General features: G+C 49.1%; 4 protein-coding genes and 1 long non-coding RNA gene across 10 annotated transcripts; 3 read left to right on the forward strand and 2 right to left on the reverse strand.

Annotated features, from left to right (window-relative positions):
* Nucleotides 1-280: 280 nt before the first annotated feature.
* On the forward strand, nucleotides 281-13,369 carry Kctd13 (potassium channel tetramerization domain containing 13). Its single transcript, XM_003477857.5, has 6 exons — nucleotides 281-759; nucleotides 2,121-2,290; nucleotides 9,527-9,616; nucleotides 9,702-9,754; nucleotides 10,519-10,714; nucleotides 12,606-13,369. Exons 1-6 carry the CDS (start codon nucleotides 513-515, stop codon nucleotides 12,840-12,842), a joined length of 993 nt encoding a protein of 330 aa, XP_003477905.2. The 5' UTR covers nucleotides 281-512; the 3' UTR covers nucleotides 12,843-13,369.
* Nucleotides 13,370-13,491: 122 nt separating this feature from the next.
* Asphd1 (aspartate beta-hydroxylase domain containing 1) lies at nucleotides 13,492-17,325 on the reverse strand. Its single transcript, XM_003477858.5, has 3 exons — nucleotides 15,768-17,325; nucleotides 14,223-14,336; nucleotides 13,492-13,740 (listed from the first exon to the last, which is right to left on the reverse strand). Exons 1-3 carry the CDS (start codon nucleotides 16,645-16,647, stop codon nucleotides 13,631-13,633), a joined length of 1,104 nt encoding a protein of 367 aa, XP_003477906.1. The 5' UTR covers nucleotides 16,648-17,325; the 3' UTR covers nucleotides 13,492-13,630.
* Nucleotides 17,326-18,209: 884 nt separating this feature from the next.
* Nucleotides 18,210-36,636, forward strand: Sez6l2 (seizure related 6 homolog like 2). 4 transcript variants are annotated; one of them, XM_063226807.1, is made up of 18 exons: nucleotides 18,211-18,812; nucleotides 19,732-19,863; nucleotides 20,550-20,849; nucleotides 21,198-21,337; nucleotides 21,629-21,830; nucleotides 26,092-26,277; nucleotides 26,761-26,929; nucleotides 27,523-27,686; nucleotides 29,974-30,174; nucleotides 31,085-31,223; nucleotides 32,203-32,399; nucleotides 32,541-32,735; nucleotides 34,133-34,324; nucleotides 34,440-34,631; nucleotides 35,112-35,150; nucleotides 35,327-35,444; nucleotides 35,525-35,645; nucleotides 36,069-36,636. In XM_063226807.1, exons 1-18 carry the CDS (start codon nucleotides 18,734-18,736, stop codon nucleotides 36,096-36,098), a joined length of 2,796 nt encoding a protein of 931 aa, XP_063082877.1. In that variant the 5' UTR covers nucleotides 18,211-18,733; the 3' UTR covers nucleotides 36,099-36,636. The 4 variants fall into 4 exon arrangements, with proteins under 4 accessions (XP_063082878.1, XP_063082877.1, XP_003477910.1 ...); XM_003477859.5 differs by having other exon boundaries at nucleotides 18,213-18,812; nucleotides 35,549-35,645; XM_063226808.1 differs by lacking the exon at nucleotides 35,112-35,150 and having other exon boundaries at nucleotides 18,210-18,812.
* Nucleotides 36,637-37,931: 1,295 nt separating this feature from the next.
* Nucleotides 37,932-43,657, reverse strand: LOC111753940 (uncharacterized). 2 transcript variants are annotated; one of them, XR_002788709.2, is made up of 5 exons: nucleotides 43,312-43,657; nucleotides 42,662-42,739; nucleotides 41,933-42,382; nucleotides 41,677-41,722; nucleotides 37,932-39,110 (listed from the first exon to the last, which is right to left on the reverse strand). It is a non-coding gene; the product is annotated as an uncharacterized LOC111753940 (long non-coding RNA). The 2 variants fall into 2 exon arrangements; XR_002788708.2 differs by lacking the exon at nucleotides 41,677-41,722.
* A 238-nt stretch (nucleotides 43,658-43,895) lies between these two features.
* Cdipt (CDP-diacylglycerol--inositol 3-phosphatidyltransferase) lies at nucleotides 43,896-47,293 on the forward strand. 2 transcript variants are annotated; one of them, XM_003477865.5, is made up of 6 exons: nucleotides 44,017-44,455; nucleotides 44,549-44,683; nucleotides 45,495-45,648; nucleotides 45,910-45,991; nucleotides 46,392-46,473; nucleotides 46,631-47,293. In XM_003477865.5, exons 1-6 carry the CDS (start codon nucleotides 44,413-44,415, stop codon nucleotides 46,774-46,776), a joined length of 642 nt encoding a protein of 213 aa, XP_003477913.2. In that variant the 5' UTR covers nucleotides 44,017-44,412; the 3' UTR covers nucleotides 46,777-47,293. The 2 variants fall into 2 exon arrangements, with proteins under 2 accessions (XP_023416590.1, XP_003477913.2); XM_023560822.2 differs by lacking the exon at nucleotides 46,631-47,293 and having other exon boundaries at nucleotides 43,896-44,455; nucleotides 45,910-45,992; nucleotides 46,376-46,473.
* Nucleotides 47,294-51,727: the final 4,434 nt, after the last annotated feature.

Raw genomic sequence — 51,727 nt, forward strand, 5'->3', positions numbered from 1 at the left:
CAGCTCTCTGACAAGGCTTCCATCCTAGGTGCCCTAGCATCCCTGCACTGCTCTATCTCTAGGAGTCACCGTCTTCCGCCTCTTTTAAAAAGAGCCCCTTATTATTTTGTTCACAGTTCTCCCACAGTGTGTCAAGAGTGTGGGGTTGGGAGGCCCCGTTCATCTGTTCTCTAGGATTTGCACTCAGCAAAACTGGGGTGACTCCAACCCGCACGCAAGCCCGCAGCACCACCCCCTCCAGCACGCCCCCTCCAGCGCGCATGCTCCGAGATCAAGCCCCGCCTCCGGGGGCGGGGACTAGGCACGCCCTCTGGTCGGCGGGTCGCCGACTTCCGGGTGGTACGAGCGCGTCGGGGCGGAGGATCTATGTCGCAGAGTAGCGGCGGCGAGTGGGCGTGTTCGCTAAAGGGTCCGGCAGGAGGTCTGGGATTCGCGGCCCTTGAGAGCAGGCAGGAGGGCGCGGAGAGAGTCTGGGACGGTCGACGCTCGACGCTCGACGCCCTCTCCTGGGCATGTCGGCCGAGGCCTCCGACCCCGCGGCAGCCGCGGCCGCATCCCTGGAAGCCGCTAAGCCCTCGGGTCTGGAGCCTGGCGCCGCCGCCGCCTGCGGTTTGAAGCCCCTTACCCCAAACAGCAAGTATGTGAAGCTGAACGTGGGCGGCTCACTGCATTACACCACGCTCCGCACGCTCACGGGCCAGGACACCATGCTCAAAGCCATGTTCAGCGGACGCGTGGAGGTGCTCACCGATGCCGGAGGTACGCGCCGCCCTTGCACGCGCGTCCCTGCACCCTGTGGCCTCGGCTCTGCCTCCTGGCTTTCACAGGCGAGGCTCCTCCCGCCCCTACATCCCGTCTTCTCTCTCCTTTTACATTCACAATTTCCCTCCTCCAGTCCTTTACCGCCAGCGGTAACCAGCAGTTTTGGGACCCCTAACTCCTCGAGGCACTGTGGTGAGTGGTTCAACCTGTCACCTCACAATCCTCTTACAGATTCTCCCACCCTTCTGCCCTCAGGTCAAAAGACGTAGGAACCAATCCTGCTGCCGGAGCGCGCGCGCGCGCGCGCACACACACACACACACACACACACACACACACACACTCAGGACCCCTACAGCCAGCCTGGAGACCCGAGAGTGCTTGTCTGTCTCCATGTTCCCCTAACGCAGGTTCCTGTGCACTCTAGAAATCATCTGTAAATGTAGATTGTAGAAGGAGACTGCTTTGGGTTTGCCAGGAATACCAAAGTGGAGAGTGCACATGCAAATCCTTGGCAGGTGAACCCTGCCTTCTTGGAGTGTCACTGGATTTTGGGAACCATATGAGCTAGTTAAAAGTTTGCCTATCCATCTTCTCCCTTTGCACAGAGGTGGATGCAGATTCAGAAGGGGCTTACAAGTACTGTGAAGGCAGCAAAATAAAAACTTGGGAAATAAGATTTTAGCATTCAAATACAGGTGAAGAATTCATTTATTTAGTTAGTATTGTGAGACTTTTTGATAAAGAAATCTGACAAGATTAGCTTTACAGACTTTGCCTTTTTTAGGGAGATAGGGTAAGCAAGTGAATGAAATATATGTATATGACATTAAAAATGGTAGTGAACTGGAGGGTGAGCATAGGGAACTAAATCGGATGGTCAGAACTAACATCAGGGGTTAGAGATTTGTGCACTATATAACACTAGAACTTTTTCTTGGTGAGAGCCTTCTAACCAGAACAGATTTGAGAAGAAATCAGTTCTTTTGTAGTAGGGTATGTGTGAACACCTCTGGGAGAAACCATTGGAGATACAGTATTCCAGAGATTTCTTAGGTGTTACAAAAGTTTGAGACAGATCAGTTTTCAGACTCTCTCTGGAATTTTTTTCATAAAATTGAGTAACTGCAGGGCCCCTACCAAAACCGCCCTTTCTAGCTGAGCATGGTGACGCACATCTGTAATCCCAGCAATCAGGGGACTGAGATGAGAGGATTGCTACCAGTTCAAGGCCAGCGTGGGCTACATAGTGAATTCAAGGCCAGTTTGGACTACATAGTGAGACCCTGTCTCAGAAAAACCCAAAACAAAACAAAAAAAACCTCCACCTTTCTTTCTGTCTCTTCCCACTCCACCAGGTTGGGTGCTGATTGACCGCAGTGGCCGCCACTTTGGTACAATCCTCAACTACCTACGGGACGGATCTGTGCCGCTACCTGAGAGTACCAGAGAACTGGGAGAGCTACTAAGTGAAGCTCGCTACTACTTGGTGCAGGGCCTAATTGAAGACTGCCAACTGGCGTTGCAGGTGAGGGTCCTCCTTCAACTCCCAAGTCTCTGTACCATGTACCTGGGGGAACTGCCCAAAGGTTAGCTGTGGGACCAAAAAAGGATGTATGGCCTGGAGAGCCTGGCTCTGAATGGGCATAATGGACAGTGAATCCCTTCACTACCTCAGGCCAGAACTGCTGTGATGATTACATACTTGTTCCCTGCTTCTTGCTGTTCCTTCCCAGCCAGTCCAGCTGCTATACTGCCACCTGAGAAATCATCCTTAGCATGTTCCCACGAGCTTCAACCATTAGTGGTAAATACATGACTGTCCCATCAAACAGCTTGTACCACTGGTCTACAGTCTGTTTACTAATGAAATTAATAAAAAGCTGCTGATGGACAGTCCATGCTTGTATCACTGGTCGTTTATGTTGCTCAGAATTGAGACATATGAATTAATGACTCTATTGTGAACATGTTAAACACAGCCCAAATCTATTCTCTCCCTTGCTCCCAAATCCGAATAGCCCCTATGTCCTAGAGAGAAAAAAATCTAAATTTAACTTGGAATATAGTAACCTACATGATCTGATCGTACCTCAACCTATGGGCGGGCGAGCAGGCATGTTTGTTTCTTTTCTTTCAAATCTTTTCCTCAGATAAAATGTCATAAAAGCAAAGCCACTATCTATAAATAGGGTTAAAGGTTTCAGGCCCCGCTTGCACCTGAGGAGCTCTACTTCCGTGGATCCCCTCAGAGTTCTGAAAGCTCAGTCAGGACCCAGGGCTTTGGAGTCACCTCTATCACAGTCCATTGAGTGACCTTGCATTGAGTCAGTTCTGACCTCTGGCATTCTCTCCTTAGGTTTCAAAAGATTAATCAAGAAAAATAAGTACAATGTAATGGATTTTACATAAAGTCTTTTGTTCAGTTCAAGTTTTATAACATTAAAATATCTTTTATGACACAACAGTAATGAGATTGTAAAATTTTCGTTTTTAATGCTCTTTATAAATGGTGACTTTGAACAACTTTCTCTCATCTCAGGACGTACTTATTTTTCTTGAAATCCAAAGGTACAGCATTCCTTTTGACAGCATCCATTGCTTTTCATGCTTTCTGACTGTGGCTCATAGAGGAAAATGCATTTTTATACTCATGTGTATATAACTGAATTTTATGAAGATACTTTCAGTGCAGTGTACTTGAATAAATTGTTTCCTCCTTCCCTTCCCTTCTTTCCTCTTTGTTCCTCTCTATTACTGTTTGAAGCTCATTAAATTTGTTTCATGACCCACTAACAAGTTACTGCTTATAGCTGAAAAACGTTGAGCTAGATCTTGGGAATACATTCCTGCTGTATAATTTTAAATTGTGTGTCAGGAGTGATTGTGCTATCTGCTTGTGTGTACGTTTTGTACCTTTGATTGACATAAAACACCGAAGGAAAGTTGGACTATGCATTCAAGGTCAGTAAACCAGTAAGTGGCAGAGCACAGATTGAATACCAGGTTACCTGACTTCCCAGTGGAATGACTTTTCTTCATGCTGCAGTTGCCTTCATTCCAGGTTTCCAAAGACCCTGGCCAGCCCATCCCCATAGCTCAGCACACTCCAGTGTGTGGCACACAGTCGTCATTGACCTAGGCAAGTGTTTTCTCTCTTTATTTTTTCCTCTTCATTCCCAATCCCTTGCTCAGGGGCACCCCTTTCCTCAGGGGCACTCATTCAGTGCTAATGTTTGTACAATATACTGTACTTGAGTTAAATTTATACTCTTGAAAAGCAAAAGCATTCTTTTGCATATGTATGTATTTTAAATTTCCAGAAAGGGCATTGAGCTGGGGATCATATTGTTTCATTTTTTTTCTATACTTCTTTAGAGACCTATTCATGCTATTGCATGTACATCTCATTCATTGCTTCTAAGAGCTACATAGGAATCTCTGGTTTTTGCTTACTATATTTTATTCATACATGAGGTTGGAGACCTAGCTTGCTTCTTCCCCTGAAAAACTTGTGTACAGCACCTTACGGCCCTAGCAGGTTTCTCGTGGTAGCTGAGAGCATTGCCATTTATGTATGCAAACCAAATAGTGGTACTGATGACCAGCAGAGAAGAAGAGATCCCAAATGTGCATATTCTCAGTAACACGTGGCATCCTTCATCTTTCTAATTTTGGCAATCTGATGAGTGTAGAGTGATCTTATTTTACTTTCTATGCTTTTGATTACTAACGAGGTTGAGTTTTTTTGTTTTTTGGGCTTTTTTTTTCATCTTTATAGTCTCTAGCTTTTTTGGTGTCTCCTTAATTTGCTTATTCACTTTTTTTTTTTTAACCAAAATTTCTGCTGGATTTTCTTCCTGCTGCTTAGTAGGAGATACTTGCATATTTGAATCTAATTTTTGAATTAAGCCTTATTATATAATGTAACGTATTTTACATACTCTAAGGCATGTGGGGTTCTTTGTTGTAGTCTTTTGGTTTCCTTTTAAAACCAAAACATTTATTGTGACTAATGGTCAAAATTTTCGAGATGAACTGTGTGCTGTAGCAGCCACTGTTTTGAATTTAGATGTTGTTCCTTCACAGAATCTGCAATACACACTTTTCAGGTGCCTTGTTTGCCCAGTCCCTGTGGAATTTCATCTTGTAGCCTTGGCATACCAGTTTTACTTTCTTCTGTTCTTGGAAGGATAGACACATTTGCCACAGGTGGACTTCTGAAGGTGTTTGGCCTTAGGATCCACAAAGGCAGCACGACCTGTGCATCTTATGATGAGACTTTCTAAATGATGCTGTTCCCTTTGACATGTCACTTCTGCTTCAGAGGACAGAGAACCTCAGGCAGTGACAGGAACCTTTCAGAGCTTTCAGTGATAAAACCACCCACCTCAGTAGGTTCACCACTGCTGCCCTAAGGCGTATGTTGTACGTAATAAATTAGCCTTTCTTTTAAGCATCTACAGTGATACTCTACCTGACATGATTGGGAGAATTCAAAAAGTACTGAAATTATTAGTTTTAAGACTCAGATGAGGAATCTTAGTTGACAAAGTCTGTTCTAGATAGTAATTTATAGTCAATTTTAGATATTGCCAGTATTTTCTTTTAGAATGTTACCTGTCTGTGATATCTGATATTAAATAGAAATCTTTGGTTTTAAAACAAAATTACAATTAATCACTTATTATTTTTAAAGCAGTATTTATCAATTGTGGAAATTTAAGAAACATAGATAAATAAATTTTTAAAAAATAATAAATATAAGCACCAAATATTTTTTCTTTGTGTATATCTGTGAGTGTGTGTCTGTCTCTGCTAGAACCAAGTTGTATGTACTGTTTTGTAAGCTACTTTTTTAGTCATTGTTAATAATTGCCATCTTTCCAAATCAATAAAGTTTTTATCTAACACCAAGGGCATACTCCAGTTTCTCTAGTTACTCCAGAAATGTCTTGTTTTGTTTTTTGTTTTTTGAGACAGGGTCTCACTATGCAGTCCAGACTGGCCTTAAACTCACTGTGTTGTAGCCCAGGCTGGCCTGGAACTTGTGATGATCCTTCTGCTTCAGATTCCTGGGTGATGGGATTACAGGCATGCACCACTGCACCCAGCTTCTTCAAAAACTCCTATAAAATGGGGTATAGAATCTGCCATCAGCTGGGGATTTAGCTCAGCGGCATAAGCACCTGCCTGGCAAGCATGAGGTCATGAGTTCAATCACCCGTACCAAAAAAAAAAAAAAAAAAAAAAAAATCTGCCATGATAAAAGTCCTAAAATACGAAAGTAGCTTTAGATCTTAAAAGTGGGCAGAAGTTGGGAGGATTCTGAGCAGAATGTTAAGCCTTCTTTGGGGAAGCAACAGTAAGAGCTTAAAGAATAGTTAGGAAAATGTTACCAAAAACTGATGAAAAGCAGATCTTGGTTATATGCAAAATAGCAACATTGTCTCTTGCAGGAATGTATAGTTGGGAAGTATAGCTAGTGAACTTAGGTGATCTAGCAAAGGAGATTCCCAGAGAGAAGTTAAAGGTCCCTGAAGGAGAAAAACAATTGAACCAAGTGCCAGAAACTGTTTTGAAAATTTCCAGCCTCAGAGCCAGGCATGGTGGTGCACACCTGTAACTCCAGAACTTGGGAAGCTGAAGCAGAAATATTGCTGTCAGTTCAAGGCTAGCCTGGGCTACCAAGTGAGTTCAAGGCTGGACTGCATAGTGTGAAACCCTGTCTCAAAAAGAAAAAATAAAATCCAGTCTTTCCAAATATGTAGATAATAAATATGTTACAATTAACAATCTTAGACTTCCAGAAAGGGATCAAATATAGAGCATTTTCTAGAAAACATGGTCTGAAGATGAATCGGAGAATGTGGTTATAATTTGTGATCCCAGCACTGACGCAGGAGAATTGTCATGAGTTCAAGACCAGCTTGAATTGCATAGTGAGACCTTGTCTCAAAACAAACAAGCAAGAAAGAAGTCCTTTGTGAAGACCTCAGAAATATCCAAGAAGATATCTCAGGATCATTTGATCAAATTATTCTGAGCCAGCTGCTGGTTCTGAGAAGCTTAATGATATTCTTGGCAGTCTGAGCACAGCCCAAAGTAGAGAAGTGCTTACCTTACAGAGACTCATGTATGGCCTTTTCTTAGAACCTCAGAACTTACAAGATACTCAGAATTACAGTGGCAGAAATGCTACCATCTCAGACTGAAAGGAACAGACTCAGAGCGAAAGAAAAAGAGGCTTCAGGCCCTAGACTTCTGAAGACCAGGAGCTGGCTAAGGAAACTGGAACCACAGACATCTTTCATGGAAAAAGAGGATGCGGGGTGTAGGAGCCATGAGGAATCATTCCTGAACGAGGCAGGCATCAAAGAGTTCCTAACATCTACACAAGTGGATTACAGAGCCTCTAAGCCCAGTGCCTTCGGTGTCCCCTCTTTCTCCCTCCCCTTTCGAGCAAGAGTCCCTAGTGGTTGTCACGTTTCTACTGCTGCATATTGGCTGAGGGGAAGAGACGCTTGTCTTCTGTTTAAATGTCCTTTAGGAGTGATAAAGAACTGTGGCTGTTTTAGAAGGCAGCATTTTGGGTTGAATGTCATGGTGGACCTTTTAATTCCGGCATCTTAGGAGGCTAAGACAGGAGGATTGCACGTTCAACCTACCTTGGTTAACTTAGTGAGACCCTATCTCAAATATAAAAAGTACTGGGGATGTAGTTCATTGTGAAGGCCATGGGTATGCTCCCCAGTACTGCAAAAAAAGCAAAACAACACCCCTCCCCCCAGCATTCTTACTTTGAGCCACTACTGTAATGAGAGTACTTTTTGCCCATGAATCAACAGAGACCAGGAAGTGGACCATGGAGCCAGCCTCTAAGGCAACCTCCAGTGGTTCTTGTCCCCAAACATTCATTCCCTGTGTCACCTTCCACACTGAATAGGGCCGATGAAATGATGTTGTACAAGACCATGAGTCTTCCGCCTTGGTCTGTGTGGGATTATTTGAAGAAGCCAGCTGCCTTGTTCTACAGAGGTCCACATGGCAGGTATTAGCTAGTGTGAATTGGCCAGTTGTATGAGAAAGTTCCTCAGAAGTGATTCCCTCCTAGGCGGTCATGCTTTCAGAGGCCCAAAGCCTGCTAACCATGGCTGCGCAAGAAAACTCTCACCAGAATCACCTGGCTGAGCCACTTCAAAATGCCTGGCCCTTGGAAAATGAAACAATAAATTTTATGTTTTTAATTTAAGGCAGTAAATTGGGGGCGGTCTGTTGCATAGAGGTAGACAACTAGCTGGGATTTAGCTCGGTGGTATAAGTACCTGCTTGGCAAAGGCGAGATTGTGAGTTCGATCCCCAGCACCAAAAAAAAAAAAAAGAAGAAGAAGAAGAAGTAGACAACTATTTACACTCCTTGCTTTTTTCTCGCTCATTCATGGTATCTTTTTATAATTCCCCACATACATACCCTGGACTGTTTGTGAGTACTCTGTTGTATTCTATTGCATTTTTGTTTTGTTTCCACACTAGAACTAAAGTATATTCATTATTTTAGCTTTGTAGTATATCTTAAAATTTGATAGCATTACTGTCTCATTATGGTCCTTTTAAAAAATCAATCTAAGTAATTCGTCTACATTTACTTTAATATTTTTATTTTTTAATTTATTTTATTTGTTTGGGTTTTTTTGGATTTTTGAGACAGGCTCTTACTATATATCCCAGGTTGACCTATAACTCACAGCGATTCTCCTGTCTCCAGCCTCCCCGGTGCTGGGATTACAGGCATGTATTTTTTATTTTTTGAGATGAAGTCTTACCATGTTGCTCATGTTAGACTCAAACTTTTCTGGGCTTGTTGCTCTTCTTACTTCAGCCTTCCGAGTGGTTGGGACTACAGGCATATGCCACTGATCCCAGCTTCCCATGTTAACGTTAGATAAGCCATAAGAGTTTCTCAGAAAACCTCTGGAATTCATGTTAAATTGCACATCTAGTTTTCAAGATTAGGTGAGGTTAAAAGGGTTTTGGCATAAAAATTCTAGAAGACAGAGAAGAGGGCCCGTGTAGCTATGCATTGTGACAAACACCTATAATCCCACCTTGGGAGGCTGAGACAGGAAGATTTCAAGCTCAAGGGCAACATGGACTTCATAGAAATAACTTATCTCAAAAACAAAAACTGTTCAATTCTGATTCCTTCTCCAACTGCATCCTGCCCAATCAGGGTCACTTGTTCAGCAAATACTGAACACTCATTTATGTAGTAGGAATTTATTCTCCAGGTAGAAAGAGACCAGCCGTAAACAAATTACAGGAAGTTAGAAAATGTCAGGAACTAAGTTCTGTGAAGGAAATGAAGTAGTAACATGAAGTGGAAGGAGCAGAGGAGCTGCGTTAAGCAGGGCCCTGAGGAGGCAGGGCCAGTGTTTTGAGGAGGCTGCGCCGAGTGCTGGGTGGTGCATTGGAGCCAGCTGTGGAGACAGCTGAGTCAGGAGCAGCCCAGACTTGAATGCAGCCCGGGGTCAGGGTGGGCCCAGCTTTAGATGGAAGGAACAAGGCAGGCGGGAAAGCCAAAGCCCCCAACCAACAAGGGAGATAGTGGAGCTGCGATCAGAGAAGTCAGATCCTTCCAAAGCTATCGACCACCAAGGAGTCTGGTTTCTGTCCTCAAGGGCCACTAGCAGCTCCTAAAGGCCTTAAAGTGAGGGAGGGAGTGATCTCTGGTTGTGCTGTTAACTACTTTCTGTTTCTTCCCCAGCAAAAAAGGGAGAACCTGTCCCCTCTGTGCCTCATCCCCACGGTGACATCTCCCCGGGAGGAGCAGCAGCTCCTGGCCAGCACCTCCAAGGTGAGGCCCCTGAGCAGTTTGAGGTGGAGGCTGAGGGCCTCTTCCTGCGGCCTGACCCCCATCCTCTTCCCCTCTCCCCCAACAGCCCGTGGTGAAGCTCCTGCACAACCGCAGCAACAACAAGTACTCCTACACCAGGTGATGGCCGTGGGGGCCTGTGTGCGGGCACATCTGGCCTGTGCAGGGTGGACTTTTACCCTGCTGCTGGCCCAAAGAGGGCTTTGGCCATGTGGAGGGACCAGGAGTCCCTGATGCACATGGGAGCTCTGCTGCTTGCCTGCTGGGTACTTTGGGAAGGTCACCCTCCCCCCCAAACTGTTTTATCATCAGGAAGCAGGAATTTGGGCAAGAACTAAATAATGAGTAGAGCAAGTACAGTGGCACCTCAGTTCACTAACATTTGGTTTGCAAACAGAAGCACTTGGCAAAATTTTGTTTTTGTTGACAAACTGCATCAAGTGACAAACATGGCTGCGGCCATCTTTCCCACACAAACACAAATGCAGCCATATGTTTCAAACTCGTAGAACAAGTTAAGTTTGTGAACTACACAGTACACTAGTTGTTTTCAAACCACATCTAAGACTGCTCTCTGTTAACTTGCACAACTGTCCTGATGTTTGAGATAGGTGTTGTCACTTCCGTTTGCAGCAAAGATCAAGGTACCAAAGGGTGGGGTAACTTGCCACATGTCATTCAGTGCAAGAGCGGCAGAGCTGCAGGGGCAGGTGAGCAGCTGAGCTCAAGAGACTGCCCTGGAGCCACTGTGCTGTGCTGGGACCAGCAGATGCTGCTGACCTTTGGAGGCTGCATAGCCACACAGCTCCTTCAGGACAGAAGCAGGAGGGGATCGGAGGGAGGGAACCCAGTCATGCTGAAGCCACCTGGCCTCTGGTCCTCAGCACATCAGATGACAACCTACTTAAGAACATCGAGCTGTTTGACAAATTGGCCCTGCGCTTCCATGGGCGGCTGCTCTTCCTCAAGGATGTCCTGGGGGATGAGATCTGCTGCTGGTCTTTCTACGGGCAGGGCCGAAAGATCGCCGAGGTGTGCTGCACCTCCATTGTCTATGCCACGGAGAAGAAGCAGACCAAGGTCAGAGGGGTTCAGGGCTTGGCCAGGGAAGGGTGTGGGGTTGGCAGGACCAGGACCCTAGACAGGCAGCTAGGTAGGTTAGGGAGGGAGAGTCCTGCTGTGGGAGTCGGGCTAAAATTCCAGGGGCTTGGTCTGTAACTTGGGCAAGTGGTCTCTATTTCTTGATCCCTGCAAAACAAGGAATTGGGCTATGTTTTGCTTTTATGCTGCAGATTAGATCCAGGCCCTTATATAGAGTCTTTTTCCTTTTTTTATTCTTTTAATTTTGTGGTGCTGGGAATTGATCAAAGATGCTATCTGCCACTGAGTTGCATCCTCAACCTGATCAGATTCATGTGCATCTTTCTATATAGAAGCTCTGCGGTGGTCTTTAGGATCTTAAGCCACTGAGAATACACCCAGATTGCAGATCATGAGTTGTGAGCATGACAGTCACCTGCAGATATTTCTTGAGCACCTGCCCTGCACTGAGCATAACTTGGGCATCAAAGTGCTAAGTAAAGTACCCTTTCTTCTCCATCCCTCCCAGGCCCAGTAAGAAGAGCACACTTCAGGTGTGCCATAGTCCCTGCCAGTTTCCTCAGCACCTACAGGTCTCTCACACTTACTCATGCACATTCTGTTCCCTCTTCTTGGAATTCTTTTTTCCCCTTCATACCCATCTGCCCGATGAGCTTTTATAGTTTTGTTTTGATTTTGGGACAGAGTCTCACTATGCAATTCAGGCTGTGCTAGAACTCACCTGTGTACCCCAGGTACACTCCTGCCTCAGCTTCACAAGTGCCACATTTTCAGGTGTTTACCATCACACCCAGATCCATACTTACTATTTACAACTCAAACTAAACATCGTTTTCCCCCTGGGACAGCTTTGCTCGTGACTTCAACCTAAACACTCCACAGACTAAGCTAGTGATGCTCCCTTCTTAGTTAGAAATAGTGTTTGTTGTAGTCTGTGCTTTATGGGAGCAGTGATTTCTTCACCAGCAGGACACTGCTATACCTTTTTCTTTCTATCTCCCTAATACTTGCCTAGCCCTTGTCTAATCAAGAAACATGCTTAGAATGTGCAGGTGGATGGATGAATGACTTAGCTTCCAGGAGGTTGCTTCTGCAGTTGGGGAGATAAGACAAACCAATAATTAAAATACAGCTTAAGAGCTGTGCTTATCATGACCTTCCAGGACTGCTCCGTGGGATTCCCCGATCACTTCCTCCATTTCATTCCTTTTTGTTCTTCATCACTGTCAGTGGCCTTGGCCTCCCTGCTGATCATAGATCTGTACACTAGGCACATTCCTGACTTGAGAGCTTTAACCTTATTGTTGCTGCTCCCCAGTCTGATTTCTCTAGCTGTCCACCTGTTTCACTTCCTCCCAACTTTGGTCAAATACTGCCTTCCTACTGAGGCCTTCTCTAAATTAACTCCCTGTTGAAAAATGTGACACTCCTGGGCATGGCCATTCTCCCCCATCCCCTGACCTATTCTGTGCAGCATTTGTCATCACCTGACTGTGTGTATACTTCGTTAAGCATGTGTCTGATTCCTCCCCTAGGATGTAAAGTTGCTGAGTACAAGCACTTCAGTCAGTTCTGTTCCCTGATTTTTTCCCAATTCCTAGAGCAAGGTGTGGCATAGTCACTCAGTATTTGTCAAGTGAAAGAACAGACCAAGAGACTTGGCAGTGAAGGATAGAAAATAATTATTCTGCCTGTCTGAATTCAGTGCAGGGCCTTGAAGCAGGACTTTGCCAAGTAAAGAAGTTGCAGAAGAGCTAGTCAAGGCCTAAGAATTGGAACACAGAGGCTGGGAGATGTGTGATGCAGGAGGTGCAGGAAGAGTTGTGACACAACTAGAGGGTAGGAACTGGTGATTGCTGGCCTTTTGCAGGTGGAATTTCCAGAGGCCCGGATCTTCGAAGAGACCCTGAATATCCTGATCTATGAGACTCCCCGGGGCCCAGACCCAGCGCTCCTGGAGGCCACAGGGGGTGCAGCTGGAGGTGGTGGGGCAGGCCGAGGGGAAGATGAAGAGAACAGAGAGCACCGTGTTCGCAGGATCCACGTCCGGCGCCACATCACCCATGACGAGCGTCCTCATGGCCAACAGATTGTCTTCAAGGACTGACTTTGACCCTTCTCCTGCCTCCTGCCTCTGGGACCCACTCCCTCCCTCTTTTCTGCCTTCCCCAGATCTTTGCCCCGGCTCTGCTGGCCAAGTCGTGGGTCTTTATTCTTTCTCCTCATCGGATGGTACAGTTCACCTTGGCCCTTTCTATTCATTTCTACTCATTGCTAACATGGCCGATTCCACTCCCTTTCTGCAGGCAGAGCCCTTCAGAAGGTCAACATTCATTCCCTTCTCACCATTCCTGTCCCGCAGGCTTCCCTTCACTAGCTGGTTAGAATGATTTAGAGTTCCCTTTCTGTCATTTTAGTTCATTGTACACACAAATGTTGAGCCAGCCCTTAGTAACATGAGCCACATTCTGAGCCGCCTCCAACCAGTGCTGTCCTCCTGCCTGCGCTCTCCTCCCTGCTTCCTTAAGTTTGTCCTGGGCTGGCCGAGGCCTGTACCAGCTCAGCTATCTTCTCAATCTGTTTCATATTATTTATTGTTTTAATTTTCTATTAAATTATTGGAATAAAGTCCAATTGAGGATCTGCTGCTGGCTCCTGGGAGGAAACAGGAACATGGCTAGTTTTATGACAGAAGATACGAGCCCTTGTCCCAAGCCCTTCTTGGGGCTGGTAGCTGGGAAGGAAGTACTCAGGAGTTAGGAGAGAATTCAGAGTTTATATTTCAGTGCACCCTGGCCAGTTCCCACCCTCAGCCCTCTTCCCCCTGCCATGGGAAGTAGGTCCCCCGGTACAGCATCTCTCTCTGGCCCAGGTGTCTGCAGGAAACACCTTCCTTCAAGGGTCTGGTGCGAAGACAAAGTCGAGGGCCTGGCGCTCAGCCCCAGCCACGTTGGGATGCCAAAGGTCCACAATGAAGACCACTCGAGGCCCATCATCTGGGGAGCCTAGGGCACATAGGGATGGAAACAGAACAGCTAGAATTTAAATATTTTTCTGCCAAATCATTCACCAGACACTGAGGAAAACAAAAACTGAGTGTCAGTCCTCTGTCATCAAAACAAACTATGAGGTAGTGCCATGGTTTTCCTCGTTTTATACAAAGTCACTGAGGCATACAAGGTTTAAGTAACTTGCCCAATGTCCCCCAGCTCCTAAGCAAGAGGTAGGACCGCAGTCCAGATGACCCAGACCCAGTGTCGTGTGCTAGTACACACTATATGCACTGATATGAACTTAGTTTATCTTGTAGTCAATAAATACAGTGGTTACTCCAAGGGTAATAGGGGTTTATGTGACTTGTTCAAAGTCATGCAGCTGGAAAATAATGGTGCTGGAACAGGAAGTCAAGTGGACCTGATTCTGTGGGCCTTCAATCTGCATGTTTTGGCCCTACAACCCCCAATCCCAGCCCCACGGATGCTCTTACCATTGTGAGCCACTGTGTGCAGGAAGGAGTCGTCCACTAGGAGGCAGTGGCCCTCGGCCCAGCACTGAGGCTCACCCCCAACAACCAGCTCACAGCCAGGCGGGATCTTCAGGCCTGTGTGGGAAGAGACCAGGCGTGCAACACCCTGCCTCTGTCCAAGGAACCTACCCTGTTTAGCCAGCAGATCTAAGGGCCTTAAAGATTGGGCTCTCTGGTTGTCTCTTGGTCTCTGGAAGGGGATAGTTCACTCAGTAGAGCATTGGATGAGGACAGGTCTAGTGGGAAGCACAATCCATCATTCTGAGAGAAAAGAAAAGGCTTTCTGGAGCAAATTGCATGTCCTGTTGGGCTTCCTTGCAGTGCACATCAAGAACCGACTTTACTCTGGGCACTATCTCCCCAAAAGTTACAACTGAGGACTCCGTTCTAGCCCAGGGACCACATGGAATGTGATAACACTGAGCAGCAACTCAAATGCTAGAGAAGAGGAAGGCATCTCATTAGAAGGTATGGCAATTGAAAATCCTCGCAGTGTTCAGGGGTGATTAGGAGGAAGTTATTCTAGGTTGAAAGGTCAAGTAGCAGCTGCTGGGATTAGCCAGTGCACCTTCAGGAGAGTACAGTGGGAAGGGGAGGAAAGATCTGGCCTTGATCCTGAGGCCAGTGTGCCCTGAAGTGCAAGACACATCCAACTGGCAGCACAGGTGATTTTGGTTGAGTAAAGATCATAATATAGAATAATAACAAAATTGATTTCTTTCCATCTTTAAAGACCAAAAAGGAATTCTCAATTTGATGCCACTGCACATCACCACCACACTAACATTGCTACCTTTCCAATGAGGAATAGGTATGCTGGAAAATATTTAAGTCTTTACGTGTGTGTGTGTGTGTGTGTGTGTGTGTGTGTGCGCGCGCGCGCTAGGAATTTAAGGACCTTGCACTTTCCAGGCAGGTACTTACACCACTGAGCTATATCCTAACCCTAACCCTTTTGTAGTACTGGGGACTGAACCAGGGTGTTCACAATGAGTTACACCCCCAGACCCTTTTTAACCCTTCATCTGTGAGTCAGTGTGTTGCTAAATTACTAGCAGTGTGTTGCTAAATTGGCTAGACTTAAACTTGCAGTGGTACTGCATCAGCCTCCCAGAGTATTGGGATTACAGATGTGGGCCACCACACCCAATTTAATTATAGCTCCATTTTTTAAATTTTAAATTTGATTTTATGGGTACTTTCTAATTAGAGCAAGAAATACTGATATCATTTGTATTCTATAAAAATTCCTTTTCAGTAAACAAACTCAAAGGAGAATCAATGTGATATAACAGCATGGAAGGTCAGTGACTGTGACATAATTTATGATGATAGTTTCCCCATAGTGAGGCTCAGGAAGTATTGCTGAGGGCAACAGGGAGTCGCAGATATCCAAGGAAGAAGAAAGGCATGATGAGAACAATACTGTGGAAAAATCTGATGGCAAAGAAGAGGGTCTAGACGGGAGCTGTGGAAGCAAAGAGGTTGTAGGTGGGATCTACTCACCCAGATGGCATCTCACTCGAGCATTGGTGGGCCCACAGCGGCTCTCTAGCCGGGCCCCAGGCAGGAGGACAGAAAAGCCAGCGTTGCCGAAGGTGTTGGCACTCATGAAGCTCCGCAGCCCCCTCAGTGCCCGGTAGGCTCCTGGGCACCGGCGGCAGTTGTTGGGTTGGCACCGGCCCGCTTGGTACAGCAGGAGCTGGTAGCACCCAGGAGCCAGGGGTGGGGACCAGCCCCGAGGCAGAGGGGTTGTCCCTGAGAAGTCCCAGCTCACAGCCCCAAAGTCCCGCAAAATGGCAGGGAAACTGCTTTCTAGGAGCTCCACATCATGCCGCTGGGCATCCCGTGGCACAAAGGGGACCGAAGGCAGGTCTGGTAGGAAAAGCAGACCTGGGCGCTGAATGCCCAGGGGCCCTGGCCCTCCCCCAGGGCCTGGGCCACCTTGAGCTGCCCTCCTCACCCTGCCCATCCCAGCCCAGGAGTAGCGCCTGGCATAGGCTCGAAGCCGACGACTCACTAGGCCCTCTGTCCTGGATCCTTCTCCAGGCTCCTCTACTCGCCCCAGACCTGGCCTATGGGCCTCAGGGCATCTCCCAGGCCTACCATTGATGCCTCCAGCCTGGCTCCCTGTCCCCAGGACCTGCATGTCTTGGGAACCGAGGCGGTAACAGTACCAGAGAAACAGAGAAGTGAGAGCCCCAAGGAGCAAGGTCATTGCTGAGGAGGCCAGGGGCAGTGGCCATGGGAGCACGATAGGCAGGGAGGCCCTGGCCAATAGTCCTGGGGCATCTTCTGGACCCCAGTTCCCTTGTCCTCCCAGCTCTCCACCTAGCCCCTCTATGGGTAGCTCCTGATTGCCCCCTGGGCTTTCTCCCTTCCACATTTCCACTCTTGGTTCCTTTTCTCCTGAGGTCTCTCCACTTTGTATTCTCCCCCGCTTCTTTGGGTACCTCGAACTGTCCTTTCCTTCCAGCTCTCTCCTTTCTCTACCTCTTCTTTCTCTGGGCACCTGTCTCCCCTGCCTCCGTCACTCTCCCTCTCCAGGCCGGCTCTCCCTGCCTTCCTCTAGTGTCTTCTCTTCCTCTCTCCCCTTCTCCTCCCCGCGGCGTCTCTGTCTCCTCTCCCTCTGCCTCTCCTCTGTTCACCTCCTCGACCTCCCACTCTCCTCTTCTCCTCCCTCCTTTTGCTAGCTGTCTCTCCTCCCTTTTCTTTTGGCTTCCGCAGGCAGCAATCCCTACCCCACCTGAACCCGCAGCCCCAGGACCCCAAGCCTGTCTTCCTCCGTGGCGGTTCTCTCTCCTTCCTCCCTCCTCTCTCCTGCCCTCGCTCTTCACTCGACCGACCCTCCGGCTCTCTCTCTCTCTCCCCCCAACTCCGCTCCTTCCTTCGCTCCCACTCACCCTGACGTCACTCCTCCCGCAGCCCTCTCTGCTTAGCCACCCCCGACCCCTCCCAGTGACCGCCACAACTCAGCCCTGGGGGAGGGGGAGTCATCTCTGGATTTGCCTCCCCGCCCCTTCAGCCCAGGCCGGGCGCCACGTGGGGTGTAGGGGGCACGGTGCCAACCCCCAGCCGCCCTGCAATGCGAAAAGCAGGGCGGGGCCTAGGAAGGGGCGGGGACATCGGGGGCGGGGCGAGAGCGAGGATTTGACAGACAGCACCGGAGCTCCGGGACTGCAAGCGGGCAGGTTGGCAATCGCCCCGCCGTTCAGTGGGTCCGCAGGTCCCCTTTGCTTGCGATTCCACCTCCCTTTGGGCTTTCGCGGGAGCCAGCCCTCCAGTTCGGGCCAGATGCAGTGACAGCGGCTTTGGCCAATCGCGGGCGGCGCCGGGAGACTCGAAGGGGCGGGGCCGGGAGCTGTCCGCACCCGGCGGTGCTGAAAAAGGGAGCTCCCGAGAAAATCTGAGCCGAAGCAGCGGACTGCTGGCTGGGGCATGTTGCCTTTAGGAACAGTGCTCTCTAGGGCTGGGGATTTACCTCAGTGGCATTAGTGCTTGCCTGGCAAGCAGGGGTTGTGAGTTTGATCCCTGGTACAAAAAAAGAACAGTGGTCTCTTCTCCCCAGCCCTGGCCTGTCACCTCTTAAACGCTTCAGAAACTCGCCATTCTCCTGGAGAAGGGAAAGCCTATTCCACTCTTAAGCTTCTATAAAAGGCAAAGTCTCACAGGGATCCGGATATGGACCGAGGGCATTTTGGGGGACCAAGCGGTACAACACCTTGGTGCCCTGGGAAAAGGAGACTCAGTTGCCAGATGTGCTGGAATGGCGGAGGCGGGGTGCTAATGACTGCTGGGACCAGAGGCTTTCCTTTGCCTCCCCTAGGGGCTGCGGGAGAGAGTATTACGGTTCCAGCTCTCCATCCCTCCTTCCTCCATCTGCACTTCCTCCTCCGCCCTCCTCCGCAAATAAATCCTAGGCCCCTCCCTTCGCCCATCCCCAGGATCTGACGTGGGCTCGACACCTTTTTCAGCTTCTCCCTCCCGCAGTTCTAGTGCCCGAGCTTCGGCTCTCTGGGTTCTTCAACCCTTTCCTTCCCCCGACAACACCGGCTAGAGCCCAGTAGGCAACCTCCCAATCCTCAACCCCACCCTAACCCCCACCCTGGAAGCTACCTTCCTGTTTCCAAGTCCCCTGGCTTGGGATCCAGCCAGTCCGGTGGACCCAGGCACCCAAACGAGAGGGTAACCTTCGGCCCTCTCAGCCCCACCCCCTGCAGCTAGAGCCGCGCCCCCCTCTACCACAGATCCCAGAGCGAAGGACAGAGATTGAGGCAAGGGGAGAGGATTCCAGGCAACCAACCCCTAGTCCAATTCTGCCCCTCCATCCTAAGAGGCAGAAAAATTGTCTTCTTTTACTGATTCGCTAACAGGAAAGCAAAATCAAGGGGAAAAATAAAAGGACACGGAGGAAAAGTGGCAACTAGATTATTTAGGAGAGGCACAGAGGAGAGAGATTGGGGTGAGTCGCCATGGGGACTCCCAAGGCCCAGCACCCGCCGCCTTCCCAGCTGCTGTTCCTAATTCTGCTGAGCTGTCCCTGGATTCAGGGTAAGGACATAAGGGTGTGGGGGTGGGCCTTCGAAGGCCCCGGGGAGGGGGTCAATCTACCTTCTTTCTCCAAACAACGTGGGTCTTCTGAGCTCATGGGGTAGGGAGGGCACAGCTGACCGCGAAGGGAAACATAAGAGCTCTTTGGTTATGCCCTGAACCCCTTAACCCGTAATGTTGAGGATGAGGGGAAAGGAATAAACGGGGCATTTAGCAGCACCTTAGGGGTTAAATCCATGAAGAAGGGCTGGGGAAGTTAGGGGGATATCTGCGGAGGCAGAGCAGCGTGCATGCTACCCGGGTGGGAGATGGAGGTGTTGGGAGAGACTCCAGGGACTGCACATATGAATGTTCTTGGACATATGGACAAAGACCGGATATTCAGTCCTTCACTTCTCTCTGACCCAAAGCCAGACTCTGGAGAAGGAGACAGATTGGAGGAGAAAGAAAGAAGAGGGAGAAAGAGAGAGAGAGAGAGAGAGAGAGAGAGAGAGAGAGAGAGAGAATAGCTACACTGCAGAGACAGGAACCCAGAGAGAGAAAGCTGGGCACTGCGGAAGCAAGGGCTGGGAAGTGCTGCCAGACACTTCTGGGGCCCTAGGGTTGTGAGCGAGCCCCACAGAGGATAAAAGGAGGGCTGCTCCCAAAGCCCCATTAACCCCCGCTGGCGCTGTCCAAGGTTCAAAAACCTAATAAATTCATAAAAGACCTACACAGCCTTGGATAGTGGTAGCAGAGAGGAACGTACAGGAGTGTTTAGGAGAGCTGGCAGCCTCTTCTCTGATCTTGCTTTCAGCTCAATCTAGGATGCTCTTAGCTGTTGTAGGCCCAGCTGATGTAGAGGGAAGATCTCTGGAAAGGATCTCTCTGGAGGAAGGAATGTGGGGAGTTGAGATGCTCACTGAATTTCACCTCCTAGGTCTGCCCCTGAAGGACGAGGAGACATTGCCAGAACCTGAAAGTGAGACCCCCACAGTGGCCTCTGAGGCCCTGGCTGAGTTGCTTCATGGGGCTCTGCTGAGGAAGGGCCCAGAGATAGGCTACTTGCCAGGTAAGGCCCCCCAGGCGGTGGGAGCAGCATAGACCTGTTGAGAGAGGAGATGGGGAGCCAGGCCAGGACAGAAAAGCAGAGAGAAATTGCAGAAGGAGCAAGACACTCTCCCCCCACCCAAACCCAGTGAAATTCAAAGGGAATGACTAAAGAGTCAAAATTGGGTATGGACAGAAACAGAAGTACAGACAGAATGATTAAGAAGAGACAGCCAAAGAAAAGATAAAGATGGGTGGGAATTTAGAGAACTAGAGTCTGAGAAATGGTGGGGGACAGAGAGACAGAGAGAGTAAAATATAGAAACTAGCAGGTTTCACTAGATCTAGAATCATAAAATCAGAGAACAGAGTATAATAGTAAACAGAGAAATAAAGAGCTCCAAAGAGAGCAAGACAGAGAGCAGAGAGGAAGGTACCACGGACAGCCAAATTTAGAGTGAAGTAGGGACAGGCTCCAGGGACACTGTCAGGGTGAAGGGGCCTGGGGAGAGAAACCTGAGAGAAGGGTCAGTGAAGGGGGCCAGGCTGCATCAACCTGGTAGTCCATGGAGAGTTTGGATGGCAAAGGGAAAGAGGGGGTCTTTTGCCTAGTAAGGAGGGTTCCGTGGAGGAATCCTCCATTTCCTTCCACCCGCTCCCCACCCTGCCAGCTAACTCTTTTTCATGACTTCTCTTGCATTCACCCAGGATCTGATCCAGACTCCACACTAGCCACTCCTCCAGCCAGCCAGACTCTCGCAGCACCCTCCCTGCCACGGGCCACTGAACCAGGGACAGGGCCTCTGACCACAGCTGTAACCCCTAAAGGGGTCAGGGGGGCAGGACCTACAGCGCCAGAGCTGCTGACCCCGCCCCCGGGCACCACGGCCACGCCCCCTCCTGGCCCTGCCTCCCCAGTCCCGCCCCTTGGTCCAGAGGGAGGAGAGGAGGAGACCACTACCACCATCATCACTACGACCACGGTCACCACTACAGTCACTAGCCCAGGTGAGCCTATTGGGGGCGATGTCCAGAAGTAGCACAGATGTGAGAAGAGGAAGGTGCGGGAGATGGATGGGAAAGAGACTGCCTGGAATCTGAGGAAGAATCTCTAAGCACATATGGGAAAACATCTTTGACTTAGCATTTCTATACCCTTCCTGTATGCCAGGCCCTGATCCATGTGTTCTGTTGTTATTGCAATTGGGGGAGGAAGTTCTCAGTCCAGAGTGGAGAGGGTGCATTGGATAAAGATGGTGAGGGTCTTGGGGAGAAGATGAGGACCTCTGGGACTGCTTGGCTTGGAGGGCAAGAGCACAGGGCCTCTCTCAATCCCAGCTGCTTGATTCTCTCTAGTTCTGTGTAATAACAACATCTCTGAGGGCGAAGGGTTTGTGGAGTCTCCAGATTTGAGCAGCCCCACCAGTCGCACATTGGGGCTCCTGGACTGCACCTACAGCATCCATGTCTACCCTGGCTATGGCATTGAGATCCAGGTAACTAGACCTAAGTGTAAGACTGGGTGATTTTTCCAACCCTTTCTTCTGGGCCCATTCAGTGTGCACAGGTTTGGCCTGGGAACCAGAGAGCTTGTTTTCTAACTCACATGGACTTGTTTTTTGACTCAGGTGATCTTGAAAACTCTACTAGGGTTCCACAACATGGGGCAATGTCCCTGTGTTTTTGAGGGCTGCAAAAGAGGGGAAAAAGGAAAGCAGAGGGCAGAGGCCTTGGGGAATCATGTTTCCCCCAACTGACTTGCTCTGGCCTTTGTCTGGCTCCTTCAGGTACAGACACTGAACCTGTCTCAGGAGGAAGAGCTCCTTGTGCTGGCTGGTGGGGGATCCCCAGGCCTGGCCCCCCGACTTCTAGCAAACTCCTCCATGCTGGGAGAAGGACAGGTCCTTCGAAGCCCAACCAACAGGCTGCTTCTGCACTTCCAGAGCCCACGGCCCCCAAGGGGAGGTGGCTTCAGGATCCACTATCAGGGTGAGGAGTCTAAGGGTGTGGGAAGGACAGGGGCCACACTGGGCATTAGGGATGTTTCTGGAGACCTTTCAAGCACAGAGTACTTCCTCCTTAATGGTATCTTGCGGAGCAGAACCCTCAGAAGAGACAAATCCACACACTCAGAAGTGGGCACATATCAAAGTGCCATAGCATCCATTCAACTCAACAAATTTTGAGTACTTTATACCAAATTTTATGTTGGCCTTGAGAGAGGAATCAATGATTCAAGTGTTAATCTGACTTCAAGGAACTCAGAATCTGGGTATAGACAGACAAGGACTTAGGGTGGTTATAGTTTATTGAAATAAGAGCAAAATGGAGGCACCACAGGCAAGAGAAATAAATATAAAGAGGGTCCTGAATTTTTTCTAAAGACTATGGGAATACCTTCTTGAAGGAGGTGATGACAAAGCTGAGACCCAACAAATGAGTTAGTCAGCCAAGGGAAGGGTGATAGGAAGGAAAAAAGGGAGGCAGTTGTCCAGCATGGAATGAATATCCCAAGTCCCAGAGAGAAAAGAAAACGTCAGGCCTAGAGAGGAGTAATTTAATATGAACATAGAATTGTCCTCATTGTGTGACTTGGGACAATCTTTATGAGCCTCATGATCTCATTTGAAAAATTGGGCTGGGTGTGGTGGCACATACCTGTAATCCCAGTACTTGGGAGGCTGAGGCTGGAGGAGCTCTGTGAGTTTGAGGCCAGCCTGGTCGTTTAGTGACTTAATGAGGATCCCACCAAAACAGAAAATAAAATGATTGGAGATGTAGCTCAGTGTGAAGGTCCTAGGTTTAATCCCTAGTAGTTAATCATAATCATAATACTTACTGCATGGTATTATTAGGAAAAGCACATATAAATTAACACATGTAAAGTGCTTAAAGCAGTGTCTACTACACAGTAAGAGCTCAGAAATTACTGCTATTAGAGTCAAAGTACAGAAAGTGATCGGGACCCAGATGGGAGACAGGTAGATCATAAAGACCTTATCAGTTTCAGATTATTTTAACCTCCATATGAGAGTGAGACATTTGACAGTCTCCTGTTTGTCACTTAGAAAGGTGCTTTTGACTTCTGGAGGTGAGGGAAGGAGGATATGATTGTATTCATGAGCATCTGCCCATAAACAACATCTGCCCTTGCTCGTGCTGCTACCTGTGTGTGTGTGTGTGGGGGGGCTCCCCACAGCGCAGTGTGTTCTAGTGCAAGTGTATACACAAAGCAAAGGACTTGGCCAGTGTCCCAATTCCAGACACTGCCATCTTCTCCCATGCCCCCTCCCAGCTCCTTGGAAACAGAGGGAGCTGTGTGTTGGGCAGTGTCCCCTTCACGTCACCTTTCAGCTTCACCGAGCTTCATGTACCCTGCTCACCTTGGGAACTTGGCACAGATGCCTGTGTGTCTTGTCCAGGACACAGCTCATACCCCATGTCCCTCCTGGCTTCTCCTGGACCTGTGCTCAGGGTCCTCCTGGGGGCTTGTTGTGCAATACAGTAGCACTGAAGAGCCCAGCACGCCAGGGGCATGTACGTTGGTGGAGGCCTGCTTGTGGAGGAACAAGAGCACGTCTTGAGGGCATAAGGCTGAGAACTGGACTTCAGATACTACAAAAATGGATTCCCACTGGCTCCTTCGAGCAGCCATTTCCCTTAGGCATTGAAAATAGGACTCGTAGGCTAAGTGGAACATTTGGGGAAGCCGGGTTATTGCAGCAATTGGCCTTCATTATCTGCCTCGGCTTTCCCTGCTTTGCAGCTCCTCCAGGCACCACTGGGACTGAAGCCCTGTTTCAGCCCTTCCCAACCTGCACACACTGGAGCCTCAGATCCAGTGTGACCTTATTAGTCTCACCAAAAAGCCGGGGCTCCGCCAGCCTTCACCCAAGTCTAGCAAACTTGCCCACATTCGGTCTTTTCCCCAGCCATTGTACTTCTCACAGGATGCACGGGCACTGTTAGCTCCATCCCTCAGAGGAAGAAAGAGACCCAAAGTTCATGTGGACTTCTCAGCCACCTGCAAATTATCATGGAGTGAGAAATCAAGCCCAAATCCCTGCCTCCATGCTTATGGGGCAACAAACATGTTCTGAGCACCTTCTGTGTGCTGAATGCTTCTAGTGCTTCTTTTATTTAATTTTCAGGTTAACCCTCATGGATAGGAATAATTGCCACTAATTATGGGATCTCAGTGGTGAAGTCACCTGCTCAGTCCTATAGCTAACAAGTATGGAGCTAGAACTAGAACTCAGGTCAGCCTGTCTCCGAATTGATCAGTCAGCCTAGGCTTTTCTAAAATAAGATAAACAAGTCTTTTTAAGTCTCACGGTGAACAGAGACAGTGGTTATTGTAATGGCAAAGTTGTGCATGTGAACATATACACATGGTGGTACCTGTTTACAGTCCCGGCATGCAGAAGGCTGAGGCAGGAGAATCACAAGTTCAAGGCCAGCCCAGGCAACTAAGCAACACCTTGTCTCAAAAACAAAAAAAAAAAAAAAAAAAAAAAAAAAGAGAGAGAAAAAAAATATATACTGGTAAAAGAACAACTAAGTGTTGGAAGTAGCAGGGTCAGGTAGACTTCCTGGAAGGGGTGGTACTTAAGTTACTCTTTGAAAGATGAGACAAGCTCCGAAGGGACCTTCTATACAGGGACCTAGATGTTAAAAAAGAAAAGTATTGAGGTACAGTAAGGAGCCACAAAATGGTTGCTTAGAATACACAGGTCTCAGATGTGGAACACTAAAGTGCTGGGCTGAACCTAATTGAAAGGAGTTAAAATGTCAGTTAGAAGAATTCAAGCTAGATGTCTTTGACCGTGGAGGGCCAATATAGGGGTTAACATTTACTGAAGCCACTGAGTTTTAGAAGTTGCTTTTATGCTGTTCTCTGTAGACTATAGACTCCTAAAGGGCAAGGCTTGGGTCTGTTCCCCCGTTCCCCATAGCTGAGCCAAGGAAATGTTTGTTGAATTTTGAAATATGGAACAAAGCAGGTCTCTTAGAGAATCCTGAGGATGCCATCTCTGCAGGATGGCAAATTATGAAGGCAATAAGCCCAGGGAAGCAGGGTCTCCGAAGCCCTCTGCTGGGGACAGCCTTCCCCTCATGGGAGTGTGTTTGGAGGTTCTAGCAGGGGAGCCCACTGTGTGTACCCCTGACCAAACCATGGTCCTCCTCCAGTGGGGAACATTGTTCTCTTCCGCCATGTGCGCTGCCTCAGAAGGGACACACGTGGAGTGCTTAGGCAGGAAAGGGACACCCATCCAGCTCCCACCCATCTGGAGCCAGCCAGATCAGCCGAAGTGACCCTAGTGATCAATAGGTTGGCACCGATCCAGGAAGCCCTTCTTGATGAGCTCTGCCAGGTTCTGCTGGGGTCAAGTTCAGAGACTGTCATTCATCAACAAGTGACCTTCCATTTGTTTTATCCCATCTACTTCTACAAGAATTTCAGGAGGCTTTCAGAAAGAATACAAGCAATACAACTATATGGACTATGTAAGGAAAAAGTGTTGAGTTTTAAAAAATGGAGTTCCAGGGATGCAGCAAGGAGACAGTGCCTGCCTGGCAGGTTGAGGTCCTGAGTTTGATTCCCAGTACCAATAGACAAATAAATAAAAAATAATTAAAAATGGAATGGCCAGGCTATTGTTGCTAGGGACAAATTTTAATCTGATTCTGAGCTACCTGGCAGCCAGTGCAAAAAAGGGAGGTCATACAGTTCTTGCTGCAACATAGAAGACAAATCAGTTTCTCAAAGAATTCCTGTGTACTTCATTTTTACTAGGGGATTCATTTGGGGGAGACTGAATGTTAATGTTTTTAATGGCAAAATGGTTTCTAGTGAAGTTTTATGTGACTTGTATGACTGAAAGTAGTATCTTCCGTGAAAGTGTGAGAAAATGCCATGAGGCACTGAGTAGTGTGGGACCTCAGTTTCCAAACCTGGAAAGTAGGTTAGAGTCTTTCTCTGCCTTCCTCACATGCACTGTGCACACTCACTTGGGAAGCTGAAAACACTCTTCATATACTGTTGGTTATTATTAGGGGAGTCAACTGATTTGCCTGAGGTCACATTACCAAGAAGTACCAGGGTCCAGAGTAATTTTCTCTTCACAAGACAGTGAGCCTGTTGTGCAAGGAGCTTGTGTGGGGTCCCACAGGGGCCCGGAGGGAGGGGTTGATGTGGGAGATGGCATGGGACAGTGAGTCTTCCCTTTGCCTGCTCTGCCTGGTCCAGCCTACCTCCTGAGCTGTGGCTTCCCTACCCGGCCGGCCCATGGGGATGCAAGTGTGACAGATCTGCACCCTGGGGGCACTGCCACCTTCCACTGTGACTCAGGCTACCAGCTTCAGGGTGAGGAGACGCTCATCTGCCTCAATGGTACCCGGCCAGCCTGGAGTGGTGAACCCCCAAGCTGCATGGGTGAGTCCCATCATGGGTGTGGGTTTCTGTTCTAGGACCCTCCCTGGGGAGTCCTATCACGGGGTCTCCATCTCCATGTGGAGAGGTTTCTGAAGAGTCTCTATCCTCAGGTCCTTGTGGAGCGCTCCACCAAAGGTCTTTAACCACGGGGAGCATCCATCCTTGGTGGCCTCCATCTTGTACATCCCACCTACTGGTTTCTGTCCTCATCTTAGAGGAAACCACTTTTAGGGTTCATATCTAGGAGTCTTTGTCTTGCAGATTCCCCATCCTGAGTATCTTCACTCTGGGGGTTCCCACCATGAAGCTTTCCCATCAGAGGACAACTCCCTGTCAGAGGATGTCCACATCTGGGGGGAGTCTTCATTTTAGCAGAACCTTCTGCTTTGGAAGGCCCCATCCCCAGGGCGAGCCCTGAACCAGTCCAGCCTGAAGACATGGCTGTACCTCCAGCCAGTTTAACCTGCTCTCCCCTGCCCGCAGCATCCTGTGGCGGCACCATCCACAATGCTACGCTAGGCCGCATCGTGTCCCCTGAGCCTGGGGGAGCAGCGGGACCCAATCTTACCTGCCGTTGGGTCATTGAAGCAGCTGAGGGACGCCGGCTACACCTGCACTTTGAGAGGGTCTCACTGGATGAGGACAATGACCGGTGAGAGTCTGGGCCTCAGGTCAGATGTCCTCACCTAGCGACAGTAGGGAGACTGCCATGGGGAGTCAGATCTGAGAGGGATCTCTGTCCAGATATGTGTCTGACTTAGTTCTGTTTTTTAAGGAATACACCTGCACGATCTTCCTTACATCATTTAAGCTCACTGCTCATTTCTCCCATTTGTAGAGATAGCAGTACCTCTCTAAATGCCTAATTAATGCATTAAAATATGTAAAATACTTGAAATAGTGCCCAGACATAATATGCACTACAAAAGTGTTCACTGTCATCATCATCATCACTTTTGCTTAACCTGGTATTCCAGCTCTGCCTCTGCTTACTATGTGATCTTAGGATACTTAATCTATTTGTACCTTGTTGTCTTCATCTATAAAATGAGGGTTAATAATGGTGTCTGACTAAAGAGCACTTGTGAAAATCAAACCAGATAAAATGTGGAATGGCTTAGAAGAATGCATGGCATATGGTAACATTTACTGGTAACAGCTATAAAGATAGGCAAGGAAATCAGCCAGAGGCACAGCAGCTTGGGAGAGGAAACAGCAGTCCTGTCACTCTTCTGTCCACTGCAGGCTGATGGTACGCTCAGGGGGCAGTCCCCTGTCCCCTGTGATCTATGACTCCGACATGGATGATGTCCCAGAGCGTGGTCTCATCAGCGATGCCCAGTCCCTCTACGTGGAGCTGCTGTCCGAGACACCTGCCAACCCCCTGCTGCTCAGCCTCCGATTTGAAGGTGATCTGTCCCAATTCCCCTCCAAGCCCCACTCAGGCCCCTCATCCTGATGCAGGGCACAGTCACAAGTGTATATTGTGCTTCTGCTCGTTTCCATGGTTGGCTCTCTTAAATCTGACTTCTTCACCCCAAAACCTCAAAGATCACCTCACTTGGACTCCTCATTTTTGTTGTTGTTTTGTTTTGTTTTGGTTTTGGTACCAGAGATCAAAGTCACGACCTTGTGCTTTCCAGGCAGGCGCTTATGCCGCTGAGCTAAATCCCCGGCCCTCCTTCTCATTTTGTGACTGCTATTTCTAAGTTTCATGTACAAGATATGATTGAAAAATATTGTGAATGTTTAAAACATTTTTAAAAGAATAGTAAACAACACATGGCTACTAATCCTCCTCAAAATACTCCCTCTCATGTCAAACGTACCTATCTCAATATTCTTGCCCCTTTCTGAAGCAGTTCTAGAAGTCTTCTGTGTGAGTATTTTCAGTTGTAATACCGTAGCTGCTCTCATGTCCTTCATCAGTTCAAAAGATTTTCCTCTCCTGATCATTTTGATTTGGCGGAAGAGTTAGAAGTCAGATGGTGCCATATCCGGTGAGTGAGGCAGACAAGAACACACCGTCATGGCTGTATGAACCTGCCTTTCTCCTGGATGGCGCTTGGCAAAAGTATTCATTGTATTTTTGGTCACACCTCATAAAGATGCAAATGAGGACTTCCAGAACTGCTTCAGCAAATGGCAAGAATGATGGGATAAGTGTGCTTGAATGTAAGAGGACTCTTTAGGAGGATCAATGGCAATGTCTTTTAATTTAAACATTTACCACATATTTTGATCCTCCCTTGTATGGTTCGATCCAGGTCCAAAGCTGGGGGACCAGGTATCTCAGTCCCGCAATTCTTTCCAGAGTGCTGGCTTCCTTCTCAGGCAAGCTCTCCATGTGGTAGGTCTAGCTGCACATTTACACAGAGCATCACAGTGACTCCATGGGAGAAAGGGGAAGTACACATGTTTCCTGAGCCCCTCAGGCAGAAAGGATCCTCTGACCTAGTTAAGGTCCTGTGCCTTTGCCTGAGCCCATCACTGTGCCAGGGGCAGGTGCTGTCATTGGCAGATCTGTCTGTATCTCACAGCCATTGCTGGTTGGCCCCAGCGAGGCTCAAGGGCTATCCATGGGGAAGGCCTGTTTTCCCAAAGGAAAATAAGGGTGCTCTCACTAGAACACGGGGGAATGGATATTGGGCAAATAGAAACAACCAGGTCAGTATTCATGAGAGAAGCATTAAGCATGGCCTTAAAGGATGGAGGGTAATTTAGAAGAGGAAGCCAGAAAGCCAGCTCTGGTGAAGGGCACAAGTGCGAACAAAGGTGAGAAGGTAGAGAGGTGCCTGGATGTTTGGGAAGCAGGCTTTCGTGTGGCTGGAGCAGAGGATTTGTATAAACAGTGGCTGGAGTGAGACAAAGAAAAGGAAGCAGTCAGAGAAGGGGGACTGGCTTCTCCTCTGATTGGTGTAAGAAATGGAATTGGCACTGGGCCCCAACTGACCCGGTACCTTGTCAGATTGGGAATAAAGTGTTACAGAGTGAAATGCACTGCCCTTTGGTAAGGTCCCCACCCTCACTTGTGATGCAGCCTCCACACACGTGGAGCACTGCTGCTCTGGGAGCCTCAGGCTTGTCCTCTGTATTACAGGCATGGAAGGCTCACCACACAGGCAGTTTTGCAGCTAGAATGCCATCAGGTGGACAGAAACTAAAATGCTCCACAAAGGTTCATTTTTGCTGAGTCCAAAGTAAAAGCTGAGCAACTTTTGCACTTCGCTGCAGTTTTGGATTCTAGCAACAGCATGAATTACCAGAATCCAGCTGTTACCTTTGAGGAGGGAACTCACCTGCAAAAGCCGGTTCTTGGGACACGACTGCTGCAGTCTCAAGAGCTGCATTCTGTGGCTGGCAATGGAACCTTCCAGGCGGGAGGCATGGTTCTGCCATCGCCTACTAGGTGACCTTGGTCAAGTGGCTTTTTGTCTGTGGATCTCCCACCATAGAGTGGTGGCCAGGACTGGACTAGCCTAGGGGTCTCCTCCAGAGGCCAGCAAGATAACAACTGTGTGAGTGAGGAGTGTTCAGGTATTTGACAAACTGGAGAATGAAAGCTAAGCCCACGGGCGTTAGGTTTTTATAAATTCATTGTGTGGCTACACAACACCTGAATTCAGCCACAGCCCCAGTTTGACAGCCCCAAAGTCCATCTTAAATGCTTAATCTTCATGATTGATTCTTTCCCAGCCTTTGAAGAGGATCGCTGTTTCGCTCCTTTCCTGGCACATGGCAATGTCACTACCACAGACCCTGAGTACCGCCCAGGGGCACTGGCCACCTTTTCATGCCTCCCAGGATATGCTCTGGAGCCCCCAGGCCCCCCCAGTGCCATCGAATGTGTGGACCCAACAGAACCCCACTGGAATGACACAGAGCCAGCCTGCAAGGGTGAGTCTGTTCACCCTACTAAGTCCTTCGACCTACAGACTTCTTCCTGGATGCCAGCAAGGCCATTCAGGAGGGAGACCAACATGAAAAACTCAGAGACCCAAACAGTGGGCAAACGCTGTCCCTTCAGGGGCTGTTTTCTTAGCTAAATAATTGGGACCTCTGAATGCAGAGGTCACAGACCTGAATATCTCTAAGACATAGAACAGAAGTTAGGCTAAGCCTCAGATCAGGCAGGTAAAGTGGAGAGTGTGTGAGGCTAATTAAGAACAGGGTTGGGGTGGGGTGGTGGTGCATACCTGTAATCTCAGCATTTAGGAGGCTGAGGCAGAAGGATTGCTGTGAGTTCAAGCCCAGTCTGGGCTACAAAGTGAGTTCTAAACCAGCCTGCATTATGTAGTAAAACTCTGTCTCAAAAGAACTAAAGAAAGAAAGCAATAGGGGGCTGGGGATTTAGCTCAGCGGCGTAAGCACCTGCCTTGCAAGCAGGCGGTCGTGAGTTCGATCCCCCGATTTAAAAAAAAAAAAAGAAAGAAAAGAAAGCAATAGGGCTGGAGATTGGGCCCAAGACCAAGATGAGGTAAGAAATCAGATGGATCACTGGGCTTGGTGGCCTGTAAACCCCAGCACTCTGGGAGGCTGAGGCAGAAGATTGAAAGTTCATATCCAACCTGCAAGTTAGTAAATTATTGAGAATCTGACTCAATAGTTTAAAAAAATAACAAAAAAAGAGCTAAGGATGTAGTCTAGTGTGAAAGCCGTGGGTTCAGTCTCCTATATCAAAACAAAACAAAGACAAAAAAAAAATTAAAAACAATACCAGATGGATCATCAAAACTAGGCAACATTCGAGGTGATTTGGTGAGGACTGTGGCGAGGGGTCCTAAACCACACACCTCTTGTGCCCTAGCCATGTGTGGAGGGGAGCTGTCTGAGCCAGCTGGCGTGGTCCTCTCTCCCGACTGGCCCCAGAGCTACAGCCCTGGCCAGGACTGCGTGTGGGGCCTGCATGTCCAGGAAGAGAAACGCATCTTGCTGCAGGTTGAGATGTATGTCTGGGTCCCATGGAGGGTGAGGTGGGTGGGCTTGGCCGGATGTGGGATGACAGCATTCTGACCTGTGTTGACAGAGGTTCACTGGATGCATATTATGGCCATTAAACAAGTCACCACAGGCTCAGGATATTGTGGGAGCCCTAGGCGCAAATCACTTATTAGCCAGGTGACTCTGGACAAAGCAAAGGGACAATGCAGCCCTTGCACGGGAGGAGGGGTTTGCTACTGGGAGCAAAGGATGTGGCCTGGCATCTCTCACTCTGGAGGTTTCTGAGGCTGTCCCTGGAGCGATTCCCAGGGACCCAAACCCCAAAATGTTGCATCACTAACAACATCCAAGGTGGGCATAGGTGCAGGGAGAACTGAGCAGGCTGGCTTGGTATGAAGTGGTCACGTGACTGGACTCAGCCAGCGGTGGGTGTGGCTCCATAAGTACCGAGGTGGGGACTCCATGCTGTGCAGGGTAGTGAAGACTGGCGTGTGATTGATCAGAGCCAGAGTTCCCGAGGAGATGAAGGTTGGAGAGTGTGAGCAGTAGCGAGCAGTAAAAAGGACTGAAAATTAGGAAGGAAATGTGAGATGTCATAGAACTGGGTGACTGGACAGTAGCTGGGGGAAGGTGTGGCGTGGACTAGCATAGACGAAAACTCAAGATTGTTAGTAAAACTGAGGCTGCACAGCCGGGCACGGTGGTATGCTTATAATCGCAGCACCTGGGAGGCTGAGGCGGGAGCGTCGCTGTGAGTTAGAGGGTAGCTGGGGCTACATGGTGAGTTCAGGACCTGCCTGAACTACGTAGTGAGACCCTCTCTCAAACAAAAGACTCCACAAAGCTAAGGCCATACCACTCCTGAGAGCGGCAGATAAGGAGCAGAGCAGGTGGGGTTACTGATGGACAGTGCTGCAGACTGGTCAAATCAGGCGGGCGGGGCGGCCCACTGCCCCACCTGACTGTGTGTTCTGTGCCCCGCAGTTTGAACGTGCGGGAAGGAGACATGCTGACACTCTTCGACGGGGATGGCCCCAGCGCCCGGGTGCTGGCTCAGCTGCGGGGGCCTCAGCCACGCCGCCGCCTCCTCTCCTCCGGGCCCGACCTCACGCTCCAGTTCCAGGCGCCGCCCGGGCCTCCAAACCCGGGCCTGGGTCAGGGCTTCGTATTACACTTCAAAGGTACCGAGGCAGAGACCCCGGGACGGGCCGGCAGGGTCGGCGGGCCAGGCGCCCCGAGAGAGGACACCCAGAGCGCAGGCCCCAAGGCTGCAGGGAGCCCGAGCCCCCAGGCAGCGCCCACACTCGCCTTGTCTCCTGCAGAGGTCCCCAGGAACGACACCTGCCCCGAGCTGCCCCCTCCGGAATGGGGCTGGAGGACGGCGTCCCACGGGGACCTGATTCGGGGCACGGTGCTCACGTACCAATGCGAGCCCGGCTACGAGCTGCTGGGCTCGGACATCCTCACCTGCCAGTGGGACCTGTCCTGGAGCGCCGCGCCGCCCGCCTGCCAAAAGAGTGAGTGGATCCGGTCCCCCAGCCCCGCGACCCCTCCTCCGCCTGCGCTTCGCCCCACCCCTCTCTGCGGTCCCTGTACCGCCCATACCACCTTCGCTCTGAATCCTGGCCCCAACCCCATGTCCTTGGCTCCTGCTGCGTTCAGTGCTCTGAAACCGTCCCCTGTAGCTAGGTCTCCCTCGCATCTTCTAGCTGCCAAGGTCCACTGGGCCCCACCCCTCCTCCTGAGCTGGCCGCCTGCCCTGTCTGTCTGTCTGTCTGTAACCCTTGACATCCTAGGGAGTCACTTTACTGGGACCAAAGCTTATCAGTGTTCGGTTTGTTTTAATGCAGTTTCTGAAGGATTATTGAGTTGGGGAGTTAGAGGAGGGGTGTCCTGATACAGCCTGAGAAGGAATGGGATACCTGAACAAAAAAAAAACAGGACATTACAAAGTGGCTGACTTCGGCACCACCCTTAACATCTTGAGCTGGGGTGTCCACTTGTCCTTTGTGGGACAGTGCAGAAAGCTCAGACGAGGTGACATTTAAACGAGCTGGAAGTGTGCATCTCTTAGAAGAGATAGTAGCTTCTTGGCACTGTCTCCGTATTTTGGGAAGCCTGACACATGGGCACAGAGGTGTGGCTCTTCCACCAGTTCCTAGGAAGGAACTGCCCCTAGGAACTGTGGCAATGGAGAGACTTGTGGGAGACATTTTAGGAAACCAGATACATGATCTGGTAGGCGCAATTCCCCATCGCTGGAAGGATTCATGGAATGTCAGCCTGCAGCTGACCCAGCTTTGGTTCGGAAGGTGTCCTGCCTGAGGCAGCACATCTAACCTGAAGCTCAGAGAGCCAAGTCTGAATCTGTGCCCAGTGCTGCAGGCTGTGACTCTGAGCAGGTTCCAGCTCTACTGCTCCTGGCCAGAGTGCTGGGCCGCAGGCCCCAGAAAGTGACATTAACCTCTTAGGATAATCAGGGTTAAATATTATGTTTGTAAAACCTTTAGCAGGGTGCCTGGCTCAGGTGCAATAAACGATTATGATTATGACCTTGCACAGCTGGGCTGTAAACTCACAAGCCTGCAGGGGCTGGGCACACTATGTAGGGAAGCCTAGGGGTTGAGCTGGCCTTCTCTGGTATGGTGATTAAATATTTTTCAATTCTGCCCCCAGGTAGTGGTCTAGGTTTGCTCTACTCACTGTTTTCCAGAAGAAGTATGAAATATAGAACACATTGAATTTTAAATTTGTCCCATCCATGCCCTCTTCCTTTCTAGGAACTGGTGGCAAGGTAGGAAGGAGGGTCAGTCAGAGGAGGAGATGGCCTAAAGTTCAAGCCTCTCTCAGCTTTGAGTTTCTGGGAGAAATTTGAAGGCCCTTGCTCACCCTGACCTTGCTCTTCTGTCACCAGTCATGACCTGTGCCGACCCTGGAGAGATCACCAATGGGCACCGGACGGCCTCAGATGCTGGCTTTCCTGTGGGCTCCCATGTACAGTACCGCTGTCTGCCAGGGTACAGCCTGGAGGGAGCAGCCGTGCTCACCTGCTACAGCCGGGACACAGGCACACCCAAGTGGAGTGATCGTGTCCCCAAGTGCGCCTGTGAGTCCAGACACACCCCAGGAAGGGGGCTGGGTAGCCTTGGGGAGAGTCTGGCAGCCACATGCTGGGCCTGCTCAGTGGCACAGCTGCCACGTGACGGGTACCCTCCCTGCAGTGAAGTATGAGCCGTGCCTGAACCCTGGGGTCCCCGAGAATGGCTACCAGACGCTGTATAAGCACCACTACCAGGCTGGCGAGTCTCTGCGATTCTTCTGCTATGAGGGCTTTGAGCTTATCGGCGAGGTCACCATCACCTGCGTGCCCGGCCACCCTTCACAGTGGACCAGCCAGCCCCCGCTCTGCAAAGGTGCCTGGATGGGCAGGGCAGGAGGGGCACAGCAGTGTCCAGGGAGTGACAGTGCTGGGAAAGTTGTATAGGAAATTCAGAACAATGGGTGACACTTCCCTTCTGTGGGCTGTCATCCTCACAGGCATATCTAGAAGCCCTGGGAAAATTTGAGATCTCAGAATTACCCTACGGAATGTAGCAGAGGGGCCCTTGGTTTGGAACACCCTTGCCCTCTCTGGATAGGCCTCAGCTTTCCTACTTCTGACAAATTCTAAAGACCTGGTTGGCTCAGACCATCCAAGAACTTTGAACTTTAATTTAGGAGTCTGGAGAAGGAAGAAGGCCCTGCCCTAGTCAGCCCTAAGGGAAGGGTACAGTTCAGGTCGAGCAGAGGACAGGGAGAACCAGGCTGTCTGGCCCAGCCCCACCGGAGCCCTCTCCCCAGCCTCCTTCCCTCCCTGGCTCAGACCCCGTCCCCTCCCCCTCCTCTCCCTGCAGTGGCCTATGAGGAGCTCCTGGACAACCGAAAACTGGAAGGTCAGTGAGGGCACAGGTGGAGACCCAGGCCTGGCCAGGTCGGGAGGGCAAGGCAAAGGCCTGGGGTAGGAGGCCAGGCCCCGGAGGGATGAGGCCCAGGGTTCAGGGCCCAGGGCAGGAGGCTGGGAGAGCCCAGGATCAGGCCCAGCCTTGGCTCACTGGCCTTTCTTCCCTAGTGACCCAGACTACAGACCCGTCACGGCAGCTGGAGGGTGGAAACCTCGCCTTGGCCATCTTGCTGCCCCTAGGCTTGGTCATTGTCCTTGGTAGTGGCGTTTACATATACTACACCAAGTAAGTACCCTCTTACTGCCTGCTGGGACATGTTACGCCAAACTGGACAAAGTGCGCTCAGGGGCTTGCCCACTGGAAAGCCCTTCTGTCCTCTCCCTTTCCAGGCTGCAAGGAAAATCCCTTTTTGGCTTCTCGGGCTCACACTCTTACAGCCCCATCACCGTGGAGTCGGACTTCAGCAACCCACTGTATGAAGCTGGGGTGAGCCTCTTCCCTCCCCCAGATGCCACATCCCTCTCCCCCCCAGGACTCCATAGCTCTCTCTCAAGGTCTCTGTAATCTCTTCTCAGGAATGTCAAACTTGGATGCCCTGAAGGCCATGTCAGTGGGCAAAGCAAACTGTGCAAACAATAGGGAATGGTGAAAACGTGGCTAATGGGAGCTCTAACCCACAGTGGACACTTCCTCTCCACTTCCAGCTCTCCCAATGGTTCCAGACAATCCAGAAACTCACTCTTTATGTCATTTTAAGACACCATAGAATAAATCAAACACCCACTGGCCAGATTCAGCCCTGTTCTCACTCTGTGATTCCAGGCCCCTAGTCAGTTACTTAGAAACCCCAGGGTCCTCCCTCTCCACCTCCATCTCCACCAACACCTGACCTGATCTCTCCATCTTCAGGACACACGGGAGTACGAAGTTTCCATCTGAACACAAGACCACGTCTGCAGGACCCAGGACACCCCTTCCCTCCTCATTCAGGGCAGTGGGGAGCACAAGACCTAGTCTCTGGCTCCTGGCTTCCTTTTCCCCTGCTGTGTAAATAGTTGCCCCACCCAACGAAGGGGCTTTGATGGCCCTGGAGTCCCCACAGTAAATAAACCAGCATCCTGCCGCCCAAAGCCTCCTCTTCTCAGTTGCCAAACAAGGAGCCTGGCCTCTATCTTGCTGGCTTTTGGACCCTGGGAGGGAAACTCAGCTCCCTTACAACTCTTAGGCCTCTCTGGCCCACCCACGGCTCCCTCCCTCAAGGACAGCCCTCCATGGCTCTACCCTCCCCTTGGCTGTGAAGGCTCCTCACCTCCCTGATGCCTGAGTCCCAGGCCTTGGATGGGGAAAAGCAGAGGGAAGAAGAGGAGAGCTGGGCCAAGATTCTGCCCCTTCCTGCTGTCTGTCTGACCCACAGTCTCCACCTTTGCTTCTGGAGTTTTTTGGTTTTGAGCAATAAACAGAAAATCATCACTTGTAACTGGGCTGGTGGGGTGTGGGAAGATGGGTCCAGGAGGGTCGGAGACCATGATGGGCATTACCATTGGAGAGGGTTTGGGGAAGGGGAACTGTTTGGGGTGGGGAAAGGTGGGGATCTGCAACCAATCAGGTTAGAGCAATACATGGGTGCTGACTTGGTGTCAAAAGCCCTGGCCTTAGGCTCTGCCTCTGCACCAGGTCTTGGCACTGCCAGGTGGTTTCAGCTGGGACAGCTGACAGTAGCCTCCCTTTCCTGTCACTGTTTGGCAGCAGGCAGCTATAGAGAACCCTTTCTTGACCTGTCGTGGCCCAGGAAGGTTTATAATTGTAATCCCAAGGAGAAGTTACTAGAATCTTAGTGAGTTAATTTTAATCTACCACGTGCAATCCATGGAGAGAAGAAAGACACTGAGACATATATACAGATATAGGGGCCAAGGGGTCCTAAATCCACCCAAGATAGTGGTCTACTGGAACAAAGGCCTCATCCCAGAGGCCTTCCCAGGTTTTATTCTCCCTGAGGGGAGTGGCTTGGGATGAGTGACAGAGTGGCAGGGAACGTGACTGCCATGAGCTGGGCTAAGTAGGCGATCTGAAATCACCTCTCCCGCAAGCAGAAGGCAAGAAATGCAAAGAGCAATCTGCGTAACACAGCTGAGGTGGTGTCTAATAATGTGGGGTCAGTGCTTCAGTTCCGATGCACAAGTCACAGCCTCTTTCTCAAGCCTTGGTCCCAGCTGACAGTGACAGCATGGAGTAGGGCTCTCCATCCCGCCCCACTCAACCATGCATTTAGTGAGTCACTGAGTGGGGTAAAACTGACCTGTCCCTTTGCTTTAGAGATTGTATATTAACTCCTCAGCCAGCCCAATTTATATTGCTTAAAGCCAACTGAAGGGAAAAGAAATAACCTAGCCAGCTCTGCACATATCAATACATGGAGCTAGGTGCTCCTCTGTTCAAGGAGAGTCCTAAGGGTGCTTCCCCACAGGCAACCAGCTTTCAATTTATTTCATAGACAATTTATGTAAAAGCCCACCTCCTTTTGAGAATTTTTGTTTAGATTCAAATGTTCCATTCTCCACCACCCAATTTTTTGGCACCTGCTCCTACACAAGTTCAATAAACTTTTGAACATTGTAAGCAATTTGCAGCTGGAGATTGAACCTAACGACTTCACATGGGCCAAGGACTCCACTACTGAGCTACACCCTCAGTTCAATTTATAGCCTATTTATTTAAAAAGTATCTCTTTGAATGAACTAATTTTTACTTAACATAAAATGATATATTAAAGTCCAACTGAACATGTTTAATACAGTGATGGGGTGCTCAAAAGGGGGAGAGTTTAGGAGAACATGAGGCAAATCGATTTTCATAATAGTTTAAGCTTCTTTTTTGTTTTTTGAGACAGGATCCCACTATGTATTCCAGGCTGGCCTTAAAGTCACTATGTTACCCAGGCTAGCCCACACTTATAATCATCCTACCTCAGCCTCTGAACTCTGGGATCACAGGTTTTCACCATCATACCCACTTTTAAATTCATTTTCAATCTAGCACTATGTTAAGCACTTTGTATGTAATAGGGTTTTGTTTTGTAGTACTAGGGATTGAACGCAGCAAGTACTGAGCTACATCTCAGCACCCCACCCTTTTTTCAAAGTGTTTTTTATTTTGAGTCAGGGACTAAGTTACCAGACTGGCCTTAAACTTGACATCCTCCTGCTTCAGCCTCCCAAGTGGGATTACAGGTAGGCAGTCCTTTTGGCACCAACCACAAGTGCTCTGTGAAATCAGGTCAATTTAGTATCCTCACTTTTTGGATGAGGAAGCTGAGGTTCAGAGAGTAAACTGACATCCTCAGGTGGCCCAAATAAGTGACCCAGGCCACTGCAATGAAAATGCCATGAGGCCTTGTGACTGACTTCCGGCTAGTGATGAGAGTGATACATTCTCCTAGATACGAAGCCCCAAGGACCTTCCTCCTCAGAGCAAGAGGCTATGGCTCAGGGCCCTTGGCACCAACCACAAAGGCCACCACTGCTCCTCAGAAGCAAGAGTGAGTCCTCCCAGATATCACAACCCTAAACAGGATGGTGTTAGTGTTTGGCTGAGAAGCTGGGTTTAGGTCCATGAGCTGGCCTCCGCCACTAGGTGATAGATCACTGCCTGAGAGAAAGCCATTCCTATAATGTGCCCACATCCAGCATTCGCATCAGGAAAGAAAGGGGGCTCATCCTCCTCCCACATCTCCATCCCAGAGGAGCCACACCAGAGTACCAGTTGGAGGTGCTGGTGGGGCTTCCCCAGTTCTTTATTGAAGCCTTTTCTTCTTGGTGGAGCCTTTACTGGCTGAGTGGAGTCACACAATGGTTCTGGAAGACTCTTCAGAGGTGACACTGCTCAAGACCAGGAGTTCCTCTCAAAATGAAGTGTTTAATGAGTTGCAAAAGGGGCCTCTTGAGGCATGTTCTAGAGAGACAAAATTGGGGAGGGCATAAGAGGCCAAGGGCAGTACCAAGAGGGATGCTGGGAAGTGCTCCCCAGAAGAGAGTTAGAGCATGTTGATGCTTTGGACCTAAGGTTCATATGTTATCCTTCCATTCTTCACCCACCCATCCGATCTATGCAGCACCTATCCACCATTCTGCATCTAGCCAGCTCTCCATCCACTCTCATTCTTCTTCCATCCAACCCAGCACTCATCCATGTATCTGCACATCATATCCCAACCACCCTTCCACTCATCCATCCCCCTATACCTCATCATCTACCCAGCCACTCCTCTCTCTTCTATCTAGTCACACATCCTCCCCAACTTAACTTGCTTGACAGCAAGGATTCCATTTTGCTCACACTAGCTCTAGCCCACAGAGCCAGCACCTAGCAGGTCTTTAACACACAGTCAATGAACAGGTCCATTTATCCATTCACCCACCTACCCACCACCCCATGTACTCACTCATTGCCCCCCCTAATATTTTTTACTAACTATAATGCCCCACAAATTAAGGAGTGATTAGAGATTAATAGGCCTCTGATTTTCTTTTCTTTTTCCTTCCTTCCTTTCTGTGTGCAGCTGAGGATTGAAACCAGGGCCATGGACGCATTAGTGCTCCACCACTGAAGTACATCTCCAGAAATATCTTTTTTTTTTTTTTTTTTTTTGTCTTTCTCCTTTTTATTGGTACCAGGGATCGAACTCACGACTGCCTGCTTGCAAGGCAGGTGCTTATGCCGCTGAGCTAAATCCCCAACCCCCAGAAATATCTTTTTAAATTTATGAGATAGAGTCTTTCTTGGATGAGAAAGGCAAAGTCTCCTGGGATCATGGAGAGCTGGCAGGTGAACCAGGGGAAGATGTTTACTAAGGACACAATCCTCAACCAAATGTTACTTGGGGAAGGACAGTTAGGGTCTTCATAAAACATGACAGATGGAGAGAAGGGCAGAACTTGCATAATGCTAACTACCAAATTAACAACAGATAAGTTGTTAAGGCCCAGGGCTTTTCTGCTGTTTTAAGCTGTTTCTAATACCATCCCAGTTGAGGGAGATCAAATGTTCAAAAGATACTACACAAAGTCAGCTCCGTGAGGACAAGGATAATGGCTTATTCTCAGCTGTATTTTGTCCCAGGTGTTGGCAATGAATACTTGAAGCAGTGGCCCAAGGAGACAAATGACTATCACCATGGCTTGGTAAGCCTCGCACATCATGAAACATTCAATAAGCATGTGTTGGCTGTCAATTCCTGCTCTGCCTACCTCTTGAGCCACAACCCCTCACATGGAGGGGCTCCTCAGGACACAACTTCAGCAATGCCTTCTTTTTTCCTGTACCTAAACCCTGCAGGGCACGAACACACTCCCCTTCCAATCCCAATTCCCTCAGGATGACTTCCAGATCCTATCACTAGCCTAGAATCCACACTGCTGACTGTCTACAGGGCATTTCCACCTGAGATTCCATAAACACATGTATGTCTAAAGGCAGAACACAAAACAAGGAGAGCAGTTATAAGTAAAGAGGTCTGAGAGATGGCGCAGGGAATCACATGGGTGCTTGTAAACACCAGAGGACAGAAGCTTTTGTTTCGAGATAGTAAGTTACTATTAAAGTCTGCATAAGTCCAAAAACTGGAAGGCTGGGAATACAGCTCAGAGGCACAGCACCTGCCTAGCAAGCACAAGGTCCTGAGTTCAATTCCCAGTACAAAAAAATAATGTCAAAAAACTGGAATTACTTGATACTCCCACCCTGCCATTTCTAATTGGTTCCCTTTCCCCCATCTCTGCCATAACTGTGACAGGCCATGACCTAACTAGCTTGTAAATGATCTTTCTGCCTCCAGTCTTTTTCCCTTTCCCACTGACCACCAAAGTGGCAGATATAAAATTCCCACCTTCCTTGCTCAGACTCTTTAGTGACTTTTCACCATGAGGAAAATGTCTACGGATTGTCACAGGGAACACACAACTCTCTCCTGATTAGTCCCCGTCTACCCTGTCTACATCCTCCAGCAGTTAAGCTCTTGGGCTCCCCATTCTGTCCATCCTGGATGCAAACTCATACATAACATCTTGTGCTTACTCTGCTAAGACTTATCTCTGGGCCTTTGCTTATGAAACCCCTACTGCTTAGAATATCTGGAAAACTATTTCCTAACTGTCACTTCCTTCAGGAAGTTCCATGATTTCCTTTCCTGCCCCATGCAAGGTTTAGATACAAATTGTAGTTTTTTTTTTTTTTTTTCTTTGCAGTTCTGGGGATGGAACCCAGGGCTTCATGCATGCTAAGTACATGTTCTATGACTGAGCTATGCCCCAGTACAGGTAGTCTCATTATTTGCATTTCTATTATGGACACTCACCCATATTATATTGTAACTGATCATCCACTTACCTTTTCTCATACTAAAGTTATTCAAGGCCTGAAACTATTTCATTTATTTCTATTTCCTAGCCTCCTCCAATAGGCAATGGCAAGTTGTGCAAACTCCCAAAGTCGGGCTAACATGGAATTGCCTTGTGTGTACCTTTTCATGAGATGTCAGGAGATGTGCCTTGGTGCAACTATGGTTTCTGTTGGAGTTGGCAACGGAAGAAGAGAAGGAAGAAGGCTAAGAACTCTGAATGCGAGGACCAGACAACAGTATAAACTGCATAGCTCCACCCCCCATAATCTCACCCCACACCACCCTGCTGGGATGTTGTTAAGCCCTCACTTTCTCCCCTACAGGCTCCTCCTCCTTCTCCCAGGACAAAGAGCATCTTCCCTGAAACATCACTTACTCAGCAGGTGTCAGTGCCTGGAGTCTTGGTGAAGAAGGCTGGAAGAGAGCCCTAGTCTGAGAAATGACTCTTTCTTAAGCCAGAAAGACATAGGACTGGGGCAGAAGAGGGCAAGGAGATTCCTGGCCACAGGGAGGAGTCAGTACTGGGTTAGTGGGGAAGGGGTGCAGTGCCCTCAGCTGGCTCAGAGATGGGAGGCATGGACAGGTTCCTGGAGAGGTCAGCTGTGGATGAAAGGGGATCAAAGACTGGAACTACGCATGCAGCAGGGTCTCTAAACACTGTGGTCCTGAGTAGTCCATGTTTGGAAATCTGAGTCCCTTGGTCTTTTGTCTGCTTTTTCTTGAGGGGCTCAGGGTACATGTGGCAGGAAGCAATAAACAAGGCCTCTTCTGTGAGTTCAGCGCTGATTCGAGTCAGGGATTCTTCAGAACGAGATACTGAAGGCTTCTGGGAAAAGAGAAGCAGATGGGTTCAGCCTGGGAATTCTACTCAGTCTGGGAGTCCTAGATTTGGGAACTCTTATGCTGGAGATGAGAAGTCTGGCATTAAAGGGTTGAGGCTTGAGATTTGTTCCAAAGACCCTGGATCTTGGGGGAGCAATGAGTGGGGGACCCCAGGACCTAAAGGTTAAGTATCAGGACTAGAGTCTCAGTGCTGGTGGTGCAGACCAAGGTCTGGGTGCTTTGCTTGGCAGCTCATCTCAGCACACTCCCAGCCAGTGCTCACCCGCCTTCCACTCAAGGTCCGTGCAGCCTCGGGTGGCCAGCTGTCTTCCTCCTTCTTGGCAGAAGTGGATGCCATGCCCTGGGAACAAAGCCTGTTATCAGCCTGAGGAACCACTCCCTCCCTCAGAACCAATGTGTCACCATTCTTCCAGGTCAGGTTAATTGAAGCCATTAGATAAAATGGTCCACTCTCCAAAATAATAATAATAATAATAATAATAATGATAATAATAATAATTTTGAGCCAAGCTTGGTGGTGGCTGCCTGTAACTCTAGCATTTAAGAGGCTGAGGCATGGGGCCAGGTATATATCTTGACACAAGTGCCTGCCTGGCAAGCCCAAGGTCCTGAGTTTGATTCCAGATACCAAAGGGGCGGGGGGGGGGGGGGAGGCTGAGGCAATGTAACAATGCTCTTGGTGAAATCTTTTTTTAAAAAATCACAAATTCGAGGCCACCCTGGGTTATTATAGCAAACCCCTATCTCATCCCCCACCACTTCCACCCATTGTTGGGCGGTTGTCCTTTTTTCCCCCTTGGTAAGGCGGGCTTCCACAAAAACGCCCTCCTCTATTTCACCACGGAAGCCTTTTTCTTCCTTCTTCCCCCCATGGCTTATCCCAAGCAAGGCAGCCTGCTTGCCGCTGCCCACCCTCAGCAGATGGGTAGAAATCTTGGGACCCTAGAAAGGAAGGGAGAAGAGGTCTAAGGGCCCCTATTTCGGGTCACAGGGGATGGGAAATAGGAGTCTGGGGGTAAGGCTGGAAAGAGGGGGAGCCAGGACGGTGCTGCTCCTGGTTCTTCTGAAAATCTTAATGTTTGCGAAGCTTCTGCAGCCGTTGCTAGGAGATTAGAGGTTCTAGAACCAGAGACGAAAGCATTATTCTGGCGTGCCCCGTTCAGTCCTCCAGCCTCCCCTCCTGGTTCCTTCTGGGGCAGGGGGGTAACCACTACGCTGGAGGTTTAAATTAGGAAGGATGACGCAGGGTGGAGCCTGATCCCTAATCTTCCCACCACTAGGGTGCTCCTAGAAGCAAGGACACCGCCCTCCACAGCTCTGCAGCCTCTCTAGCCACCACTTCCCGCCCCGACCAGCGAGAGCAAAGGCGGCCAGAGCCTCAGCGCGTCGGGAAGGAAAATGTGGACTGTACTAAATCTCCTAATGTACAAGGGGGATGAAGACTCAGGAGGGCGGACTCTTACAGCCTTCTCTTCATCTCCAGCAAGTTTTACACTCTGTAAAAAGGACGGTAGAACTACTTATGCAAGGCTCTTCCATTACACCTTTTTCAGCTCTTTTCTTGGCTCTGCGCTGGCAGTATCTGCTCCCTCCCCCCCAACCTTTGCACTTTGGTACGAGCGGATGCTAAGAGGTCGAGGGAGGACGAGGAAAAAGGAAGCAGGCAGATTTTAAAGGGGACGCAGACTTTTTATTTTTTTTAAAGCGGCTTTTTCCAATTTTGCAACAACAGGCCCTGAAGAGTAGGTTTCCAGAAGCGGAGCACAGCTGAAGCAGCAGGCATCTCTGCTGCTAGCCACGGGCTGGGCAGAGGCGTGAGATTGCCTATCCGAAGGGTGGGGTGCACTTGCCGCTGAACTCCACGCTCCAGCCGGCTGCGGAGTTGATCATCTGGGTCCGGGCAGGGACAGTGGGGTTCAGAGTGCGCAGGTCGGAGGGTGAAGCTACGCAAGTAGGGTTGAGACAGAGCTGGTACCTACTGAGCGGGCCGCGGACGGCAAAGAGGCCGCCGCGATGCCAGAAGAAAACATCTTCCTGTTTGTGCCTAACCTCATCGGTGAGTGCTGCCTGCAGCCCCGGGTCGAATGGGAGGGCGAGGGGTTCAGGCAGGCTCCCTGATCCTGCCCTGTCTCCTTTGTCCCATTCCAAGGTTATGCCCGGATTGTCTTCGCCCTCATTTCTTTTTACTTCATGCCTTGCTGCCCTCTCACGGCCTCGTCCTTCTACCTGCTCAGCGGTCTTTTGGACGCTGTGGATGGACACGCAGCTCGAGCCCTTAATCAAGGTAACAGATGGCTCGCCCCGTCAGCACTGGGGCTTGACAATCCCTTGCCCCTTCTCCCTGACCACTCGGGACTAAGAAGTCCTTCCCATCTCTGTAGAAAGCAGAACCGAATCATTTAGTTTTGTAGCAAAAGGAATTTAAGCTTGCTCCAGAGAATTCCCTGCTTGTGAGAGGAAGACCAAGATCAAAGGTGGCCTTGGCATTGGTAGAGACCTCTGATTAATTCATTCAACAGGTGTTTACTGAGACCTACTGTGTGGTAGGCACAAACAGTAGGATTCCAAAAGGCAGGCTGAGAGATAGGGGAGGAGGGTTGATTGATTCATTAATCCTATGCCCAGACCCACCTTTTAAGACTTCCCCTAGCTGGGTGTGGTGGCACTTGCCTGTTCAAGGCCAGCCTGGGTTACATAGAGACCCTGTCTCAAAAACAAACAAACAAAAACTCCTTAATTATGCTTGGTTTGTTTTGGTTTGGTTTTTTGTACCAGCAATCAAACTCGGGACCTTGCATTTGCCAGCAGGCAGTGTGCCACTGAGCTATGTCGCCAGCCCAATTCTGCTTGCTTGTCTTGTCTGGAGCCTGGGTCCTGAGGTTGAGTTGAAGACATTCCCCCCTCCTCTCTCCCCCATGGTTCCCTTCACACTCATTCCATGTCTCAGTGAGCTTTGCACCGTTCTCACACCCTACTGACAGCAGCATCTTGTCTTCCCTGGGTAGTGCATGATGGACATTTTCAGTCTGCTTTTAGACTGTGTAAGAGTACTGTCCCCAACAACTCCTTCCTACCTAATAGTCCCTGTTTTCCAGGAACCCGGTTTGGGGCCATGCTGGACATGCTGACGGACCGTTGCTCCACCATGTGTCTGTTAGTCAACCTGGCCCTGCTGTACCCTCGGGCCACCCTTCTCTTCCAGCTCAGCATGAGCCTGGATGTGGCCAGTCACTGGCTACACCTGCACAGGTCTGCCTTGGTTCTGGGTACTGAGCACTGCAGTGAGGAGGGTGTGTGGGACTGGCCTCAGGCTTCTCTGGTTGTCCCCTTTTAGGTTCTGCTTTGCTGAACAATCATGGGCCAGCTGTCCCCCTCAGTCATGTTTACAGTGGGGTTGAACAGTTCCTCGGCCCCTTCTGGCTGGATAGTCTGGGCTTCCAAGTGATGTGAGGACCAGATGGGTATTAGTGGTAATGAACACTCGGGAATCCTCTCTGTTTTCTCTCAAAGTTCTGTGGTGCGAGGCAGTGAGAGTCACAAGATGATTGACCTGTCCGGGAATCCCGTGCTCCGGATCTACTATACCTCCAGGGTGAGCCCTTCCTGTCCTTCCCCCTCCTCTCAGCTGTTATGTGGGAAGTCCTTGCTGAACCCTGATGCCAGATCTACAGAGGGCATTGTGAAGTGGAAAATAAGGGAGGACTGTGGGGATTGGTGGGGAGGACGGGTGTGAGTCTTCCAGAGGAGCTAAGGAGTCAGTGCTGCCCAATGGGAGGAACTGAGGATGGAAGGAGGAGAGGAGGGAGAGAGAGAAACCAGAGAGGTGTGTGTGAGGATGCAGAATGTGGCCTTTAATCTGAGATCCTGGGCAGCCTCTGGAAGGAGTTTTACAAAGGCGGGTGATCTGTGGAGCTGGGTGCGCCCTCAGCAGTGCGGGGCAGGGCAGGGGCAATGGCCTGCCTCCTGTTCAACGGTCTGTGCTCTTTATGCAGCCTGCTCTCTTCACACTGTGTGCTGGAAATGAGCTCTTCTACTGCCTCCTCTACCTGTTCAATTTCTCTGAGGGACCATTAGGTAGGAGAGGAGGGGCTGGCCAGGAGATGGGAGGGGGGTCCTGCCCTGCATTGCCCTGCCCTGTCCCTGCGCTGACTGCGCTGACCTACCAAGGAGGTAAAGCCTTAGAGTCTGGGTCCCTCAGGCTCATTCTCCGCATACACTGTCGCTCCCACAGTGGGATCTGTCGGGCTTTTCCACATGGGCCTCTGGATCACTGCCCCCATTGCCTTGCTCAAGTCTGTCATCAGTGTCATCCACCTGATCACTGCTGCCCGGAACATGGCTGCCCTGGATGCAGCAGACCGTGCCAGGAAGAAGTGACCCTGGAAGCTCCAGCCCTCACTGGCCTGGTGTCTCACAGCACCACCTGGCTCCCGTCCCCCTCCTAGGAGGCCCCAGTCTCACATCTTCCTGTGTTGTGTTCTCCACCCTGTGGACAGGGTCCGCCTGTCTCCGGTATTGTCACCATGTCTGTAATCCTGTAGGCCCATCCCTGGGGTCCCCAAGGACCTGGGCTACAAATGAGGAAGGCTGCTGAGAGGCCCCACCCCTACAGCTGGGGCTCCTAGATACCAGGAGTCCTCTCTAAAGAATGGGCACCGCCACACCCGCTGGGGCTTGGCCTTGGGCCCCACCCAGCCTGCGACTTTAAGGACACTTGGGTGGCGGAGATAATATAGGAGTTGGCTTCCCAAAAGACAGAGGAGTCAGACCTCTACTCCTGGACGGACAAAGCCTGGGGCACCATGCCCAAGAGGGAAGGGGTTGTTGGTCTCCCCATCTGGTCTGCCTCAGCCCCGGAAGCCTCCATAATAAAGACAGGAGCTTCAGTCTTGTAGATGTGGTTTTCTTCTAAACAATTTGGGGTCAGGGTGGGGGTTGAGGGGAGTGTAGAGAAAAAGGGAAATCTCTCTGCTCAGTTTTCTTGCTGGCTGCTTCCTGTCACATTGTACAATGACACCTCACAGAGAGGCCCTTCCTGCTGCCCAAGCTCATGCTGCACTTCTCTGCCCACCTGCTTCGTCTGCTTTTATTTGTATTCTGGATATTTTCTCCCTCCAGGATAATGTACATTTGGGGAAGGCACAGACTTTTCTTCTTCCTTTCTCTGTGTAGAATTAACACCTTAACCTGGCATACAGTAGGTGTTTAATAAATATTCCTGAAAATATCAGTTGGTTTCTCAGTGGGATCCTGAGACCTATTGGATTGTTCTTTCATTTTTTAAGTTTTTATAATGGTATTAGGGATTGAACTGAGGGCCTTCACTCAGCTATATTGTCAGCACTTTAAAAAAAAAAAAAGATTTTTTTTTTTTTTTTTTTAGATGGGCTCTTGCTAAGTTACCCAGACTGGGCTCAAACTTGTGACCCTCCTGCCTCAGCCTCCAGCGTGCTAGGCTTATAGGTATGCACCACACCTGACAGAATAGTTCTTAAAATGTTTCTAGTTGGACCTTTGAGACAGAATCTCCATAAATGGGCCAAGATGTCTGTAATTTTGATAAACTTCATGTGGTTCTTCCCAGTGACACTCATGTTCCTTCTTAAAAAACATTTCTGGAGCTGGGCATGGTGTCCCACTCCTGTAATTCCAAAACTCGGGAGGCTGAGGCAGGAGGATTGGCCACTTTGAGGCCAGCCTGCACTATAAAGTGAGACTCTGCCTCCAAAAAAGAAACTGGGGAGAGGGCAGCTGTTATCTACCACATACTAGCCCTACCACCTGAGTTGTTCTTCTGTCCTGTGCCAAATAACTTTGTTTTTGTTTTGGTGGAGGGGGATTGAACACTGTTGTGCAAACACTGTACCACTGAACCACTTCCCCAGGCACTAGGTAATTTTTAAAACTACAATGGATCTACCATATGCAAGATCCTATACTAGAGTTCTTGGCAAACATTACTCATTTCATTCTCATAATAGCTCAGACAGGTGGTCAGAGTAGGCTCTTGGGTCTTGGAAAACTGAAATTTACCAGGTGTATACTGGGCCCAAGCCCTGGGGGCGGCCCAGGGGTATCCACAGGTACTCGCTGGTGACCGCTCATGAGCGCCTGGGTAAGCAGTGGGCACACAGTGTTTGTGTGAAAGATGCCACAGCTCCTTCGGTAGCATTTGATGAAGAGCAAAGCTGATAGGGACCGGGGAGGCATCCAGTAGTGTGCCTAGCCAAGGGGGCAGTGTGGTGTGGGAAAGCCAGAGAGAGCTCAGGCAGTGACACACACAAGTAGACTTGTATGGGAAGGTGTCCTGCATAAAGGCGCATAACTAAAGAGGGACATGTCCCCCAAGACCCCCAAAGAAGTTATTTGGTCAAGCAAGACTGTGACCTATCCTGGCAGATAATAACAGGCAGAAAAAACTAGAGGAGCGGGATGGGGATATAGCCCAGCAGCACAATGCCTCCCTGGCAAGCTCGAGGTCATAAATTCAATCTTCCATGCCATAAAAACAAAAACTAGAGCACCTAAAGGCTCCTCCTTTGCTCCAAAACTAACCTCCCGGAACTTTAACTGACCTGTCAAACAATGTATTCATACAGGTAGGTAGATAAATTTTGGTTAACACAAGTCTTACTTTGAGCAGCAGGAAATATCACCAAAAAGGAGTAATTAATAGAAGCATAAAAATGGAGAGCTAGGCTAGATACAAAAAGAGGCTTCCAGCACTGCACCAGCTGTTACCCGAAGTCTCCAGCTCTAGTAACAGTTTCGCCTGCAGTCACTAGAGATTAGGACCCCTGGTCTTCCAGCACTTCCAAAAATGTGTCTTTCAGTTTCAATGTTACTTTAATGTACTTTCAAGTACTCCTCTTGTGTGCCTATAGGATAAAAATTAAAATGTTAATGGCCCAATGGTCACAAAAATATAGGTATCTTTAGTGTATTCCCTGGTTATTGTTATAATTAAAATAGGACATTGGATTTTTTTAGGGAGGAGTCTGTACCTCTTAAAGTCCACCTGTTGTAGTTCATTTAACACCTCTGGACAGATAGAGGTTAGTATTAAAAGTCTTATGGCAAATGCCATCTCATAGTTGTCTTAGTTCTATAACTTCTTGGTGCTACTATTCACCAATATTCTACTTGTAATTTTTGGTTCCTGTTTAACATGATTATAAAATGAAATTTAAGAGCCAAGCATGGTGGCACACACCTGTAATCCTAGCCCTCCAGAGGCTGAGGCAGGAGGATTGCTGTGAGTTCGAGGTCAGCCTGAACTATGTAGTGAGACCCTACCTCAGAAAAACAAAACAAAAATGTAGCTTAAGAGTCAATGACTTGCTAATGTCCTGCCCTCTTTTCTAAACTATCTCAGAATGATGGTTTGTTAGACAGCAAAACCCATCTTCCTGTGTTGCCTTTAGATTAAGTCAGTGAGACTTGGATACCTGTTTAGGAAGGGTCAGTGCCCCCAACCTGAAGCTGCCTTAGGAAGATGGACCTTTAGCTCCTCTGCATCCTTTAAGAATAAATATCAGGGGCTGAGGATTTAGCTCAGCAGTTTAAGTGCCTCTCTGGCAAGTGTGAGGTCGTGAGTTTGATCCCCAGTACAAAAAAAAAAAAATCAATGACAAGAATACATATCAGTCAGGAGAGAGGGAGTACAGAGAGAAAAGAAATAATTAAAAAGGAAAATAGAGAATTGTACTTTTATTTTAGTACTTCAGGACACAAAGCTCTGTGAGGTTATAATATCTACACTTCTGGGATCTATTTATGCTTCCAGACTTGTTTTTTCTTCCAGGCTTATCATACTGAAAATGCCTTAAAGATAAAAAATGAACCATAAATGAGCTCAGTGGATAAGGTAAAAGGCAAAACCCTGGTTTTAAGAAATGGATTTAGCCAGGCATGGTAGTGTTCCCAGTAATCCCAGCAATTTAGAGGCTGAGGCAGAAAGACTGCTGTGAATTTGAGACCAGCCTGAGCTACATAGTTAGTTCAAGGTCAGTTGAACTACAAAGCAAGCCAGTCTCTAGAAAACAAGCCGGGCATGGTGGCCTATAATACCAGCACTTGGGAGGCTGAGGCAAGAGGATTGCCATGAGTTTAATGCCAGCCTGAACTACATAGCAAGACCCTGTCTCAAAATAAATAAGCAAATAAAAGAACATATACTCAAGAAAACAAAAGCAAACAAATGGATTCAAAGCTTTCTTTCTTTTTTTTTTGTCTTTTTCCTTTTTATCGGTACCAGGGATCAAACTCACGACCGCCTGCTTGCAAGGCAGGTACTTATGCCGCTGAGCTAAATCTCCAGCCCCAGATTCAAAGCTTTCAATGAATGGGGCCAGGAATATGGCTCAGTGGCACAGTGCCTGCCTGGCAAATGCAAAATCCTGAGTTCAATTCTCATTACAAAGAAAAAAAAAGAAAAAAGATTCCATTTCTTGTATCAAAGTTTTCAAAGAATGTTTTTAGTTAGAATGCCTTTTTTTTCTTGAAACATGATCTCGTTATTATTAGGCTGCCCTTGAACTCATGAGAATCTTCCTGCCTCAGTCTCCTGAGTGATGAGATTACAGGTGTGCACCACCACGCCTAGCCTAGGTCATCCATTAAAAAAAAAAAAGATTCAAGATGTAGAATGTACAGGTACAAATTCCCCATGCTAAATGTGGTCGTTATGTATGCCTAAAATGTACCAATAAACTTAATCAGAAATTTTTAAAAACCATACATAGACATAGCAGCCTTGTAAAACGGCCTGTCCTTTCCCATGTCAAGTAAGCCATTCTGTAAACCAAAACAAAACTTTCACAAATTCCACAGACTTTTAGCCCCCAAAATATAAATATCCCCAGCTGCAGACCCTAATGCGCTTCTCTCTAGGGGGTCCTATATTCTACTCACCTGCAGTTCCACCCTAAAAACCTCTATGCCTCTCAAAAAGGAGAAAGAAAACCAGGCGTGGTAGTGAGTGCCTGCACTCCCAGCACTGGAGCCTGTGGCAGAAGAGTCCCAGAGTTCTAGGACAGCCCGGGCTACGTAATTCAGGTCAGCTGAATTGCAGAGTAAGATCTTGCCTCAAAAAGAAAGAAAAAGAGAGACAGACAGACAGAAGAAACTGGGCACGATGGCACATGTCTGTGATCTCAGCACTTGAGAGACTGAGGCAGGAGAATCGCTGTGAGTTTGAGGCTAACTTAGGCTCAGTGAGGTCTGTCTCAAAAATACAAAGAGGGAAGGACAGAAGGAAGGAGGAAGAAGAAGAGAAAGAAGGTCTAGGTAGATGTGGTAATGGCGAGTGCTGATGACGGAGTAGTGG

The sequence above is a fragment of the Cavia porcellus genome, unplaced genomic scaffold (genome assembly GCF_034190915.1).
Source record: "Cavia porcellus strain 051 isolate PalLab524CR breed Dunkin Hartley unplaced genomic scaffold, mCavPor4.1 scaffold_16, whole genome shotgun sequence".
Lineage (NCBI taxonomy): Eukaryota > Metazoa > Chordata > Mammalia > Rodentia > Caviidae > Cavia > Cavia porcellus.

Excerpts from the sequence above, each read along its gene's own strand:
- Kctd13 (XM_003477857.5), top strand. The coding sequence starts at position 513 with ATGTCGGCCGAGGCCTCCGACCCCGCGGCAGCCGCGGCCGCATCCCTG. Across the intron at positions 2,291-9,526 it reads ACTGCCAACTGGCGTTGCAG|CAAAAAAGGGAGAACCTGTC; the intron begins GTGAGGGTCCTC and ends TTTCTTCCCCAG. Across the intron at positions 9,755-10,518 it reads AACAAGTACTCCTACACCAG|CACATCAGATGACAACCTAC; the intron begins GTGATGGCCGTG and ends TCTGGTCCTCAG.
- Asphd1 (XM_003477858.5), bottom strand. The coding sequence starts at position 16,647 with ATGTGGAAGGGAGAAAGCCCAGGGGGCAATCAGGAGCTACCCATAGAG. Across the intron at positions 14,337-15,767 it reads TCGAGTGAGATGCCATCTGG|GCCTGAAGATCCCGCCTGGC; the intron begins GTGAGTAGATCC and ends CTTCCCACACAG. Across the intron at positions 13,741-14,222 it reads GCACACAGTGGCTCACAATG|GCTCCCCAGATGATGGGCCT; the intron begins GTAAGAGCATCC and ends TATGTGCCCTAG.
- Sez6l2 (XM_063226807.1), top strand. The coding sequence starts at position 18,734 with ATGGGGACTCCCAAGGCCCAGCACCCGCCGCCTTCCCAGCTGCTGTTC. Across the intron at positions 21,338-21,628 it reads GCTATGGCATTGAGATCCAG|GTACAGACACTGAACCTGTC; the intron begins GTAACTAGACCT and ends TGGCTCCTTCAG. Across the intron at positions 21,831-26,091 it reads CTTCAGGATCCACTATCAGG|CCTACCTCCTGAGCTGTGGC; the intron begins GTGAGGAGTCTA and ends TGCCTGGTCCAG.
- Cdipt (XM_003477865.5), top strand. The coding sequence starts at position 44,413 with ATGCCAGAAGAAAACATCTTCCTGTTTGTGCCTAACCTCATCG. Across the intron at positions 44,456-44,548 it reads GTTTGTGCCTAACCTCATCG|GTTATGCCCGGATTGTCTTC; the intron begins GTGAGTGCTGCC and ends TCCCATTCCAAG. Across the intron at positions 45,992-46,391 it reads GGATCTACTATACCTCCAGG|CCTGCTCTCTTCACACTGTG; the intron begins GTGAGCCCTTCC and ends CTCTTTATGCAG.